At 57.6% G+C, this 68,075-nt stretch overlaps 3 protein-coding genes and 1 long non-coding RNA gene across 10 annotated transcripts; 3 read left to right on the top strand and 1 right to left on the bottom strand.

The window, feature by feature from the left end:
• The first annotated feature begins 9,536 nt into the window (after positions 1-9,536).
• Positions 9,537-26,112, top strand: RBBP8NL (RBBP8 N-terminal like). 6 transcript variants are annotated; one of them, XR_013400111.1, is made up of 14 exons: positions 9,537-9,765; positions 17,117-17,260; positions 18,417-18,459; positions 19,071-19,166; positions 19,514-19,626; positions 20,147-20,219; positions 20,438-20,595; positions 20,723-20,805; positions 21,099-21,265; positions 21,829-22,567; positions 22,892-23,023; positions 23,522-23,592; positions 23,669-23,774; positions 25,477-26,112. XR_013400111.1 is itself a non-coding variant. In XM_015148646.3 (14 exons), the coding sequence occupies exons 2-14, from the start codon at positions 17,200-17,202 to the stop codon at positions 25,593-25,595; spliced, it is 2,010 nt and encodes a 669-aa protein (XP_015004132.3). In that variant the 5' UTR covers positions 9,543-9,765; positions 17,117-17,199; the 3' UTR covers positions 25,596-26,112. The 6 variants fall into 6 exon arrangements, 4 of the variants coding, with proteins under 4 accessions (XP_015004132.3, XP_077808271.1, XP_077808270.1 ...); XM_015148646.3 differs by having other exon boundaries at positions 9,543-9,765; positions 22,843-23,023; XM_077952145.1 differs by having other exon boundaries at positions 9,545-9,765; positions 18,417-18,630; positions 22,843-23,023.
• A 2,923-nt stretch (positions 26,113-29,035) lies between these two features.
• Positions 29,036-48,656, top strand: CABLES2 (Cdk5 and Abl enzyme substrate 2). Its single transcript, XM_028828694.2, has 10 exons — positions 29,036-29,415; positions 40,737-40,808; positions 40,922-41,014; positions 42,291-42,368; positions 43,055-43,163; positions 43,719-43,884; positions 44,317-44,420; positions 44,845-44,951; positions 45,878-46,082; positions 46,217-48,656. Exons 1-10 carry the CDS (start codon positions 29,045-29,047, stop codon positions 46,355-46,357), a joined length of 1,446 nt encoding a protein of 481 aa, XP_028684527.1. The 5' UTR covers positions 29,036-29,044; the 3' UTR covers positions 46,358-48,656.
• A 115-nt stretch (positions 48,657-48,771) lies between these two features.
• On the bottom strand, positions 48,772-50,255 carry RPS21 (ribosomal protein S21). Of its 2 annotated transcripts, none has more exons than XM_077952141.1 (6): positions 50,230-50,255; positions 49,923-49,985; positions 49,611-49,674; positions 49,370-49,441; positions 48,929-48,984; positions 48,772-48,835 (listed from the first exon to the last, which is right to left on the bottom strand). In XM_077952141.1, the coding sequence occupies exons 2-6, from the start codon at positions 49,970-49,972 to the stop codon at positions 48,826-48,828; spliced, it is 252 nt and encodes an 83-aa protein (XP_077808267.1). In that variant the 5' UTR covers positions 49,973-49,985; positions 50,230-50,255; the 3' UTR covers positions 48,772-48,825. The 2 variants fall into 2 exon arrangements, with proteins under 2 accessions (XP_077808267.1, XP_015004136.2); XM_015148650.3 differs by lacking the exon at positions 50,230-50,255 and adding an exon at positions 50,182-50,210.
• Positions 50,256-50,315: 60 nt separating this feature from the next.
• On the top strand, positions 50,316-58,272 carry LOC144332218 (uncharacterized). The gene is made up of 2 exons (XR_013400109.1): positions 50,316-50,769; positions 51,775-58,272. It is a non-coding gene; the product is annotated as an uncharacterized LOC144332218 (long non-coding RNA).
• The last annotated feature ends 9,803 nt before the right edge of the window (positions 58,273-68,075 follow it).

The following is a 68,075-nucleotide window of genomic DNA, read 5'->3' as shown; positions in this document are numbered from 1 at the left end:
AGGTGAATGGGTGAGCAGAGTGCCACCCACACAAGGCACACGTGCCGCACAGACAGGCCTCTAGTCCCCTGTTCCAGCAGACATCAGAGCCACACAGAGCACAGGTGCAGGGCAGGCGAGCCCCAGAATTGGGGCTTAGTCCACGAGGGTTCTTGGCTTACCCAGGAAAGAACTCAAGGGTGAGCCGGTGGCGTTAGCAGCTTTGATTGCAGCAGCTGTGCACCGCAGCAAGCAGAGGGACCCTCCTTGTGAGGCAGGACCCTCCTTGTGAGGCAGGACTCCCCGCTAGGCGGCAAGCCCAGAGCAGCTGCTCAGAGGCAGTGCTGCACTCATATTCGTACCTGCATTCTGAATTTTTAGTAAAAGGGTGGTACTTCCAAGTCATCACCATGGAAAGGGGGAGTAACTCCCGAGTGTTGCCGTGGCAGTGGTAAACTGGCCTGGCACTGGTGGGCATCTTATGGAGAGGTGCCTCTTCCCTGTTTCAGCCAGTCTTCAACCTGGTCCAGAGTTTGAGCCCTGCCTCTAGGGTCAAGTCCCACCTCCTGCAATAGAAAGTGTGGTTCCATTTATACAAAATCCTAGAAGAGAATTAATCTTCTGCAATAGAAAGCAGGGCATAGGATGAAATTCACTAGGAAGAGGCACCCAGGAGCCCGTAGCAACCAGAACGTCTTACATTGTGATCTGGAGTCACATGACTGTCTGTATCTGTCAAAACTCATCGAACTGCACACTCGAGATGAAGTGTGCTCTTATATGAACTTGTGAATTCTTCAGCAAAATGTCTGTGAGCAGGTAAATGCTCAATAGAGGTCGTGATTCTTCAATAGGCGCTCCTCTGAGGGAGAGAAAACGTGTCTCAAAGCCTGAACAAAATACCTAAAAGAGCCAAAGGCAGGAGTGCGCCCGGACACCCACAGCAGCCTCTTCCCAGCCGAAAGTGGAGGCCACCCAGACACCCATCGGCGGATGAGCAGATCACTGCAGTCCACCCATGCAGCCCAGACCTTAATGGGAGCGAAGCATGGGCACAAGCTACCACGGAGGTGAACCTCAAAAGCACAGTGCTCAGGAAAACAAGCCACGCACAAGAGACCACACGTAGCGTGGATACAGCGATACGAGACACCCAGCTGGCAAATCTGGGGACAGACACAGGGCAGTGTTGCCAGGGCTGAGGGAGGGAAGGGGAGGGACTGCTAATGGGCACAGGGTCTCCTTTTGGGGGCAGGAAAATGTTTTGGAACTAGGTCAAGGTGCTGGCTCATGACAGAGTGAATGCACTAAACACCCCGGAACTGACTCCCTTAAAATGAGTGATTTCATTTCATGGAAATCTCACCTTAGTAATAATCATCTTAAAACCTGAGCGAAGCCTTAGCAGATCCTTGCCCTGGGTGTGCCCCTGTCCCCGGGGTCCTCACGCAGGCACAATGGGGCAAGAGAGAGCTGCAAACAGCCCTCAGGCCCCAGATTCCCCACTGACTCCAGCGTGGAGCACAGCTGTGGGTAAGGGGCACAGCTAGGGAAGAAAAGTGATTCACCCAGATCAGTCCATCCCTCGTCCACAGGCGCATTCACCCAGATCAGTCCATCCCTCGCCCACAGACGCATTCACCCAGATCAGTCCATCCCTCGTCCACAGGTGCATTCACCCAGATCAGTCCATCCCTCGTCCGCAGGTGCGTTCACCCCGGTCAGTCCATCCCTCTCCCACAGGCGCATTCACCCAGATCAGTCCATCCCTCGTCCACAGGTGCGTTCACCCCAGTCAGTCCATCCCTCTCCCACAGGCGCATTCACCCCAGTCAGTCCATCCCTCTCCCACAGGCGCATTCACCCCAGATCAGTCCATCCCTCGCCCACAGACGCATTCACCCCAGATCAGTCCATCCCTCGCCCACAGACGCATTCACCCCAGATCAGTCCATCCCTCGTCCACAGGTGCATTCACCCCAGTCAGTCCATCCCTCTCCCACAGGCGCATTCACCCCAGTCAGTCCATCCCTCGCCCACAGACGCATTCACCCAGATCAGTCCATCCCTCGTCCACAGGTGCATTCACCCAGATCAGTCCATCCCTCTCCCACAGGCGCATTCACCCCAGTCAGTCCATCCCTCGCCCACAGACGCATTCACCCAGACCAGTCCATCCCTCGTCCACAGGTGCATTCACCCCAGTCAGTCCATCCCTCTCCCACAGGCGCATTCACCCCAGATCAGTCCATCCCTCGTCCACAGGTGCATTCACCCAGATCAGTCCATCCCTCGTCCACAGGCGCATTCACCCCAGTCAGTCCATCCCTCGTCCACAGGCGCATTCACCCCAGTCAGTCCATCCCTCTCCCACAGGCGCATTCACCCCAGTCAGTCCATCCCTCTCCCACAGGCGCATTCACCCTGGTCAGTCCATCCCTCGCCCACAGGCACTCATCAGTGCCTGCTGCACGCAGATTCCAGGGTGGAAGGAGCTGGTCTCTGAGTCTGGGGGACTCGGCCCCACACGTGGTTGCATGGCTCAGGCCAGGACCTCGCCCCCGACACCCCAGGTGTCCACGGTGCCTTCCACCGTCCCTTCACTTGCTCCTTTTCTGAGGGGCATTCAAGCTGACCTGTCACATAAAAGTTTAAACCTGCACCAGATGAAACTGTCGTCTGACAAGGAGCGTGTGGCAAGCCAGGAGGATTCCTTCTGGAAAGTGCTTGGGTGAAACCGAGTCCTCTGGGTGTCCCCATCCACACTCCCTGATCATGCCCCAAACCAGGAGGGCCCGGACTTCCTGGATGCTCTGTTCCTGCCGTGCGCCCCACTGCCAAGCCCTGCAACCGTTTGGACAACCCCAACACCCTCGTCCTCTATCTCAGCTTTCCAAACCCTTCCCAAGGAGGAGGCTTCTAACTGAGCCGAAGGTTCACGCAGAGGCTGCCAGAGCCGGCCAAGTTCATCAAAGCCGGGCGGCCCCTCCCCCGCCCTGTCCCCATCCAGAACGCTGGCCCAGGCAGTGATGGATACTTCAGTCTCCCTTCCCACATCCTCATCATTTAACTTTCTTTTAGGCCATAAAATTCTGACTTCTAATATTTTCAACTCTGGTTTCTCATAAAACAGCAATATTAGTATTTCTTTAAAGACACATAGACCATTAAAGTATCTTTATGATGTGTGCGGGATCTGTGATGTATGGACGGTACCTCCCCGACACCAGGCTCCTGGCCACAAGGCACAGGTTACGACATCTCGATCTGACACAGTCTCCGTGTGCTGCAGGACGACGCGGTTTTATTATCTGTGACGTGCCAGCAGACAGCCCAGCTCAGTCCGGGGATCGCTCCCGTCACAGACACCTCCTCGTCCCCGCTGTGGCCTGCCCTCCAAAATCATGGATCAAGTTATCCCGACCGACAGAGATTTATGGTCCCATTTTACTCTCGTTAAATTCCCACAGCTCGAGGAAGCTGAGGCCACTCTGTGCAGACGCCTGGTCTGGGAGCACCGCCACGGCTGTTTCTAGCCAGGGGACAAAGTCAGCAGAGAGGAAGTCCAGAAGCACTGGCCAGGCTTCAGGTGGCCATCGCTGCCCCGTGGCAGCCCCTGCTGGCCTGAGCCATCATCCCACCTCTGTCTGGCCCGTCTGCCAAGGCTGGCACTGCCCTGGAAAACGGTGACGAAATAAGAACCACCTCAGGAGTGTCGCTAGGACCCTCGGTGGGCAGCACAGCCCTGGGCCCCTGGCACACAGCCCCTCTCATTTAACCCCACAGCCTCCAAGAGAGAGACACCAGGGCAGCCCCACTGTCCCAAAAAGGAAGCTGAGGTCAGAGGTCAAAATGGCCCAGGCACCTCTGCCCCACTTCCGGAGCCTCCACCCCACACACCCCAGGCAAGAGCCCAACCAGGACTTGGCCATGGGAAGACCCCTCCCAGCCAGCGCCCCCGTTCCACACACAGGGTCACCATTCCACATGTTCCCTAATTTTCACAATTTTAAACAAAGGCATAGGCACAAATAGTTTAGCCAGAGTAAAACGGTTCTGTCGGCTCTTCAGGAAACACAGCCCTCCCCTAAACCACTCCCCAGTTCTCACCGACCAGGGCTCATCTCGTCTGAGCCCAGAGGAACCTTTAGGCTTTGCCTCTTAGGGCTTGAGTTTTCTGGGTAAGACACAGCCCACCGGGGCCAGGCACGGTGGCTCACGCCTGTAATCCCAGCACTTTGGGAGGCCGAGGCAGGAGGATTGCTCGAGCCTGGGAGTTCAAGATCAGCTTGGGCAGAAAAGTGAGACCCCATCTCTATAAAACATTTTTTAAAAGTTAGCCAGGCATGGTGGCATGTACCTATGGTCCCAGCTGCTCAGGAGGCTGAGGCAGGAAGATCACTTGAGCCCAGGAGTTCAAGGCTGCAGCAAGCTATGGTCATGCCACTGCACTCCAGCCTGGGCAACAGAGCAAGACCCTGTCTCAGAGAAAAAGAAAGGAAGAAATGTTTATGGAGTCCACCACATGTCAGGGGCCAAGACTCAGCAATGAATGGGCAAACCCTTCCTGCCTCAAGGAGGTGGTACCCTGAAGACCCCTGAGCCAACACACAGTCTCTACCAAGGACTTGTACAGGCCTGTGCGAGAAAGGACGGACCTACCTACAATCACGGAGGGCTTCCCTGCAGAGGGGTGCTCCGATGCCCAGGAGCCGGCTGGGAAAGGGAGAGGAGCAGCCACAGGGGACTCCAGTCCAGTGGGCATCTGTGGGCCGGTCCAGGAGGGATCAGACCCTAAGGCTCTGAGGAGGCTGATGGCTGTCCTCACCTCTCAGGCAGATGAAGGTCTCAGGGAGGGGAGGGGCCCACCCACCCCAGCCTGGGCCCTGTGTGCCGCTGTGCCCTATCTTTAGAGCAATCTGATGAGGTGGAGCCATGGGCAAACCCTTACAGGACAGAGGCCGGAGATGCCGGCACCATGCCCGGGTCCCCCATGCCCGGGTCCCCCTGCCAGGCCCGTGCTCTGGCCACACCCTGGGACCCTGATGCCGATGCCACCCCACACTTGCACAGCCCCGAGAGTGAAGGACTCGCCTGCCTCGCCCTAATCCTGTCTTTATATGAAACTTGGATATTTGGTTAATTGTGAATTGTTCCTATTAATTTAGACTTCTTAAAAATACGGGCCCGGTGGCTCACACCTGTAATCCCAACACTTTTGGGAGGCCAAGGCAGGTAGATCAGCTGAGGTCAGGAGTTCAAGACCAGCCTGACTAATACGGTGAAACGCCATCTCTACTGAAAATACAAAAATTGGCTGGGCGTGGTAATTAGCTGAGTGCATGTCTGTGGTCTCAGCTACTCGGGAGGCTGAGACAGGACAATCACTTGAATCCTGGAGGCGGAGGTTGCAGTGAGCTGAGCTCGTGCCACTGCACTCCAGCCTGGGCAACAAGAGCAAAACTCCATCTCAAAAAAAAAAGTTAAACTTAGAGTTACCATAAGCCCCATCAATTCCACTCCTAAATACACACCCAAGAGGATTGAGGACAAGTGTTCAACCAAAATCTTGCACACCCATGTTCATAGCAGGACTATTCACACAAGTGGGAAGGTGAGACCACCAAGCGTCTGTCAGCTGATGGCTGTGGTCCAGCCGTGCACTGGAATATTATTCAACCAGGAACAAGAGTGAGGCCCAGCTGAACCTTCGAAATATCGTGCTCAGAGAAAGAGGCCAGACATGAAGAGCCAAATGCCGTTCGATTCTATTTTTATGAAATGTCCAGAAACCCATAGAGACGGAGTGACTGCTGCCAGGTACAAGGCTTTGTTGGAGGTGAAGAAAATGTTTTGGAATCAGATCACGATGATGGCGGCACACATTTGTGAATGTATGAATGACACTGAGCGGTTCACCTTAAGAGGGCTGACACTCAGGCAGGTGCTTACACGGAGACGCATCCAGCAGGAAGCACGCTCACCTCAAGCAGCAGCTCCCTGGGGAGGGGACGAGACTCGACAATAAAAGGAGACTTTGGTCTCATTTGTCATGTCTAGTGCTTTGCAGGAGGGGGCGGAGGGGCATCCTTGCAGTTCTTATATTATCAAAAAGTAATTTTTAAAAGAGGGTGCCTACGTTATCTTAAGTGAAACAACTCGGACACAGAAAGACAAATACTGCAGGTTCTCACTCATAAGGGGGAGCTAAGTCACGAGTGCTCATGCAGCAGAGTGTGGACGGACGGACAGTGGGGCCTCACGGGGTGGAGGGAAGGGAGGACGGGTGGCTGCTCGGGGGTGCCGTGTGCATTGCACCCTCCACGGATGCACCAAAGGCCCCAGGTCCACACAGCACAACGTCTCAATGCAGCATCATTGTACTTATACCCCACGAAGCTACACTAATAAAAACCATGAGAACATAAAATGGGGTGACTAGCAGTGAGACCACGTGGAGGGAAGATGGGGGGCTTCTTCCTTCCCCCCAGCAAGAAAGCCTCCGCCCTCCCAAGTGCCCAGGCAGGGCCCACATCTGCACCCCTCCTGCCCAGCACAGCCTGGCCCCATGGGCACACAGCACTGCCATCACGATGCCCCCCAGCCAGGCCAGCAAGGGCTTGTCTGCGGGGAGTGTGGGGATGGGCCCCGTCATCACAAAAGGCAGCCCCACTCCTGCAGGGCCACGCTAATAGGTGACCCATTTATCTGGGGGCCAGGGCTGCAGGGCTGGCCTGCACTGCCCACCCCACCATTTATCTATCACTCCAGTAACACAGATACCAGGCAGCAGGGCCGGCTTTTAAAGGTGCGTTTACAGCGAGATGCCTTTGAAGCTTATCTCCCACCCCTCCCAGCTCAGGGATAAAAGGCCCGAGAGCTGCCTCACCCCTGGGGTGGGGCATTGTACCCCCATCTGGCCCAGGAAGCAGGCATGGGGGGCCATAGGGAGCCCTCTTGGTCCCCCTCCCCAAGCCCAGCAGCCCCAGCCCCTCAGGTGCAGGTGGGGGTGGCTGCTGGGGCTGGGAGGTCACACACACACTTGGGCCCTCATTCCGCAGCTGTATAATGGGGCGATGGAGCAGCCCCCAAACTGAAACCTGGCCACGGTTTACCAACAACGTGTTGAGGGCTTGCTGTCTCATTCCGCGACGCTTCCTGTGAACCTGGACACCGGTGCCTGGGTGTCCGTCACATCCCCCAGCTCCTGACTGATCAGGATTCAACAGACATTGGCTGAAGGAATGAACAGGTGAGTGGTACCAGGACAGGACCCCCTTTCATCCTCATCAGCCCTGCAAGGGACAAGTAAACTGAGGCTCGGACAGTGCCCTCTATGTGCCCGATTCTCACAGCCAAAGGTCCCCCAAATGTGTGAGTCACGTTCATGGCCATCCATGTGCCCAGAGCCTGGACAGGGCCTGGTGGGCGGCCAGGAAATGGGTCTTGGGTGGTTGCATGAATGAACAAAGGGGGCACACAAACCCACGGTTGTAGGACACCGACCTCCAGCGACATTCGCCCTCTTCCTCTCCTAGCCTTCCCTCCTTCTCTGTCCACGGTGCAGGTGCAGTACCAGGGGGCCGACGATGTTGCCTGGAGTTCAGGGTAGGAGGTTGCTGACCTGGGGTGCCACCTTCCCCCTGGGGACCCAGCCACAGGCACAGCCTGCATGGACACCTCTGTCCTGTATCACCAAGGCCTGGACACGGCAGGGTGGGGTCCCTGGCCAATGAGCCAGGGCAGGCAGGCGCAAAAACTGGCTCAGTCCAGGAGGGCGCTTGGCTTTGCCAAGGGAGGAACTCGAGGGCGAGCCGATGGTGTTAGACAGCAGCTTTGATTGAAGCAGCCATGCATGGCAGCCGCAGAGGGACCCCTTCTCGTGAGGCAGGTCTCCCCATAGGCAGTGAGCCCAGAGCAGAGCTCGCATTCATACCTGGAGGCTGCAAGTTCAAAATCAAGGCACCAGCTCGCTCCATGTCCAGAGAAGACCCACTTCCCGGTTCATAGACGGCACCACTCGGGTCCTCACATGGTGGAAGGGGCGAGGGACCTCCCTGGAGCCGCTTGTAGAAGGACACTGACCCCACTCCAGAGAGCTGCAGCCTCAGGACCTTGCCATCTCCCAGAGGCCCCGCCTCCTAACATCATTGCCTTGGGAGTTAGGATTTCAATGAGAATCTGGGGCAGACACAAGAAACATCCAGACCACAGCACAAAGCAGCTACACGTGTCCACGCACACATGTGCGCACACACACACACGCACACACAGGCACACACACGTAAGACATACACACACACTCGTATCCACACGCACACGCTCACACATGCACACAGTCCCCACACAGGTACACACAAAACACACTCCAGCAGCAAGCAGACCCCATTTGCAAAGGGCCCAGCCAGAAGCAGGGAGGTGGCCGGAGGAGGGGCCTCCACAAAGCTCCCAGGCCAGCCAGAGCTGGAGTGGCCCATGCTGACCACAACCTCCTCCCAAGAGCCCAGCCCTGAGTGGGAGGGCATCGTGGGGCCAGAGACGACCAGCCCTCATCCCAAGCCCAGAGCTGGGCCACCAGCCACCAGCAGGGGCCCTGCCAGGGAGCAGGAGGTCCGTCCTCCCCTCACGGCAGGGGCTGCAGGCCAGGCTCCCAGGCTTCCTCCTCTGAGCCCCGTGCATCCCTCGGGTGCCCTGGGGATCGTGGTCCCAAGGACTCGGGAACCCCCGGTCTGCTTCTGTGCAGAGCTAAGACAGGCTGAGGATGAGGCAGAGGCGGAGGTGGGGAGGAGGGAGTGGGGAGGAGTCGTGGGGAGGACACAGCGGGTGGGGCACGGGGGTTCAGGGCTGTGCCCTGCAGCCACAGCGTTGCTGTCCGGGGAACACACGTGAGACCACAGTGTAAGGCTGCTCCAGCACCTGGGCCGTGCCATCCAGGGCCAGGCCATCCCCCAGACTATTTGCCCCCCTGGGCTCCACCTGGCCAGGGTCACCCAGCCTACCTGGAGACCGGAGAAGCCCACTCACAAGCACTCACGGACCCCGGGCAGACTGCGCAGACCGGAGGCCCAGCGCGCGCCCAGTCCCCCTCCAGCAGAAGGCCTGCTTTCCCGGGCAGGGCGGGGCATGCTGGGCGGGTCGCTCCCATAGCAGCTGCTGGATTTCCGTCCGCTGGGCTCTGGCAGGGACAGATCTTGAGACTATTATCCCCAATTTACAGGCAGGGAAACCGAGGCCAGAAAGGAGACTGTCGCCTGCCTATGGTCAGCCCACAGCGAGCTGAGCTGTGAACTGCAGGAGGGGCCACTCTGCACCAGAGGCCACCCTGCACCAGAGGCCACCTGTCCCAAGGTGGCAAGACAGTACGTTTACTCACTCCCGCCTGCAGCCCCTCACCTGAGCACCCCTGCAAGCCCTCCACCCTTCCCCGCCCGGGCTCTTCGTGTCCCAGGTCCCAAACTGGATTCTCAGTGCTAACCAGCTTGGCTCCTGCCGGCAGCCCAGCCTCCTCGAGGTGATTATGAGGAAACAATCCCCTCTATGTGGCTTCAGACCCAACCTGTCCGGCCACTTTCTGCGAGATGGCAGAACCCGCCTGGCGGCTCGGGGCAGTCTCTGCCTCCTTTCTGCTCCTGGCTGGGAGAATCGAAAACCCGTCAAGCGGGTTTGGCCAAAATCCTGTCTTGTTGCCTGTGCAGGTTCACACCCCGCTCACTTCTCTCTCCCCGTGGAGAGCGTGGGGGGCTCCGCTCAGAGGTCGAGGGAGGTCGAGGCAGGGCCAGGAGCCATGTGAGTACCCGGGACCCCAGGGCCAGGCCACTCAAGCAGCCGGGTAGGCCGGGATCCCTGGCTGGGGCACTCACCAGGGAGGCTGGAGGCCCAGCTCGGGCTCTTGCGAGGAGAGCCGTGGGGGTTGGTGGGACTGGACGTCTTCCCTAAGGGGTGGCACAAGGCTGCTCCTGGTCCAGGGGCTTAGCAACGGAGAGAGCTCAGTGAGCGTTCCGGGCAGGAGCTGGGTTCGAAGAGGCCAGGCCTAGTCTGGCACCAGGGTCCAGGAAGTGTCTCTGGTCTGCTGAGGGGCTTGGGGCATCAGGGACAGGCTGGTGGCCTCACCCTCCACCCTGGGCCTGCCCTGCCCCGCCATCCAGGTTCACAAGAGGACAAGCGGGCGCAGCCACAGAGGTGAGGGTGGTGCAGGGGTGCAGCGTCCGCAGCTGGGCACCGAGCAGGGGACTCCTCTGCCGCTGTGTCTGTGGGGAAGCAGCCACAAAGGCGGGCCTTGCTCAACCCCCTCCCCCACGGGCCAGGCCTCAGGGAGCGAGCAGGCAGGGCAGGAGAGCAGCCCGGCCCACCTCCACCTCCGGGAGGGAGTCGGGTTGCAGGGCTGCTGTTACCTGAGCTGCAGGGACATCTCGGCTGGCTCCTCTGTGCATGTGTGCACACGAGTGCACGGGGTGGGGGGGCATGTGCGTGTGGGGTACACGAGTGCATGTGCACACACGACCTGCATGTGCAGCTGTCCCGGGGCCCCTGCGGCGGCTGTGTGCACAGCAGGGGAGGGTGGCTGTGGCAGCGCAGGCGGCTGCTCACTGGACCGTGCACCAGTGTGTGTTCCCCGAGTTAGGATGCTGCTGTCCATCCATGTGGGTGTGGGCATCACGCGTGTCACATGTCTGTCGTGGGTCCATGTGTCTGGAGGACATCAGAAACTGCCCTGGCAGAGACATGTCTCTAGACTTGCCCCCGCCCCCACCCTGAACTGGCCTGGGGAGTCACCAGGAGGCCCTGGCTGTGTCCTGGCTATGTCCTTGCACGCTGGTGACTGTGGACAGATGACACCTCTGAGCCTCAGCTCCATCTACAAAGTGAGGGTTGCCGAAGCCATTCCATGGGCGAGTGTGAGGCAGCTCCACCCCCAGGCTGGCCCTGACTGCCTGTCCCTGATCTGGCCCTGGGGCACCCACCAGGTGCCCTGACAGCCCCCATGAGCCCGGGTCAGGACTCACCACTAACATCTGTTCTACAGTCAGAAACTGAGGCACGGCCAGACAAGCGACCTGGCCGAAGTCTCCATGGGAGAGGCTTTGCCCATTACCACAGAGGGTAGGAGGAGACTCTGCGGCCAATCCAGTCCAAATCTTGCTCCACCTGCTCATCTCTGATCTGCTTCAAGCCTCAGTGTCCAAACTTGTAGAATGAGACAATCAGTACTTCCTCTGAGGCCAGGTGGGCCCCGACCACATGCGTGTGCCCAGCCTAGCTAATGCAGTGGGTGCTCCACGGGGGCAGCCAGGAGGTGGACGGGGGCAGGGGAATCCCTTGGGGAGAAGTGGGTCAAGGTGCAGAGGGCACCGCTCTGAGCTTGGCTGCCTCAGCAAAACTGCAGATGGTTTCAGTGCCCATGCAAGTGGGAAAAAGCCTGGGCGTGGTGCTTGGCACAGAGCAGCATGTGATCAACAGCAGCCACTGCCACTGCCACTGCTACTGCCACTGCCACTGCTACTGCTGCGCCCGTCACCATTGCTCCTGGATAGGTGGGCAGTCAGTCAGATGGACACACAGACAGCCTAGGCCTCAGAGACAGAGGGTACCAGTGTCCAGCTCCGCACTCCTGCCCCAAAGGGCCTGCTGGGGGGCAGTGGCTGGGGTGAAGAGCAGCCGGCCCGGCAGATATCCTTGGAGCACTGGTGCCCAGGCAGCTTCTGTGGTTGAGTGCCCTGGGAGAGGCGGGGAGCCCGGTGATGCCCTGGATGCCGCCTGCTCAGACGCAGAGATGCTCAGGGGCCCGGCCTCCCAAAGGACAGGGCAAGAACAGGCATCACTGCGGGTTTTGCCACTTGGCCGGACAATGCCCAGTCCTGCCGGGGCCACGGCTGGGCCTGTGATTCCCTGGCCTGTGTGTGGGAGGCAGGTGGCATCTCTCCTGGGCGCAGCCACAGAGATGCCGTGAGCCCAGTGGAGTCCATAGTGAGCGGCCGTCCGAGGATGCGTGTCGTCACTGTCAGCAGCCGGACCTCCGCCCTGCGTGTGGGGAGGGCTGCTTCCTCCTGCACAAGGCCTTTGTGGCAATGGGATTTGACCTTGTCCAAGCGCAGAGTGTCCTGCTGTTAGCACTGCTGGACACCCGGGGTCCCACATGAGGGAGGCACAGGTGAACTCGGGGTCTCCCTCTGCTGCTCACTGAGCACCCCCGTCTACGGAGCTCCTGGGCGCACAGGCACCACCTGTAAGGAGCTTCTAAGCAGCCTGATACAGGGGTGGGGTGCCTTCACTCCCAGGTGAGGAGACAGGCTCAGAGAGGAAAAGCAACTTGCCCAAGGTGGCATAGAGACCAGAGACAGGTCCGAGAGCCCCACCAGGGCTGTCGACTGGGAAGCCCACACCTTTACCCTCTGCCCAGACTGACTCTCCAGCCAGCACCCTTCAGGAATGCGACCCCTGCCCCACCCCAGCCAGCTCAGCGGGCGGTGGGGGGTGTACCCTCTGTGCTGGGGCTCTGAGAACCCGTGAGGGTGGATTAACAACAGCAAACCTCTGCCCGCTCTGAGTGGCCACTCCAGATGGCCCTAGGAGGGTGGGTGGAGACCCTAGGAGGGCAGGTGGGGGCTCTGGGGACTTCAGAGGGAGGTGGGAGTCCTGAGGGACAGGCAGGGCCCACAGTGCATGTCCACTCCCTGGGTGAGGACATGAGGTGGAAGGTGGTCTGCCAGCCTAATTAGGCTCCCCATGGAGGGCTCTCCTGGGTCCTGGCTGGGGGATAAGAGGCACCAGTTTATTGGATGGGCTCTGTTCCATACTGGTGAGAGCAGCACGTCGCCTCTTGGTTTTAAGGAGCAGTCCCTGGAAGGCAAAGGTGCTGGCACCAGTAGCACCTCACCGCAGGAGGCGGAGGTGCGGACCTGGGCTAGCCAAAGCCCAGCCCGGCTCTCACTAGCTTTGACTGTGGGCAAGACCCTACCTCTGGATCATGTTCTCAGTGGCAAATGGAGCAGAGGGCAAGGCATGGTGGGGTGAGGGTGGTGTCGAGGGGGACAGCCATGCACCCCTCACACCTATCCCTCCCATGGCCCAGCTGTGAGCCGCAGGTGGGACAGCGGCTCACTAGCCTGCCCTCCCTTTCCCTCACTCCTTCCAGGGGGCTCAGCACCTGCAGAGACCCTCCAGCCTGGACTCCCAGAGTGGGAGGGCTGGGAGTGGGAGGAGTGGCTGAGGGTTACCCTGGACCAGAGCCCAGCTGTCTCACCCCAGCCCTGTGAAGCCCCCCAAGAGTCTCAGCCCAGCCCCTCCCCACCTCAGCAGGCTTGCTCCCCCATCACAGTCCCACTGCAGCCCCCACCCAGGCCTGGAGGAGACCCTCCCTCCGAGTTCCCCCGGCCTCAGCACCTCTAGCTGCCCTTGGCAAGCCCAACAAACCCCAAGAAGGCTGACTCGGGAAGAAAAAGTCAGCCCCACTGACTCCCCTGCTCACCCCCGGCACAAGGCTTCGGGCGCAGGTCTGGGTGAATTTCTACCATCCCGGTTCATTTCTTCTCCCCAAAAGCATCAGGGCTTGCAACTTCCCTCCATCTCCCATCCCTTCCCCGGAGTTCTCCAGCACTCTAGGAGGGTAGAAGCTGGGACTGGGGCTGTCCCAGAGGCGCCGGAGCCTGGGAGACTGATCCTGGCCACTTTGCATCTCTGTCACCTGCTCACCCTGAGGGAAGTCCCCCCAGCCCCAGGCACTGTCACTCACCGGGCCCAGTGACCTTGCCCAGGCCCACCCCAACTCTGGGCCTCTGGGAAACAAGGGTCCCCAGCAGGATGCACCCTACAGCGATTCCAGACGCCCACCAGCCCTGCTCCGGGCATGTGTCTGGGCCGTTCCCTGCCCAGTGGGATGGGGACTCTTTCTGCGGTCCTTTGGGGGCCTTGAGGGTGGCAGCCAGGCGGGGCCTGCAGGTGGTTTGGGGCACAGAAAGGATCCTGTGAGTGGGAAGCACAGCAGAGGCACAGTCCCGGCCTCTGTAGCACGGTGACCTCACTGGGAAGGAAGCCCACCTCTCCTGTGCAGACCTCTCCCAGGCCCACAGGTACCATGGGCTCCCTCGGGCGGCTCCTTTATGGGCGTCGACCCAGCCCACATGGCAGGTGCTGGGGGCCAGGGAAGAGCAGCCTGTTGGGCGGGTCCGGGTGGAATTTCAGGAACTGCAGCTCAGCCCCCTCCTGGCCCTCCTCAGCTGCTTGAGCCTAGGGAGGCCCGGCTCTGACATCTTCCTCCCGGGGGCCCCTTGGCCAGGAAAAGCCAGTGCAGCTGGTGCACCAGAGCCATGGGGAAGATGCCTCAGTCCACACAGGCAGAGCACGCAGGACCCACAGCCCCAGGAGCCAGGCACAACCCAGATCCCACTTCCCACTGGGTGACTGAGACGGGAGGTTTGAGCTGTTTGAGCCTCAGTTTCCCATCTGGAGCGGGGTCTTCGTGGTGTGGTCAAGATTCCATGGGCTGTCGGGAAGGTCTCAGTGTGTATAGAGTTTGGGAAACGGGGGTCAGAACCACTGATGCTGGCCACGTGACCTACTTCCGGCAGGCTCCATGCTGTCCCCACCTCTGGAGCTCAACGTCCTGTTGGCCCCCTTCACCGGCAAAGACATCCCTCCCAGGGAGCTCTGTCTCCCTCCCAGCCTCCCACCAGGAAAGCTCCAAGTCTTCCTGGTCCCAGATCCCTCACCCACCCAACACAGAGCCGCCAACTGTCACCCCCACTCCCTCCGAGGGTGGCTGAGGTCCCAAAGCTCAGGCGGGTCTGTGGACTCGCTCAGGCGAGTCTCTGGAGTCCAGCATCCTGATGCTCCGCCTTCCATGCAACCCCACCAGCCCTGTCAGGGGCCCCTGGGGACGCTGTGGCCACCCCCAAACAGGGGCCACATTCTGTCCCACACCCCTCGCTGCCCCACCAGGCTCAGCACTAACACGCTTGACCACAGGTGCAAGGGCTCGGCGGGAATTAGGAGAGTCTCCTTCCAAGGGGCTCCAGTCACCATCCCCACCCCAGGCCCCGTGACTTCTCTCGGGGTCCCAAGGCCTGCCACCCTGAGTCACAGGCACCCCCAGCCTCAGCCCCAAAGACACCCACCACCCAACTTCCAGGGCCCCAGGGCAAGTGCCTCTTTCTGTGTTCAATGCACCCTCAAGTCTGTCTCGGGTGGTTTGGCCACGCTGGGATGGGCGTGGGGCCGGGTGGCCGCCACACTGGGATGGGCATGGGGCCGGGTGGCCGCCACACTGGGATGGGCGTGGGGCCGGGTGGCCGCCACACTGGGATGGGCGTGGGGCCGGGTGGCCGCCACACTGGGATGGGCGTGGGGCTGGGTGGCCGCCACACTGGGATGGGCGTGGGGCTGGGTGGCCGCCACACTGTGGTGGGCGTGGGGCTGGGTGGCCGCCACACTGGGGTGGGCGTGGGGCTGGGTGGCCGCCATTCCACCCATCATGGGATGGGGTTTGGGGGTCCCGTTTGGGACGGTTCTGTAGAATGCTGCCGCGGAGAGGACCCTCATGTGGGCGTCTGCAGGCTGACCTTTGAAAACCCAGATGCAACCGTGGCTGCTCCCCTCTGTGGTCCACTTGGGCTGGGCTGGCCGTTGTGAGGCCTTGGGTATGGCCCCCAGCCACAAGCCCAAAGTTGGATTTTGAGCAGAGTAGTGCGCATCTGAGCAGAGACCAGAGCTTCCCAGGGATGGTCACCCTGGAGAGTGGTTCTGGAGGAGATGCGGGGAGGCAGGGGGTTCAGGGGAGTTTGAGGGGGAGGCCAGGCAGGGAGGAGGCCGACACAGTTGTTCAGGTGATGCACCAGTGGTTCCACGGTAGGTTGGGCGTGCACACACACAGCACACACACACAGGGCAAAAACACATGCACACCAGCTCGGGCGTGAACACACAGCACACACACACATGCACACTGGCTCAGGCATGCACACACATAGCATGCACGCATGCACACTCGTTCGGGTGTGCACACACACGGTACACATACATGCACACTGGCTATCATACACACACACAGCACACACATGCACACTCATTCGGGCGTGCACACACGTGCACACTTGCATCCAGAACATGTCAAGGCACTGAGGTGCCAGGAGTAGGTAGTGGCTCCTACCCCTTCCTGGAACCCTCCAGCCTCTGCGTGTGGGAGCTGCTTCTGGGTAGAGGGGGCTGCTGTGGCTGTGTGTGTTTCTGTGTACCTGCAACTGCGTGTGTAGCCGTGTCTCTATGTCTGCACAGATTTGCGTCAGCACGTAACCATGTCTATGTATCTCTGTGTGTTGTGTGTGGGCATCTCTGTCTGTGTACATATGTGTTGTATGTGTGTGTCTGTAGGTGTGTGCATGTGTGTTGCGTGTATACATGCTTTGTGTGTGTGCATGTCTGTCGGTGCATGTGTGCTGTGTGTGTACATGCTCTGTGTGTCTTTTGCATGTGTGTGCGTGTGTGTTGTGTGTACATGCTATCTGTGTGTGTATGTGTGTGTGTGTGCCTATGTGACAAGATTGAAGCTGCCACAGCATTGGAGGCGGGCAGAGATCCCAGGAGGGAACTGAATACAAGGGCTCCGGTGAAAGGGAAGGAGCCGCTGTGACCGTAGTGTTGGGGCTGGAGTGTGTACAGTGGCATGGTCAGGTCTGAGGGGCTCTTGCCGGTGAGGTCTGACTCCCAGCGTCACATCTGGACAGGTGCCACTGGCACCATCCAGCTCTCACCAGGCTTCCCTGTCCCTCCATTGAGGTCCAGGGGCAGGGCTTATGTGGGGACAGGCCAGGCACTGATGGGCTGGATACCTGGGGAGAACGGGGCGGCTCAGAGGGGCCGGCACTCACCCCTAGATGCCCCCTGGCCCCTCCATCCCCTCCCGCACAGCAGCCAGCACCCTGCCCTCTGGCTCCCGTCCACATATGTGTGGGAGGAAGCCACCCAATGTACTATCTCTGCCCCTGCCCGTGGGGTTCCGGAGCCTCCAGCCCACCTCCCATGAGTGGCCCTACCACATGACGTGGGGTCTGCTCCACATAGACGCAAGGAGTCCCAATCCTCTCCTGGACTCCACAGCCCACAAGCGCTTCCTGAGCAGATCCTGTCCCCTCTTCCTCCTCTTCAGGATGGACACAGAGGGGCTGTAGAGGCTGCAAGCATCTCCACAACCCCCGTGCAGAGGGGCCCGGGCCAGGGCCACAGGGAGCCATGGAGAGCTTCACGGAGTCACTGAACAGGCTGAAGGACATCCACGAGAAGGAAGTCCTGGGTGAGGGGCCAGGGACAGATGCCGGGCTAGGGAGGGGTCTCCACAGCCCTCACCTAAGGGCCGGGGCAGGCCAGGGTGCACCCATGATCACCTCCAATTCCCAACAAGTCAGGGGACGGACCCTGTCTTTTCAGCCCAGGCAGGGGAGTCCTGACCCAAGTCCTGACCCAAGTCCTGACCCAGAGCGACAAAGTGGACAGACGCCCTGCCTGGGCCCCGCAAGTGCTGACCTCAAGCTGGGATGTCCTCGAGCCACTCCCAGAGTGTGGCCCCAAGGGGGAGGGGCACTTTCAAGGGTTGCCACCAACACCTCATGGCCACCTGCCACCCGCAGGCTGCATGCTGCCCATGCTTTGTTCGCCCATGGGGCTGGCCATGTGGCAGAAAGAAGAGCCCACTCTGGCCGGCCTGCTGAGCTCACCACTGCAGGGACAGCCTCTTCCAGAAACAGGAGCTTATGGCTCTCTGGACCCATGCAGAACATGTCAAGGCACTGAGATGCAACTCTTCTCTTCCTTCTAGGATACACCCTAGGCCCCACCCCTGTCCACTTCCCCCACCAGGGACAGGGCCGAAGCCCCCCCACCACCCCCAGTCCAGTCCCAGAGCCAGCACCTTCCCCTGGTCCTTCCACTGAGCACCCGTGCCCACCTGGAGGTCCAAGGACCTGGCTGTCTCCCAGGCAACCCAGAGAGGTGGGGCTGCTGGGGTTAGCCAGGCCCAGGCTGGATCCCAAGATATGGCAAGGAGGAGGTCTGATGGGGTCTGCCCCAAAAGCTCATCTTATTTCAACACTAGCCATGACACACACACACACACACACACACACACAAAATGGCCCTCTGGTCCCTCTGCCTTTCACAGGTGGCTGGTCACTTGCGGCACCGGGGTCCCTGCTCACCCCCAGACACCCCCAGACAGATGCCAGAGGCAGAGACCCCAGGGGAAGCGACAGATACTGGGCCAAGACCACCAAGGCTCAGGCAGCCCTGGGCCTAGGCACAGACAGGGGCCCGCCTGGCAGGGCTCCCCCAGGGGGTGCAGGGGACGAGAGTGCCACATTGCAGCTCTGCCCAGACCCCGTGGTAGGGAGGCTGCAGGAAAAGCAGCAGCTGGGCCTGACTGCCCCCACTTGCCCCTCTGCTCACTCCCCCAGGCCTGCAGAACAAGCTTCTGGAACTGAACTCAGAGAGGTGCCGGTGAGTCAGGCCAAGCAGGGCCCCTCTCCGCAGGGCCACACTGGCCATTTCATCCCCCTGAAGCTCCGGTGTGCCACCATCCTATGGTGCAGAGGGGAAACTGAGGCTCAGTGTGGAGGCAGGGGGGAGTCACTCGTCCAAGGTCACATGGTGAGCAGGACTTGAACCCAGGTGCGTTGGCCTCCCAGGGGCGGGGCAAGCCCTTTACTCAGGGTGTCTCCCACCCCAGGATCATGATCAGAATATCAACAGTACATTCGTGGTGAGCTGGGGTCGTGTCTGGTCATACGCTGGCAGGCAGGCAGGCTCCCTGCGTTCCGGGCTTATAGACCTGGCTGTGGCTCTGCCTGCACCATGGCGCTAAAGTGGTGCGTGGACAAGACAGACGTCACAGAGGGGCGTGCAGATGATTGGGGGGGCGCCGGGTTAGGCGTTGCCCCACAGGGCCCACTTCAAGGGCAAGTCCCCACAGTGAGGGGCACTGAGCAGGATCCAGCCCCAGACCAAGGCTGCAGGTGCCAAATGGCACTGGCCCCCCAGGCTGGATGGTGGGGACAGCGTGTGTCTTCCTGGATGGAACAGGACCCCACCTTAGCTGTTTCCCGCCACAGGGACGCCCAGAGGATCGAGGAGCTCTTTGCCAAGAACCACCAGCTCCGGGAACAGCAGAAGACACTGAAGGAGAACCTTCGGGTGCTGGAAAACAGGTGGGCCTGGGAGGACACCTCGCAGCACGGCCAGGACCGGTGGGCTCAGGGGAGGGGGAGATGACAGGGCTCCTCGGAGAACAAGTTTGGGAAAGTGCAGGACAAACTGAACCAGGAAGGTTTCTCCACTGCAGGACATCTCAGAGCCTTAAGTAAACTGCATTTTCAAGATTTCTCCCCAAACTCAGTGAAACATGGGACCCCTAGCCCACGGGGTGGGAAGAGGCCTGGGGCTGTACGGAATAGTTTGGGAAGGGCAGGGGCACTTCCGGGCAGTGGGGTGGTGGGTCCCAGGCCCTCTGGCTTCCATGCCATCCCTCAGACTCCCTGTGTCCCCATCCCTGCAGGCTGCGGGCCGGCCTGTGCGACCGCTGCTTGGTCACCCAGGAGCTGGCCAGGAAGCGGCAGCAGGAGTTTCAGAGCTCCCACCTGCAGAACCTACAGCACATCTTCATCCTCAGTGAGCCCCACCCGCCAGACAGCCGGGGTCCTCTCCCACGGGGCCAGGCGACCCCAGGGCCTGTTCAGTCCATGTGGGGGTGTGGGGAAAGGAGGCAGGGCGATCGGCCCCACACCACTGGGGGAACCTCACAACCCAATCTACAGACACACACACAGCCCCCAGCTGGCGCTGGTGTGGCCCTCCCTCAACACAGCCTCCCTCCCCTGCGCTGGGGGCATCCCTGCCCCCACAGGGCGTGACCTTTTTCCTGTGATGCGGAAGGTCCTGCAGTCCCGAGGCCCCGTGGCCCTCCTGATGACCAAGGGCGAGCCCCCTTCCCTCGAGGCCGGCGCAGCTCATTCAGCGGCATCCAATCAGCCACGCACGCAGCAGCATCCACGGCGCACCTGCTGCCTGCCAGGCCCTGGGCTACGTGCTGGGGGCACTGCTGAGGGGCTTCCCTGGTGCTGTGATGACCCCACACCAGCCCCTGTCCCCCCCAACCCCTGCCTGCTTTGCTAATCAGTGCCTTTTGCAGCCAACGAGATGAACGGGCTGAAGGAAGAGAACGAGACCTTGAAGGAGGAGGTGAAGCGGCTTCGGGGCCTGGGGTGAGTGAGAAGGAGTCCCAGGGCTCAGACACCCCATTCCCCAGCAGCCCCTGAGCAGTACTCGGCACACGTCCCTGGGGGAACCACCCATGGGGGGCTCTCAGGCAGTGTCGGGACCGCTGCGTCCCCTGGGGTCACCCAGGAGTGGGCCCGGCTTTTCTGATCCTCTCTTGGGATGTTACTCTCCCTCACCCTCCCTGTCTTTCCCTCCCCTCCAGAGATAGGCCCAAGCCCCCGGCCAAGGAGGGCACCTCAGACCCCCCCTCACCCCTGCTGCTCCCCTCCCCTGGTGGCTGGAAGGCCATCACAGAGAAGCCACCAGGAGGCCATGAGGAGGCTGAGGAAGACCACCAGGGAGCGGGCCTACAGGGAGAAGGTACTGTGGGGACCGGGTGAGGCTGAGAGGCTGGGCCCCTGCAGGACCAGGGATCCTCCCACTGGGGCTGAGCCGCCGCCCCTCTGGGCACCTCCCAAGCTCCCACCCCTGGCTTCTCCTCCCACAGAAAAGCCAGCAGGGCACAGGGCATCTCCAGTGGCCAAAATCTCACCAGGGACCACCCTGCCTGAGTCGTGGGCCCCAGACATGGTAAGTGCAGGGACCTGGAGCCCACCATGCGCAGCTGGGCCAGTGCAGGCAGGAGGCTGGAGGCAGCTGCACCTGCAGTATGCCAGCCTCTCATGCACCTCACCCCGAATGTGCCCCTCCTTCGTCCCGGGCAGGAGCCACTGTGCTCCATTTGGTGTGGGTGGGGGCGCAGCCCTGAGTGGGTGGGTCTGGCAGTGAGCAGGGGCAGAGTGGGAGCAGCCCAGGGCAGGCAGCAGAGGCCACAGCAGAGGTCACACATGCCCCTGCCCAGGCTGACCCACCCATCCTCACAGAGCCCCCAGCGCATCTCCAACCAGCTGCACGGGACCATCGCCGTGGTACGGCCTGGGTCCCAGGCTTGCCCTGCTGACCGTGGCCCCACCAATGGGACGCCCCCACCACTGCCCGCCAGGAGCAGCCCACCCAGCCCAGCGTATGAGCGCGGCCTCTCTCTGGACAGGTGCCCGCCTGCCCCACCCCTATCCAGAGCAGCCTCAGACAAGCTCCTCTCTCACCCTGGTCCCAGGGTAGTCCCTCTGATTATCCCTCACAGCCCCTGACCTTCTCTGGCTTGACTTTTTCTGGGCACCCAGCCTGGAGCAAAGATCCCAGGTGGACAACTCCGGAGTGGCCAGGTGTGGGGCGTGGGGGCAGGGGACGGGGACATTGTGTGAGAACAAGTAGGGTGTGGAGGGTGGGCAGGTGGCTAGGACCCTCCAGGTGAGGAGCAGGGGGCTGATGTCTCCGCCAAAAAGACACGGAGGCCTCGGCATCTGGCCCTGCCTTGGAGCCCAGATCACAGGCCACCTCTGGCCAGGTCCACACAGCATGGCCTCCAGAGCTGGGGGCTGAGCCTCCCCTCCCTCCACTGCCTGCCATGGGACCCATGCAGCTTGCTCCACCTCTCTGGACCTCAGTTTCCTCACCTGTGGAGTGGGTGCCTGTCGTCTCCTCCTCTCAGGGCTCACTGGGACGGTCACAGCTCAACGTAGCCATGGTCATTGGGCTTCTCCTCCCTCACAGCTTCCTGCGGGCCTCCCGGCCCTCTGCCATGACCCATGAGACCCTGAAGCACTCCCCGAAGATGGACCGGCTCTGCCTCCTAAACCGCCCCCTCTCCCTGCACCTTCGGAGCCCCCGCAGCAGCCCCCTGGCCCCTGCTGCAGCCCCCCGTGACCCCCGGCTCCAGGACCTGAAGGCCGGAGAAGCAGAGGCCTGGGAGGAGCCTATAGAACTGCTGGGGCTGCCCAATGCCCTGGCGGGCATGCAGGACCTTCGCCTGGAGGGGGCACTACACCTGCTCCTGGCCCAGCAGCAGCTGCGGGCTCGGGCCAGGGTAGGCAGTGTCAGGCCAAGGGGCCAGCCCACACCCAGGGAGATGCCGCCCTCCCCACCAGTCGGCTCAGACTCTGAGGGCCCTGAGAGTGAGGGGGCCAGGGCAGCTCTGGCCACAGCAGCAGGCCTGCCTGGAGGGCGGCACACACAGCCTGTAGGCCCAGGCCACGCCCAGAGGACGGAGGCTGCAGCAGCGAAGGACTGTGCCCCAGACAAGCCCCTGGACCTCTCGGAGTGGGGCCGGGCCCGGGGCCAGGACACTCCCAAGCCGGCCAGCCAGCATGGGTCACTCAGCCCTGCCACTGCCCACACTCCCAGCCCCGAGCCACCCACCCAGTCTGGACCCCTGACTCGCAGTCCCCAGGCACTCAGCAATGGCATCAAGGGGACCAGAGCACCAGAGCAGGAGGAGGCTCGCACTCCCGTGGTGAGGAGCCCGGCCCTGGCTCAGACCCTGTCCTCAGCCTCCACATCCCCCATCCCGGGCCAGCCTCCAGCCGGACCTCAGGCTGCTCTCTTCCCTCTGCCCACCAAGTTGGTTCCCAGGGAGAAAGCAAGGCTGCCTCATCCACGCTAGAAAGGGAAAGGCGGGCCCCCCCACCAGCTGCAGCCTCAAGAGGGGTCCCACCAGCCATCCAGGGCTGAGCTGGGGGCAGGGAAGTCTCCCAAATAAACTCCAGCCACCTGCTTGCCTCCCCCCAGGACCCCTCACGCCCACTTCCAGGGTCCCAGCTCAGCCTGTCCTCTCCAGGCAGGACAGGAGATGAAGACACAGGGAGGCCTCTGCCACCTCCCCACCCACCGCTGCCTCCCCACCCACCGCTGCCTCCCCACCCACCGCTGCCTCCCCACCCACCGCTCCCTGACCTGGACGGCCACTCAGGTACAGGGAGCACCTGGGGCCAGAGTCCAGCTGGGAGGGGTTTTCCCCAGGGGGAGAGAGGGTGGTGGTCAGTGACCACCGGGAAGAGGTGTCTCCAGGCCCAGCTCTGCCCTGCCGACCTGACAGGGCAACTCCAGGCTCCAGGGCTTGGCTCTTCCACCTGCAGCCACTGGAGGAAGCTGAGGGCCCGGCAGGAGCCTCTCTAACCACACTCAGTGAGGGGGAAAAGCACCTTAGCAATTAGGGTTGGCAAGCAGGCTGAGTACCCCATCACACAGCATCCAAGCCAGGGGCAGGCACCCCAGCTGATGGGGACACTGGGCCTGAGCCCAAACCCCAGTCTGCCTCCTGTCAGCAGGTGCCCTGGGGCAGGTCACTTGGCCTTCTGTGCCTCAGTTTCCCCATCTGCAGAGTTGTTTCCACCAATCCTAGTCTGGCAGGCTTGGGAGACTCCTGGGGCCACCAGCCTGGCCTGATCCTACACCCTGCTTCCTTCAGAGCCCAGCAAGGCTGAAGTGCTGAGACCAGAGTCCGACGAACTGGATGAGACAGACACCCCAGGCAGCGAGGTGGGTCCAGGCCACATACTCCGCAGGGCCAGGCCGGGAGGTGCTCCTCCTCCTGACCACACCCCCTTCTCCCCAGGCGGACCAGAGCACGACTGGGGAGGGGCCCGGGTGTATCTGCGCCCAGGAGCACGGGCAGGGTCTGCCACGGAAGAGGAAGCAGGCCTCGGAGCCCGGGGACAAAGGTACAGCCAGCATGGGGCAGGTGCAGAGAGGCGGGGCGGGGGTAGCCACAGCACCCACCTCTCCTCAGTGCCACCTCCCCTCCTGGCTGCCTGGAGAATGGTAGCCTCAGAATGATGGAGCCAAAAATGAACCTCAATCCTCCCCAAATGAACCCCACAGAGGAGGGCAGGGGCAGCCAGAGTGAGTCCTTCCTGTGTAGCCTCTGACTGTGTAGCCTGGTGTCAGGTCCTTCCAAATCTGAGCCCCAGTCTCCTCGCCTGTAAGGGGGCTGACATTAGGGATCGTAGAAGATTTCAGGGCGAGAAGGAGCCAGGGGATGGTCATTGTCCCCACCATCGTCCTGGGAGGAAGGGCGTCCTGGTGCACAGGATAAGCCACTGACATGAGGAGCAGATCCCTCTTGTCCACCTGCAGATAGGGGCAGCGCAGAGGGCACAGCTCCAAGGGACATGGGGCACATTTGCTCCCCTGGGGAACTGCGGATGGCTCTCCAGTGTTTGCCAAGGGCAGTGTCCTTGGGCCCAGCTCCTCCCAGCAAAGCTGGCAGGAGCCTCGGCCCTGGTCCGAGGGTATCAGGACAACTTTTCACTTCCTGCTCTGGGCTCAATGGCAGCTCCAGCTGGGGTCCAGGAGCCCATGAGAGACTTTGAACACCTAATCATACGGCCCTGGTGTTTGTCCGGGCAGGGCCCACAGGCAGCAGGCAGGGCCCACAGGCAGCGGGCAAGGCCCACAGGCAGCAGGCAGGGCCCACAGGCAGCGGGCAGGTCCCACAGGCAGCGGGCAGGGTGGCGCTGCCACTACGTGCCACTGTTGCTGGCAGGCGGCCGCGGCCTGCATCTGCCCAGAGCGGCAGTGAAGATGAGCACGGCCCTTATTCGAGGCACTTCCTGCTGAGTGGGTGGACATGGCCCCGGGGGGTGCAGTCTGTGAGCCAGCACCCCCTTGTGCTCCTAGCTGAGCCGGGGCCAGGGACGCTGGCAGGGGTTCCTGAGAAACAGACATGGAGGTCAGTGAGAGCAGGTCCCTGCCCAGCATGGGCACAGCTCAGCGCCAAAGCCAGTGTCCTCGTGCCTGGCGCCCCGGGAGAGGGGGTGCAGCTGTGGCTGTCTGTGAGCCTCACGACCCTGCCCAGCAGGTGGGATCATCACGGTTTGGCTGGTGCAGAAATGGAGGCTGAGAGGGGAGAGGTCACTTGCCCAAGGTCACAGGTCTGGGAGCTGGGTCAGGATCCAAACGTGACCCATTTACCTCAGAGCCTGAGCTCACTGTGCCCCAGAGACGGCCTGAGCCCAGCATCTCAGCAGGATCCCCATCCCCGAACCGTCTCAGGGACCAGGCGCCCCTCCCCTGCGGCCCCAGCCCGGGGGCAGGACCGCTGAGGCCCGCAGCCAGTTTCAGGCCAGCCACTATGGCCTGGCTCCCTCCAAGGTAGCAAGGGGGCCACTGGGGTCAGCGCCGTCTTCGGGGTCACACAATGGGGAGAGTGTCCACCCTCCACCCAGTTCTCAGGGTTCACCCTCAGATCAGGCTACTCCTGCTCTGGGCACTGGTTTCTGTAGGAACAAGGGTGGCCAGTAAACTTCCCCAAGCACCCAGCTCCCCACGCCCAGAGGAGACCCAGGAGGCCCTAGGTGAGAGCCAGTGTTGCCTCAAAGGAAGGCACGCAGCTCTGGCCTGACCTCCAACCACTTCCCATAGCCTCCAAAAAGCCATCCAGAGGGAGAAAGAAACTGACAGCCACTGAGAGCCCCGGGAGCCCAAGGGACGCCAAGGACGACAGTCCCTCCCCCAACAGCAGCCCCTCGGAGGAGACCTAGCCAGCCTGCACCGAACCCACAGTGAGCCCAGGGCGGCCCTCCACCTGCCCACCAGGGCCTGGAGAGGCCACACCACCCAACCAGCAGGCAGCCCCGCACAGCCAGTGGTGGGCACATCCTGGCCCACTTCAAGAAGGGCTAAAGGACCAAGAGGGGTCTCAGGCTGGCGATTCACCCTGTCTCCACCCACCTGGGAAATGCTCTGTGGCCCCTCCCACAGCCCAGCACCTGCTCCCTGGGGGGTGTGGGGACTGGAGGCAGGATCACTCAGGCTCCAGCCCAGCCCCACCACTGCTGTGCACTGCAGCCCTTCCCACGCAGTGCCCATGCTCTGGGAGGCAACGGACCACTCGGACCCGCACCCCTGCCCACCAAGCTCCGAGCACAGTCTTGGACGCCCCCTCGTGGGCTCCCGGCAAACAGATGTCTGGCAGTGAGGGTGGAGGGAGGCGGTGGGCGGCAGCACCCTCGCAGATGGGGTCCCCTGAGTGATGGAGAATAAACACCTGAAGAATCATGCGTGTGTCTGGCAGGGCCGAGTTCAACTGGGCCTCCACCCGCCCGGGCCCCAGGACACCCCTGACTGTGCCAGGGACTGGGAGGTCACCCCCTTTCGGGAGAGCAGAATGAAACCAGCTCCTCTGCAGAGTCCGCAGCGGGAAGGGACCACGGCGCCCTCAGGGAAGTGCCTGGCAACGGCAGAGGGCGTGTGCACCTGCCCTTCCTCACTAGTCCCTGGCCTGGTAGCCACAGGGCAGCTCGCCAGGACTCCACCGGGAGCACTCAGGGCTGTCTGCTCCTCCAGGGAGGATGGGTATCAGTCCCTCCCATCTGAGGAGCTTCAGAAACAGATTCCTGGGCCCAACCCCGGATCCACTGAACCAGGACCTTGGCGGTGGGCCTGGAGTCTGTGTTTTAAGAAGCTCCCAGGGATAATTCTCCTAAATGTGAAGTTTGAGAATTGCCCTTTCCAGGGCAGACACAATGGGCACTGACACCTCTGCTGGGCATCAGGGAGTGGTGGGCAAAGGAGCAATGGCACCAAGTCATGGCCAGTGTTGGGGGACGGGGAGGAGAGCAGGTGTCCCTGGGAGGTCAAGGCAGGTGGCACCTGCAACCCGAATGTGGGTTCTGAGGCATGAACAGGAGTGTGCTGAGTAGGCAAGGAGCTAGGATGTTCTGGGAAGTTTGCTGAAACCCCAACTCTAGAAAAATGGACAAGGATCAGGCAGAAAGGAAAGGTGGGGGCCATGGAGGGGTGTCAGGTCAAGGGGGAAACTAGGAAGTCAGCCCGAGGGCCAGGCCTGCAGTCGGGGACATCCAGACAGAGCACCGCGCTTGACACCTGCTCAGAGTTCAGGCTGAGAGCCAAGGAAAATCAGGAGTAAAACTCATCAGCAGGACCCTCTGCAGCCACAGCACCAAGGTGAGCTGGGCGTTTAAAACCATGCGTCACAGGGATGGCAGGACACAGGCCAACAACTGGGCTGGGTGAAGCCTGGGCCACACTGGAGTGCGGGCCTGGCTCAGGGGCACTGCCTCCCACCTGCAGCCTGTGGCTTGTCTGCCTGTTGGCCTGAGAGGCCAGAGGGACTGAATTACCAAGAGAGAAGCCCAGGTGTGTTAAAGGTTGCTTTAATTTCTCCAGAATCACATGAAACAAAAGCCGTGTGTTCCCTATGCACCACCTGCAGGCCAGGTTGGCTTCTGGCCACCCATCGCCACCCTGGGGAGGGGAGAAGCCTGGCAGTGGGAGCCTAGCAAGGGGGTTCAGCAGACCCAGGAAGAGACCCCTTTCCTGCCTCAGCATTCCTTCTGGTCCCTCAAAGTTCAGCACAGCCAATCGCCAGGGCCTGGCCCTGCAGCCAGCGTGGACAGCTGCCTCCTGCCTCCTGACCTCCACCCTCACTTGCCCCTTTCTGTTCTCATCTGACACCAGATTCTCTGCAAGCCGCTGGTGTATGGCCCACCCACTGCTGTCAGGCCCCTCCTCCTGGTGACAGCCAGCAGGGATGGAGGGCCCACTGTGTGCCTGCCCCAGCCTCAGCACCTTACACTGTTGGTCGCACTCACTCCCCGCTCACGGGATCCCCCAGGCACATACAGTCAGCAGCCCATTCTGCGGATCCACAATCTGCAGCCGCCCCTCCGCCGTGCCACCCAGCCCCACATTCTCCCGGACAGGACAGCTGCCCACCTTCCCCTAGGCCTGGCATAGGCCTTGGGGGCCAACTTGGAAGGGCAGAGGGAAAGGAAGCGGAGGTGCTGTGTGCTGCATGAGCCCCAGTGGTGGCCTGTGAAGGCCCACAGGAGGGAGCAGGGCAGGTGGGAGGCAGGGAGGGGCCTGAAGGGCAGGGGCCCATGCTAGGGGTGGTGATGAAGACCCTGTCTTGACCGCTCACGCACTGTCTTGTTGACCATCATGCTGCCTCCCCACACACCAGGTGCTCCTAGGGCCAGCGCTGTGCCTGTGGGTCCCACCAGTTCCCCAGCACCCAGCACAGGAGAGGTTGGGCGCATGCCGGCAGGCGCGGGGGTACTGCAGTGCATTTGCAGGCTGACCACTGCATGTGTCTGGCCTCCAGCCACAGCCCGATCCCCTCACTGAGCCAGTTTCATCCTGACAACACCCTGAGGCTGAAATCACTGTCCCTCTTTAAAGACAAGTAAACCCACAAAAGAAAGCTGGACAGAGCAGGCAGGTGGCACACAGGTGGGTGCAAGGCCCTGAGTCCCTCCACAAAGATACAGTGGGTTCCCCTCCAGACCGCAGACAGGCTCCCAGGCTCCAGAGGCAGGCCCTGAGCATCTCAGTGGCGCCGGCTCGCAGGTTCTGAAGTCAGGGACACCCGGGGACAGAAAAAGGCGTGGGCACAAGCCAGGCTCAAGGTCACTTTGCTACTGCAGGAAGTGCAGGACTCTGCCCGGGCTTCAATCACAAGCAGGTGCCTTCTCCACTCAGACCCTCAGTCCCTTCTGTCAATGAAGGAGGCCAGGTGGAACGCCGGCCCTTCCGGGAAGCGGTGGGGCTCCTCGAGGGGCCACCCTGCGCCTGCTGAAGCACCGCCCAGGCACACCTCCGGACAGGAAAGTGTGCTGGGCCTCGCCCACGCCGCCCTGGGTCCGGAGCCTTAAAATGCGCGTTCGATGAAGGCTGACCGTGAAAGCCGCCGTACAGCAAAGGGAACAGAAGACCGGAGCCCCGCGGCCGCAGCTCCCAAGACGGGGACTCGAACCGGCGGGAAGGCGCGCAGCTCCCGACTCCCTGCGGCCGCTCCCGACGGTCTCTAGGACCCAGGGGAGCGCCCCGAGCGCGGCACATCGCTGACCAATAGGCGAGCGCGACGGAGACATATTTGCATGTGGGCGCGCCGCGGCCAATGGGGGGCGGGCGCGCGGGCGCGCGGGCAGGGGGCGGGGCGCTTCGCGGCAGCGGGCGCAGTCTGAGGATGGCCGCGGCCGCGGCCGGTGGAGCCCCGGGCGCAGCCCCCGGCTCCGCCGGGCCCCCGCCTCCCGCTGCGCCGACTTCGGCCGCTCGGGCCCCGCCGCAGGCGCTGCGGAGGCGCGGGGACTCGCGGCGCCGCCAGGCCGCGCTCTTCTTCCTCAACAACATCTCCCTGGACGGGCGGCCCCCGAGCCTGGGCCCGGGCGGAGAGAAGCCCCCACCGCCGCCCGCCGAGGCCCGCGAACCGCCAGCGCCGCCGCCGCCGGAGCCCCCCGCCGGCCTGCCCGGGCTGCCCGCCAGGACCCCCGCGCCCCAGGGCCTGCTCAGCCCCACGCAGGCGCCCACAGGCCTCGGCCTGGACGGGCAGCGCCAGAGGTGAGTGGGGGCCCAGCCAGGTCAGCCCAGGACGCTGGGTAGAGGGACCGGGACGGGGACGGGGGCGGGGTCAGCCCGGGACCAGGGGTCAGGATTACTTGGGGCCTCATCAGCCCAGGACAAGGGGGTCAGGTGACCTGGGGCCTTGTCCACCCTGGACACAGGGGTCAACGTCACCTGGGGCCTCATCAACCCAGGACACAAGGGTCAGGGTCAACCTGGGGCCTCATCAGGCCAGGACAAAGGGGTTGGGTTCACCTGGGGCCTTGTCTGCCCTGGACACAGAGGTTCAGGTGACCTGAGCCCGCATCAGGCCAGGACACAGGCGTCAAGCCACCTGGTGCCTCATCAACCCAGGCCACAGGGTCAACCTGGGGCCTCATCAGGCCAGGACAAGGGGGTCAGGTGACCTAGGGCCTTGTCAGCCCTGGACAGAGGTTCAGGTGACCTGAGCCCCTGTCAACCCAGGACACGGGTCAGGGTCAGCCTGGGGCCTCAGGCCAGGACAAAGGGTCAGGTGACCTGGGCCCTCATCAGCCCAGGACACAGGGGTTGGGTTCACCTGGGGCCTTTTCAGTCCTGGATACAGAACTGGGGGTTCCTGGGCTCGATGAGGGTTTCCTCAGGCCCTGTCAGCCCCCACACACGTAGGGTTCATCGTCCCCTGAATTCTCTCAGCCCCTGGATATGGGGTCTGGGGCTCCATGTTGTCAGCTCTCTGAAATGGGTTTTAGGGTTCACTCAGCCCTTATTACCCCTGAGACCCTCAGCCCTGTGGGCTCTGGACATGATCCCACCCCCATCCACTGGCACTAGTGCCCGGGACACAGGGACACATGGAAAGCCCTGTGCATCTCCTTGAATTCTCTGAACCGGGCCACACCCTCCGTGCCCACCTCCTCAGATGCAGCAAGTGGGCCGGGGTCCTCCTGGCACTGTCACTGACACCTGTTCCTAGAGTCCCCGCAGACCTCCCGTCCCACAGCCACTGGTCTCTGGCACCCTCTACCTGTCATTTCGCTGCTGATCCCCGCTCTACCCCCCATCACTCTCAGCTCGGTACCCTTGGGCCTGTCACACCTTGGGTTTGCCATTGCTCCGCCTGCCTTAATTCCATTTCTGGGAACTACCTCAGCCCATCCCAGGGCAACCCCAACCATGAGCCCTGCCTGTCCAGCGTGTGCCCCCTACCCAGATGGCCCCTCGCTGCCCAACACCCTGTGTCCTTCTCGCAGAGACCATAGGCCCTGGGTAACCCTGCCTCCTGCGCCCCGGGGCTGTCCCACCCCACCCCGCAGCCCTCACCTCTGGGAGTGACTGTAGGCTCTCGGCCTAGGACTGGCTGCTTGTTGCGGTTCCTTTTCAAAGGAAGCCACTGTCCACAGGTCCAAGTGCCTGCTGGGCCGCTGTTCCCAGAGGCAGCCCCTGCAGGTGTGCACTGAAGGGGGCTGACACAGAGCTCTTGGGTCAAGGCTGGCATGGCCTCCTTGGTTACCTAGAGGTCATCAGAGTCGCCCCACACCCCTGGCCATCAGGCAGGTTGAGGCATTGGGTTCCTCAAAGGTCTTTGGTTGGGGAAGTTTGGGCCCAGAACACAGCACTCTGTCCTCAAAGACGATGATGTCACATGCAGGTTGCATCACACTCAGGTCGCAGAGCACTCCATCCTTGGAAGTGTTCCTGGCCGCAGCCAGGCTGAGCGCGCCTGCAGACCCAGACCTGTCCACAAGATGTCCCCCCACGGACATGCCTGGCCACTGCTCCAGGGAGGGTCAGAGGGTGATTGGAGCAGAGGGATGATTTGCCCAAATGTGGCAGCCAGGCCCCATGCACTTGGCATGGCCGGCTCCTTTGGGAAAGCGGGAGAGATGGAACTAGGTGGCGACTCTCCAGGGCGGGGGGGCAAGGCCCCAAGGTGTGGGCTCCATGGGAAGTGGGCTCACCCCCGCGGGCCGAGCTCCGCAGGTGTGCTGGGCTTTTCCCTAACCCTGGGCCCTGCTGTTTGACATGGAAGCGGCTTTCTGCCTCAGTCCTGCATGTGAGTGTCCAGAACCGGATGGTGACGCCAGGCGGACCGGGTGCTGTCGTAGGCCCTCCTTCCACAGAGTTCATGCACCTCTGTGTGCACCAGGCCTGGCATGGAGTGGAGCCCACTCCAGTGGAGGGAGGCAGGGCAGGGCGATGCTGCGGGGAAGTGCCCGTAACTGAGAAGGCACCCCCTGCAGGGCCAGAGCCTCAGTGGTGACAGTCCTGAGTGCAGCATGCTGCCCGTGTGCAGCACGTCCCTGCCCTGTGGGATCCTAGAGGGTGCGCTGTGGCTGGCATCCCTGGCACAGGATGGGATGCGGCATGGGCTGGGTGCCTGGGGTCCTCCTGCCATACCCACCATGGGCCCGAGCGCCCCCACCCTTTGCCTCACCCAGGGCTGTCTCCTCCCTTCCCTCCTCCTCGGCCCCCACGTCCCTGTTCAGGTCTTTCCTGAACCCCACTCTGTTCCTGGTGGGGAGTCATCCCTCCTGGGGCTCTGCTGCCAAGTTCGTGGTGCTGAACTTGGGTCCGAGGGCCGTGGCCCCTCCCCTGATAGGCAGCCCCCAGTGTGAGGACATCCATTTCTCCCTGTGTTCCCTGGGCCTGGCTGCTGGGCGAGGGAAGTGTGGCTGCCCCAGCAAAAGGGGCTGCTAGCTCCTGGCTCAAGAGTTCTAGGATGAGTTGGTTTCAGGAAATGGAGAGAATTCTGAAAGTCCTGAAGGTAGCCCTGATGTTGGTCTCGTGCGTGTGGTGGTTTGACCCGGGCTCTGGGAAAAGACTTGGCTTGGAATCCCAGCTGCACTGTTCAGTACCTCTGTGACCTTGAACAGGTGACACTGCTCTCCGAGCCTCTCCAAGCCTCAATCTCCTCTGAGAATCAGGTTCACACTAAGCACGGCCTTCCTGAGGTCAGAGGTCAGATGTGTGCCCAGGGCTCGGTGAAGTATGTGGCAGGAGTCAGTGTGAGGTGAGCAGAGCCTCTTTTTTTTTGAAACAGGGTCTCTCTGTCTCCCAAGCAGGAGTGCAGTGGCACAATCACAGCTCACTGCAGCTTCTACCTCCTGGGCTCGAGTTATCCTCCTGCCTCAGCCTCCAAGTAGCTGGAACTATAGGTGCACACCGCCACACCCTGCTAAGTTTTTATTTTAGCAGAGATGGGGTGTCACTGTATTGTCTAGGCTGGTCTTAAACTCTGGCTCAAGTGATCCGTCTTAGCCTCCCAAGTGCTGGGATTTCAGGTGGGAGCCACCACACCCAGCCAAATGGAGCCTCCTGTTACAACAAGGCTGCTCAGGGAACAGTCACATCTCAGTCCCTAATAGTTATTCTTTCCCAGGGAGGCTCAGCCTGGTGTGGCACTTTGTGTTGAGCCAGTGAGTGAATTGTTAGAATCCTTGTTTTCCTCACAGAACTTCCAACCAGGTTTATTTTCACTTTTAACATTGCCATTGCCTAATGTCCAAAAGCAAGCAGGATCTCTGGGCCTCCCCAGCTGAGTTTGAGCAGGTGCCAGGGTGCTCCACCTGCAGCCTCCTCCCCACTGACCCCTGCCCCAAACCCGGTGGCTCACAGCACCAGCGTGGCCTCTCCCAGCTCTGGAGGCCAGAAGCCCGACCTCAAGGTGTGGACAGGCCCACGCTCCCTCTGCAGGCTCCAGGGAGGATCCTTCCTGCCTCTTCCTACTTCTGGTGGCTCCAGGCGCTCCTGGGCTTGTGGCTCCGTTTTCTGCCTCCGCCTCCGCCTCCGCGCCTCACTGTTCCTGTGTGTCCGTGTCTCCCCGTGGTGATTTCCTCACAGGGACACCAGTCGTTGGATTAGGACTTACCCCGTGACATCTTAACTTGATGACATCTGCTAAGACCCTCTTTCCATCCGAGGTCCCATTCACAGATACTGGGGTTCGGACTTCACCCTCTCTTGGGGGCGATACAGTTTAACCCACAACAGCCCTTGGTGAGTGTCACAGCGTTAATGAGGTGGGAGTCGCATCCCCTCAAGCAAACAAGCTTCCCCGAATTGCAGACAGATGTGGCCCAGCAAAGAGCCAGCATGCAGCCATCAGCAAGCAGAGCCCCCAGTTCTGGAGGGTGTGTGCCGAGATGCATCTGGGGAAAGGCCTGGGCCTGGGGCTGGGCTGCAGCTGTGGGACAGGCTGCTGTCTGGGCCAGGAGCCACTCAGCATTGCCAAGCTGCTGTCCAAGTTAAACCAATTTCAGCCTGGCATCTGGCGCCTTGTTTACAAGCCTGATTTGGGGGTTTCTTGCTCTCCAGCTGGCAAGCAGCTGACAGTGGTCAGCTGAGGCCAGAGCCTGGGGGCCCATCTCCCATTGCAGCCCAGAGGCCACGCGACACCTCCCACTCCGCCCAGCCCCAGACCCCATATGGATGCTTTCGCTGGGTGAGGCAGCAGGGAGTGCTGGACTTGGGGGCTTTTGCTTCACCTGGGACTTGATGAGACAGGGCACCCGAGACCAGCCACGCATTCAACAGCTGTGCCCCAGGGTCCATGGCATGCCAGGTGCCCAGGCCAGGGGATGGGGCTGGGGGTGGTCAGACAAGACCATTGCCCAGACTTGGAGCTGGGAGCAGCCGAACAAAACCACTGCCCGCACCTTCCCGGCGAGGGAGGGTTCCAGTCTCCCCAGTGCTGGAGCGGGCACGCCATGGGACAGAAGCGCAGTCATTCGGCAGAGGCTCCCAGCTATCCTCACATTGTCAGACCTACTGTCAAGGTCATTTCAACGGCCCCTTCGCCCAGCCGGGCCTCCTGAGTTCCCTCTGAGCCTCACAGCGGCTCCTACACACAGCTTTGGGTTTCTAATGGGGATGGGGTCTTCAGGCCTCAGCCCCTTCTGGGCATTTCTTCCGTTACAAAGGAAAGGAAATGTACCGAACACTAGAAACAGTGTTTAATAAATAGCCGATTTCTCTTCCTGTCTGTGAGCGTGACTTTGGGTGGAGGCGTTGGTGGCCCGCCGTTTAGCGCTGAGAGTGAGGTGTGTCCGCAGATCTGGAGGGCAGCCTTCCTGCCGCCCCAACCCCCAACCCCTTCTTCCCAAAAGTCAGATGGAGGCAGCTTCGAGCACGTCGCTGCCGTATGGGGGGAACCACGAGTCGGCGCTGCCGGTCTAACTCTGCCATGGCTGGGCAGGAGCGGGGCCTCCTGGGACTCAGCAGAACTCGCATTTGCCCCAGTGTGTGGGGCGTGGGGTGTGGGGTGTGGGCCTTGCTGAGGGCCTCGTTCTTTCTGCTTTGCTCGCTTGTTCCTGGCATGTTTTGGATGGAGGGGTCCGGTGCATGCAGGATGAGTGAAGCACATGGAGCATGTGCCTGGGCACACCCCCTGTAGCCACTCCCCTGCTGAGACACAGGCCAGCCGCCACTCCCTGGTGCCCCTCCTTAGCCCCTCCCCCACACTGAGACAGTGACCTGTGTCACTATGTGACGAGCCTCTCAACCCGCGTGGCGTCTGTGTGCACGTGCAGCCATGCTGTGCATGCCGTCCCCTGATCGTGCGTGTCCTGCCTTCTGCTTACTGGCATGTGTGCTGCTCCCAGCCAGGTGTGAGGTAGTGCATCTGTACATGCATGATCCTCTCCGTGTCTGCCAGACACACGGACACCTCTCTGTGGAGCCCGGGACGAGCAGGGGTCCATCTCATGGGTTCCCAGCCCATCCTCCAGAGGGGCCAAGCAATGGACGCTGGCCTGGGTCCCCTCTGCACATGCCAGTGCCCGTCCCGTTAGCAGCAGCGCCCTGCTGTGGTGACACATGCAGTTGTGACAGCCTGGTTCTGGAAGGGAAGCACTTCCCTCGTTCTCCCTCAGCGCCAGTGCCCGTGGAGGCAGAGGGGAAGGGAAGGCCAAAGCGGCGTCCTCCCCACTTGGCCGCCCTGCCCTGCACCCATGGGCAGGCACCTTCTTCAGCACTGTCAGAGTCTTCTGGACTCAAACCAAAAAACGTGACCTGCAACAGGGCCAGGTTCAGAAAATGAACCCCTGAGAAACAGTGGAGAGCAGCCGCCATTCCATCTGACACAGTGGGAGCGGCGCTGCCGGGTACAGACCCCCGCCATCCACATGGGCTCAGGTCCCCACTCTGTTTCTTACCAGCCATGTCATCTCGGGCAAGTTGCTAAACACCTCCGTGCCTCAGTTTACCCACCTGTGAAATGAGGGTCAGAATGCTGCCTCCCTCTTAGAACTGTGCAGATCTAGTTTACTAATAAGATGCTTACAAAGAAGAAAGGAGAAGGAAATCACAGAGAAAAATCTGCAGAAGAACCCGCTGGGAACAGATTTTAAAGCGTGGTAGAGAGAAACCTATCGTTCCTGCAGCGACCAGAAAATCATGGAGGAGCTGGGCCAGCCCCCCCGCAGCTCCTCTGCATCCTGGGCCGGAGCTGGGCCAGCCAGCAGCAGCGTCAGCCTCCCCCTGCAGCTCCTCTGCATCCTGGGCCAGAGGCTCCAATGGTACTGCCAGGCAGGCTGCCACGGGGCCCCCGGCTTCTGCTGGGGCCCTCACGGGCCTCCAAATGAGGTCCCAGGCATGCAAATACCCAGGCATCCCCTGGTAATTACCCGTGGGAAGGAGCTTCCAGAAAGACACACAGGCCGGTCCTCAGGGCCTCCAGGCCCAGCCTTGTAGGGCAGGACACACGAACACCTATCTGGGGACAGTCCCCAAATCTCCTCCTTCACCGGCTTCTTTCCCCAGTACGGGCCCTGCCCATCCAGCCTCCGCTGGGCTCTTCTTGGGGCAGCCTGCCCACCCTCACCCATCACAGGCCAGCACTCACTCACCTGGGCTTCTCGGGACAGCCAGCATCTGCCACACACACCCCCTCAGCATACAACTGGGTGCTGTGCCTCTCCGCTGCCCTCAGAGCCTGCTGCCTGCCCTAGCTCCTCCTTCCCCACCCACCCTACTCTCCAGGCCAGCCCACTGCATCCCCAGCCCCTCCTGGTCCCATCGCCCAAGTGCTCTCTTCTGGCCAGCTGCTCACCCACCTGCAGCCATCCGGCTGGTCCCCTGCCCCTACCTCCAGCTGGGACTGGGCGGGTGCACAGCTGTGTCTGGTGATGGGGCCAGTGTGAGGCATCAGGCGTTTTACTGGATTTTCTGTTTTCAATCCTAGCTTGTTTTCAACAAGCTCTTGTTGCCTTTGCCTTTTAAAAGATTTTAATTACATCTTAAGTTCCTGACTTCAAACTGTACTTGGTACCCCCTAAAACCACGTTCTGTTTCACTTTCAGTGCAGTATCCAACAAATTACAGGAGCTGTTTCCCACTTTGTTATAAATACGGTGGCTCACGCCTGTCATCCTGGTACTGGGAGGCCGAGGCCTGTGGATCATTTGAGGCTCGAGACCAGCCTGGCCAACACGTTGAAACCCCGTCTCTACTTAAAATACAAAAATTAGCCAGGAGTGGTGGCAGGCACCTGTAATCCCAGTTATTTGGGAAGCTGAGGAGGGAGGACCGCTTGAACCTGGGAGGTGGAGGTTGTAGTGAGCCAAGATCAAGCCCCTGCACTCCAGCTTGGATGACAGAGTAAGACTCGGTCTCAAAAAAAAAGATAGGCTTTGTGTGAGATGACTTTGCCCAGCTGCAGGCAAGTGCAAGCGTTCTGAGCCTGTTGAGTTTGGGCTGAGCTGTGATGCCCATAGGTAGGTGTATTAAGTTAACTTGCGACTCTGTATTTTCTGCTTAGGGTAGTTTTATCAAGACCTGACCCCGGCTGGGCACGGTGGCTCACACCTGTTATCCCAGCACTTTTTTTTTTTTTTTTTTTTTTTTTTTTTTTTTTTTGAGACGGAGTCTTGCTCTGTAGCCCGGGCTGGAGTGCAGTGGCCGGATCTCAGCTCACTGCAAGCTCCGCCTCCCGGGTTTAGGCCATTCTCCTGCCTCAGCCTCCGGAGTAGCTGGGACTACAGGCGCCCGCCACCTCGCCCGGCTAGTTTTTTGTATTTTTAGTAGAGACGGGGTTTCACGGTGTTAGCCAGGATGGTCTCGATCTCCTGACCTCGTGATCCGCCCGTCTCGGCCTCCCAAAGTGCTGGGATTACAGGCTTGAGCCACCGCGCCCAGCCTGTTATCCCAGCACTTTAAGAGGCCAAGGCGGGCAGATCACTTGAGGTCAGGAGTTTAAGACCAGCCTGGCCAACATGGTGAAACCCCATCTCTACCAAAAATACAAAAATTAGCTGGGCATGGTGACAGGCACCTGTACTCTCAGCTACTTGGGAGGCTGAGGCAGGAGAATCGCTTGAACCTGGGAGGTGGAGGTTGCAGTGAGCTGAGATCGCACCACTGCACTCCAGCCTGGGCAACAAAGCGAGACTCTGTTGTTAAAAAAAAAAAAAAGGACCCGACCCCATAATCAGTCCAGCATTTGTTTTTAAAAAAAAAAAAGGGCCGGGCGCGGTGGCTCACGCCTGTAATCCCAACACTTTGGGAGGCCGAGGCGGATGGATCACGAGGTCAGGAGATTAAGACCATCCTGGCTAACATGGTGAAACCCTGTCTCTACTAAAAATACAAAACAATTAGCTGGGCGTGGTGGTGGGAGCCTGTAGTCCCAGCTACTCGGGAGGCTGAGGCAGGAGAATCGCTTGAACCTGGGAGGCGGAGGTTGCAGTGAGCCAAGATGGCACCCACTGCACTCCAGCCTGAGCAACAGAATGAGACTCCATCTCAAAAAATAAATAAATAAAATAAAACATGGTGGTTCACGCCTGTAATCCCAGCCCTTTGGGAGGCTGAGGCTGGCGGATCATTTGAGGTCGGGAGTTCAAGACCAGCCTGGCCAACATGGTGAAACCCCATCTCTACTAAAAAATACAAAAAACTTAGTCGGGCGTGGTGGCAGGCACCTGTAATCCCAGCTACTCGGGAGGCTGAAGAGGAAGGATTGCTTGAACCCGGGAGGCGGAGCTTGCAGTGAGCCGAGATGGCGCCCCTGCACTCTAGCCTGGGCGACAGAGCGAGACTCCATCTCAAAAAAAAAGAAAAAAAATGACAGCATCAGTGTTGGTGTCAAGGTGACAGCCTTGGTACCAACCAGGACTACACTGGCTGTGTGACTTGAGCAAGGGCAGGCCTCTCTGTGCCACTTGTCGAGTGGGTGTGGCTGTCACTGCCCCTACTGTGCGCCGTCGAGTGTTGGTGAGGTGGTGACTGTGGCACTCTCGCTGGCACAGGCAGCACCCACTGTGGGACTGCGGCTGTGCCCAACCCGGCGCCTTGGGACAAACACTGGCTCTCGGTGGGAGGCTCCTGGCGAGGGCATGGTGTGGGGACCTGGACTCCAGGCCGGCTCCACCAGAGAGGGGGCCTGAGCGCACCAGGCCTTGTGTGTAAGCCGGGGTCCTGCTGGGGGAAGGCCCGTGGGACCCTGAGGATGGCACTGGCCTGGCACCTGGAGGGTTCCCAGAAGTGACCCCCAGCAGTACACCTGCCCTTGCCCAGGAGTCCAGATTGGCTCACACTTAATAAAAAGGCTACTGTTGACATGCTGAGAACGCCCCATGCCAAGCCGGGGGGCCAAGTTGCTCCATTTAATAAACCACACAGCACCCCACAGAGGGCCCCATCACCACCGCCATCACCACTGTCATCATCACCACCATCACCGCCATCACTGCCGCCATCACCACCATCATCACCATCACCACCACCACCGCCATCACCACCACCGCCATCACTACTGTCATCATCACCATCACCGCCATCACTGCCGCCATCACCACCATCACCACCATCACCACCACCACTACCACTGTCATCACCGCCATCACCACCACCACCGCCATCACCACTGTCGTCATCACCACTGTCATCACCACCATCACCGCCATCACTGCCACCATCACCACCGTCACCACCACCGCCACTGTCACCACCACTGTCACCACCACCATCACCACTGTCACCACCGTCACCGCCATCACTGCCACTATCACCACCATCATCACCATCACCACTGCCACTGTCACCACCACCACCAACCGCTCCCCTCTGGGGGCCAACAGCCCTGCAGGGCAGGCAGGCTCCTCAGATGTGCCATACCACGTCGCCCCATCATTGTCATTGCAATTGGAGTGGTTTTCCAATACTGCAACACTGCATCAACTGGCATTGGACCTTATCTCCTAAGCTATGTTTTTGGAATGCCTTGGTGCCCAGGCACACACGTTCATGGCTCCCAGTATAAGGGAGAGAACAAAGCTTTGGAGTCGCTGACAGACCCGGGTTCAAGACAGCTCTGCGCTTGGAGTTGCGTGGCCCTGAGAGTTACTGAACCACGTCATGTCTCCACATCAGGATGGCCTCACTTGGTCCTGAGGGTCGAGGGTCTGAGGAGCAGTGGGTATTGTGTCCTGAGGGGGTCTTCAGGGAAGTGTGTTGTACAGTCATTCAGCCAACAAATATCCGCCTGCACGTTTCACTTATGGGAAACACCTGGGAGACTCCTGAAGTCCAGGCAGGAGGGCAGGCACTGAGGACAGCAGTGAACGGGGACAGACCCTGCCCATCCATGGGGCCGGCACTCTGGAAGGGGAGGCAGACGGCAGGTGGGTGGTGAGGCGGGGACACCTCCTTGCTGCAGTGACCAGTGCCGTGAGCAAGTCACAGAGTGGCGCGGTCTGGGCCGCCTCCCTCGGGGCCGCCTGTGAGCCAAAAAGTTCAGAAAGAGTGGCCACCGGAAGAGCAGGAACACAATGTTCCCGACTGAGGAGGAGCCCCCATGACGGCGCTGAGGTGGGAGGGTGTGGCTGATGCAGGGAGCTGTGAGCCACGGGAAGGTGGCCTGAAAGCAAGGGCTGCCCAGTGCCCACCCCGCCTGCCTGCGCCATGGTGCCCCGATGCTAAGTTGTGCTTCACGGAGGGGCAGGTAGCGCCAGCCTCAGGCAGCGCTGGGTGGGATGGGCCTGTCAGAGCTGGCGGTGCCCCCAGCAGGGTGTTGCTTGGGGCCGAGCGACCCTTGGTGGGCAGCGCAGGTTGGCGTGCTGTGCTGTGCTGCGCTGTGCCTGAGGAACCTGTCCCCAGGGCCGCTGGTCCCCAGAGAAGAGCTCAGTGCCTCTGAAACAGGAACCTCTAGAGGCATGCGGTGCCCCTCCTCCCTGTGTCAGTCTGCACAGGCTCTGGAAGCCCCTCGGCCTGTGGGTGTGCAGCTGGGCTGGAGAGTGGCCCTTCCCTGCACGGCGGGCGGCACTCGGTTTCTGGCCACAAAGGCGGTGCCTGGGCTGGTGGCCCCATGCCTGTTTTGAGGCCCCATTGTCATCTTGCAGGAAGCGAGTCACGTCCCAGCGCTGCTCCCTGGAGTTTCTGGAAGATGCCGTGGGATGTGCTCCAGCACAGAGGTACACGCCCCCGACCGCCCCGAGCTCTGTAACTCCGCTCGGGCTGCCACTGACCCCTGCGGGGCCAGAGGGTCCTGGGAGCAAAAGAGTGACCTGTGTCCTTTGCCTTGCAGAACCAAACACACATCTGGATCACCAAGACACAAAGGCCTGAAGAAGACCCACTTCATCAAGAACATGAGGCAGTACGACACCAGGAACAGCAGGTATAAGGCCGAGCCAGGAGCCAGGCCAGGGCTGTGGTCTCCAGAGGCCCACGGGGTCCTGCCCGTGTCAGCCAAGCAATCTTCCCTCCGCTCCCAAGACTCCCGCCCGCTCCACAGCCCACACCTCTAGAGGTGGACCCTCCTCCCCACCACACTCTTTGCTCCACATCAGCCAAGCACCCACGGGTCCCTGGTGTCACCACAGCAAGGTCATCCTCTCTGGGCTCCCACACGAAGGGCCACGTGTGGACGCCGGCGTCCAGCAACAGTGCTGACATGAAGGAAAGTTGGAGACACAGAAACGGGCGTGGCTGTGAGATGTGTGGGGAGGAGGGCTGGGCTTTGCTGGGGGCACGGAGGAGAGGCTGCCCAAAGCTGGCGGAGGGCCGCAGCCGTGCCCAGGTGCACCCTGAGAGACTGTGTCAGGGTGTCTAGGGGGCGTTCCTGTGGACCCGTACTCCCCTCACTGCATGTCCTGAGGTGTCCTGAGGTCCAGAGCGCTCCCTTCCTTCTGGAGTTCCCCCTGCCGGGCATCCTCCTTATGGTGACTATGGGTCTGAACGGACCCTTCCTCCCGGTCAGTCCTATACAGCTTCCAGCAGACGTGAGTGCCAGCCCTGGCTCCCGTCATCCAAGCCAGAGAGGGAGAGAAGTTCTCCCGCTGTTGTCCCCTTGGTGAGACCCTGGGCCCAGGCAGGGCAGAGCCAGTGTCTAAGGAAGGAGAAACAGTGGCTTCTGCCTGTGCTCCCTGGCCCGGAGCCTGACTGCTCGAGCGCCTTGGAAGGGAGCCTCCAGGCCAGCCTCTCTATGGACCTGGATCAGGCCCTCTCTGGTGGCATGGAGCCCCGCACCACCGAGGACTTCTGAGGTCTGGCTTGAGGCAGCCCTTGGCCTCGCCATCCTGTCCCCTCTGGCCGCCTCTCATCTCTGAATGAGCCAAGATCCTGAGGTGAGGCCGCCAGCCCCACCCGCACTGGGTCAGGGAGGAGCCTTCAGGATGTCACTGCTGGGCCTGCCCATGTGCAGCCGCATCCCAGGGAGGGGCACCCTGGTAGCTCCTGTAGGGAATCCACTCTGAGAGCTTGGGGGGCCAGGCTTAGTGGCTCTGGCCACCCGGCCTCCTGGGCCCAAGTCCCCTTGGGCAGCATGGGCAGTCTCCCGGCACCTGAATTTAGGCAGAAGGAATTTTCCATGGAAATGTCTGTAGCTCTGGAAGCAGCAGCACCTTGACCCCTGCCCCCCAGCCCCTGTCTCCGCTGACTCTGTCGCCCTGCAGGATTGTGCTCATCTGTGCCAAGCGGTCCCTGTGTGCGGCCTTCTCGGTCCTGCCCTATGGGGAAGGCCTGCGGATCAGGTGAGTACTCAGCCCTTGCCTCGCATGCGGTATGCGTCTGGGCAGAAGGCAAGGCCTGGTCCCCACCAGGCCCAGGAGGCATCAGAGGGCGCTGCGCCCCCAGGTGAGGCTGCGTCCCCATCAGGCTGCCCCTGGGCTCATGTGAGGCTCAGCACGTCAACCTCTACCAAAGCTCCTCAGGAACCCGGGGCCGTTTCAGGTCCTCATTCTCCAGAGGGGCCGGTTTCTGTTCACGCTGTCGATGTACAGGTGGCCGGGCTATCCCACCTCCTGTGGACAGAGCCACATGGCCCTGTGACCATCCAGGCAGTTGTATCCGTGCGTAATTCAGAGAAGGAGGAAACAGCTGTGGGGTGGGGATTATGTGTGGCCCTGGCTTAAAAACCGTGGTGGAGAAACCTGACCAGGCATGGGCACATGCCCCTGGAGGGCTAGTGAAGGTGGGCGCTGCCCCGGGGGCTCTACCAGCCGGTGTCTGTACTGGGGAAGCAGGGCTCAAAGACCCCCGTTCCGTGAACGCACTCCTGACGTGCACCTTCCTGGTCACACCAGGGCCGCCTTTCTTTCCCGAGGGGTTGTGCTGACATTGTTCCCGAGCGCGCCTCGGGCCAGCAGACAGGTGGGCTGGGCGGCCGGAGCCTGAGTTCAGCACAGGCCACAGCCCCTTGCCTCTCCCATGTTTGCAGTGACCTGAGGGTGGACAGCCAGAAGCAGAGGCACCCGTCCGGTGGTGTCTCTGTGTCTTCCGAGATGGTCTTTGAGCTGGAAGGTGTGGAGCTGGGAGCAGATGGGAAGGTAAGAGCCTCTTTGCAGGCAGACATCCAGTGCCATCAGGGCCAGGCAGGCAGGTGGGAGCAGTCCCACACGTCAGTGCCCACGAGGCAGACGTGGAGCTGTGCTTCGCTCCACGTAAAACGCAAGGGTGGAGTGGATGTGGCCCGTGCAGCCCTGAGAACACGGCCCAGAGCCCATCAGACTCCCCCGGCAGCCTGGCCGTGCCTGAGGTCTGCTCTCTGCACTACAGCCGGATGCTCCTGGACACCTCCCCGCTGCAGGGTGGGGCTCGCCAACCCTCCGGCCTGTGCTGGTGGTCAGTGGTCTTCGGAGGCAGGGAGAACGTTACAGGCTGCAGAACCCAGATAAAGCACAGTGGTGTTCTGGAATGTTCTCGCTATGTGAGGAGCAGCGTCCAGCTCAGGCGCAGCCTCAACGGCTTGATCTGAGTTGTTTTTTCCACGCAGGGCTCCCGGCGTGTGTCTCTGGGCTTCCTGCAGCAGGAGGCAGGCAGAGCTCACTTTGCCCTCTGGTCCCAGGAAGCAGAGCTGAGGCCAGATGTGTTTGCTTTTCTAGGTCGTGTCTTATGCGAAGTTCCTGTACCCCACCAACGCCCTGGTCACACACAAGACTGACAGCCATGGCCTGCTACCCACACCTCGGCCCAGTGTCCCCCGGACTCTGCCAGGGTCAAGACATAAACCTGCCCCCACCAAGTCAGCACCAGCCAGCACAGAACTAGGTAGCCCACGTGCCTTAACCACAGCCCGGAACAGGGTGGCCCGCGTGCCTTAACCACGGCCCAGGGACTGCAGCAGCACCAGCAAGCCCCTTTCCATCTGTAGCCCTTTGTGCACGATGGAGCCTGGGGAACAGGGTCAGGTGGCGGCCACTCAGGAGAGGAACAGCTCCACACCGAATCGCTGGCCCTGGGCTTGGCCTGAGCCGGGCAGTGGGGAGGAGCTGCATCCACAGATGACTCCAGGAAGGGCCCCTCCTCTCAGGACATCCTTTTCTTGCTCTAAGCCCTGGGCCCTTCGGGAGAGCGAGAACCATGGCCTGGAGCCCCTCCCCCGCTCGGCCTTGTCCCGCCATGGCACCGGCCTGCCAGACCTTGGGGCTAGATGGGTACTGCTCAAGACTCCTGGTGGGTCAGGGGCTGCCTCTCTTACAGGGGGCGACGTGGGGGACACCCTGGAGTACAACCCCAACCTCCTGGATGACCCGCAGTGGCCCTGCGGCAAGCACAAGCGCGTCCTCATCTTTGCGTCGTACATGGTGAGTGCCTGCTCCTGGGGCCTGGGCACAGGCCGCTGCACACCTGTCCTCGCTCAGGGCGTGCAGGGCAGGCTGTGGGCAAAGCCGCCCCAGGGGCGTGACGTGCCCCCATCCCAGATTGCAGCACCACAGACGGTGGTGGTGTGCAGGGTAGGCCAGGGAGCAGTGCTGGCCACTCCAGCTGGGGTCGACCTTTGCCCTTCAGCCCTCAGCACCTGGCAGCCTGGCTCTCCCCATACCAAGCATGCATGGGCTCTGGGGTTCTCTCTTGAGCCATTTTGTTCTCCGAGATTCGGGGCCTCTCAAGCCGCACCTTATGCACGTTTGCAAACCCAGGATGGTGAGAAATCCATTGTGGTACCGGGCAGGTGGGACCCATGACTGTGGAAGGGGCCAGCCCAACCCTGTCCACTGTCTGTTGCAGACCACAGTGATAGAATACGTGAAGCCCTCAGACCTCAAAAAGGACATGAACGAGACCTTCAGGGAGAAGTTCCCACACGTCAAACTGACGCTGAGCAAAATCAGGAGGTGAGGACACCCTCTCAGACCATCTCATCGTCCTGGGAGGCCCTGCCAGCCTCTCCAGTTTCTGGTAGATTCTCTCTCCAGCTTGACAAGTCTAGCCGCTGCCCATCCTCAACCCCCTCCCACCTCTGACCAGGCCCCCAGCAGCAGCTCCCCCACCTCCACTGCCCGCCAAGCCAGGCCCCCCGCGGCCCCATCACACTTCATCCCCCCACACACCACCGGGCCTCTCAGCCAAACCCTCGCAGCAGCCCAGGATCTTTGTAAAACTCGAGCAGGACAAGGCCTCTTTTGTGCCCAGCCGCTCCCAGTGTGTGCTATTTTACTGAGCAGGTTCCGTGGCCCTTCCCCTGGCCCACAAAGCACCCCGTCCAGGCATGCTGGGTGCTCACCAACACCATCCACGTGCCTCTGCTCTCACATCTTGCCACACCGAGAACCCCTGTGACCAGAGGAAACTGAGCTGAAGGCAGCGAAACTGCTGGGCTCACTTTGGACTCCTGGCCACGGCCCTGTACTGGGGGCCTGCCTTGCCTGGCCTCTGCCCCAGTGTTCCAGAGGGTGGCTCACCCCACACCCCGGCACCTCCCTTCAAGGCTCTTCCTAAAACTGCCCCTCATCAGAGGCCACTGCCCCCCACCAAAAGCAGGGCCTGTCCTCTGTGGCTCCACCCACCAGGCACAGGGGGGACCTGCTGTGGGCGCCCACCCAAGGGAGGGGGGAAGCCAAGACCCAGCCTGCCTGTCGCTGCCCTTGCACCCTGCCCTGGGCATTGTACGTGGTACAGTGGAGGTTACTGCCCTGAAGGATACAGTGGTGTTTCTTGCAGCCCAAAGCCACATTGCTCGAGCCTCCTTGGTGGTGGCAGGGGGCTGCCGCCTCAGCCCCAGCCAGAGCCCCAGGGACATGGCTTCTGTCTTAACCCACAGCTTAAAGCGGGAGATGCGGAGCCTGTCGGAGGAGTGCAGCCTGGAGCCTGTGACGGTGGCCATGGCCTACGTGTACTTTGAGAAGCTGGTCCTGCAGGGCAAGCTCAGCAAACAGAACCGCAAGCTGTGCGCCGGCGCCTGCGTGCTACTGGCCGCCAAGATCAGCAGTGACCTGCGCAAGAGCGGCGTGAAGCAGCTCATTGATGTGAGTGCTGGGTTTGGCAGGCACTGCAGGCAGGGTCATGACATCCAGCCAGGGCCACTGCTGAGATGGGGCTGGCCGGGCGGGAAACGTGGAAGAGGGAAGGCTCCCGTGTAACCCTTCTCTCTCCCCTGCAGAAGTTAGAAGAAAGGTTTCGATTCAACAGGCGTGACCTGATCGGGTTTGAGTTCACAGTGCTCGTGGCCTTGGAGCTGGCCCTGTATCTTCCCGAGAACCAAGTGTTACCTCATTACAGGCGCCTCACCCAGCAGTTCTAGCAGAGGCTCCACAGAAGGCTCAGGGCACCGAGGTGCACTTGCTGGCCAGGGAAGTGTCTCACTGAAGCCCCGCGCTGCCTCCTGCCAGTGCCCCCAGCACCCGCCAGAGGAGGCACCTGGCCTCCGCTGGTACGGCTCTCCTTTTTGCCTCTGCTGTTTCCTTGGAAAGTGACGTCGCTTTCATCCCCAAATGCACTGTCCCTCCAAGGGGATTTCTGAGAATTCGCCTGGATTTTTACATAACTAAATGTGGGGTTTTGTTATTGGTATTTTTTCACGTGCCTCAGACCAGCCTGGCACCAGGATCTTTGGTTCACAGCGTGTAGCAGTGAGCCGGCTGCAGTCTGTCTCCCCACGCCTCGCCTTCTGTAAACCACCGCAGCCACCACAGCGTTGGGGTGGAGATCTGGGTTTCTAGACCTCACTGAACACACTGAAATGGCTGAGTTTAACTTATTTAGGCATTCATCTTGGAGATTTGGTTTTTCGGGTGTGGATTCCTCAGCAGCATCTCCCAACATCGACTGTGCCGCTGGCTCCCTGCCACCCAAAGCCGAGTTCCTCCAGAGCTTTCTCCGCCCACCTCACTGCGTCCTAAATGGAGCTTTTGGTGTCCAGTTAAACTAGCAGGAGCAGTCTCCTGATTTATTTTGATCTCATTCTTGGACTCTTGGACCTCTGTTCTTCAAACATTGTGTCACTGTGAAATCCTGATGCCCTTGTGTCCTACAGACCGACTGGGTGCAACAGACAGCTGCCCATACCATGCCATGCTCTACCCTCTGCCTCTCACCAGGAGACACTCTGGGCCTCCAGGACAATCGCTGCTTGCCGGCTCTTATTTTTCTAAGCAATATTGTGATGGAGAAAAATAACATATTTATTGGGATTTGGTTTTTTGGGTCTTTTTTTAAGGGAACAAAAAATGGTTAAATGAGGTCTGCCAAAGTTGACCTGAAAACACACTTGACCCTCAGGCAGGAGGGCACTGACCACACCCCACACAACCTCAAAGGGTCAGTGCATCAGTCTTTTTCTTCTGAGGCAGGAAACAGGTGCTGTCTTAGCCACCTCGGCCAGGGCAGCCCACCATGCTAAAAGGACTCCAAGTTGTGGTCAATGTCCCTTCTGTGCAGGGCCCCATCTCTAGCTTTTCCACATCTGTCTGAAGTTCTTGCAACGAATTTTACATGGTCCAGCAATCCAGCTAGCTGCCTCATCAAAACACTGAATAACCAAGGACTGCTGAGTTTTTCTTCATGGGTCAGCTGGTCTCAAAACTGGCCGCTGCCTCAGCCACCAAGCTTTCTCCTACCACTACTTTAAACCTCCCTGGCCCTGGAGAGACTCTGGGATGACTCTGCCTCTAGCCCATTACAATACATTCTATGCTATTTGTGCAGACTGGTGCTTCCGCAGAAAGGGGATGCCAATTCTGGTGATCACAGAACTCCACCAGCAACTCCACCTGACCCCAGCAGTGGTGCAGGACAGCTGCCAGCACCCACCTGGCCCTCCTTTTCCACAGCCACTCACTGGGGTTGAGACCCAGAGATGGCTGGTGTGTAGGAGAGGCTGCAGGAGGAGGACAAACCAAAGCCTTTGCCCTTATTTACTATGGAGCATCCCCTTCCATCGAGCAGCCCTCAGGCCAAGGATGACCCCCTGGAACCCAACGTGCACCCAGAGGGGACTCGACTTCCAAGCTGCTCCCCCATGCTGGGTCCCAGGCAGCTTTCCTCTGAAAAGCAACCTCTCCTGCCACCCAGATCCCATCTCAAGAGCTCGCCCATGTTATGAGCATGTAAGGGACTGAATTCCTAGTAACTGTTCCAGTTTACAGCCTGCCCTCCAGGGACACCCGTCTTCATGGTTCTTTCTACACGTGAAAGCAAGAAATGGCTGATAAGCACAGTAATTTAAGTTTGTGTATTTATGTAGTGAAAGTTATTAACCAAACCGGTCTATGTGAAGTGTGAAGCCTTCCCTTCAGTATGTCCATTGTCGTGATGCCAAGAGCTGCCACTGTGTGGTATTCGAGGATTACTGCAACAAAGCCAGTAGTTACACCAAACTACACTCTCAGCGTGTCATCCCCTAGAACACACCCAGGTGTCGGGAGCTGAGGTGTTCAGCTGGGCTGTGACTCCACAAAAGCAGGCCTGGTGTTGCTTCCACGTCGGTAGCAGTTGTGGATGTCAATGTGCATAAGCAAGTCTCTGACCTCAGAACGTTTGAGTCATTTTATCTTAAGATGTTTCTAAATGGATAATGTATCCTTTAAACCTCGGTTTTGCAATACGTTTCACAGCTTGTCTCCTTTCAACTAACTGGGTACCGTACCCCACCCTTGTCACCCATTGACAGCAAAACCTCAACCCTGGGCCTACAGACACAGAACGAACCTGCACAGGTAGGTTTTCACTCTTTATTTATGACAAATATTCCACTTCCATGATTCTCTCCAGTCAAAAGTTCCTAGAACCAGGGGAAAAGGACAACGTTAGGACCACGCCTCTGGAGCAGCCCTAGTCCACTCACTCTGCCCAAATGTGAGCCCCCCAACCTTACTTTGAGACGATGCCGTCGGCCTTGGCCAATCGAAGAATGGAATCATCTGACTCACCCTTAAGAAAAAAAACACACTAAGAATATTTCCACTCCGGCTGCTTGAGATGGCAGGTCAGCTGCGCCACCAGCCCATGTGTCTCCCCCGCTGAGCAAATGTAAACAGGCGCAGAAGGGGAGCCACCTCTCCTGAGGGGCAGCCTCCAGCCTGACTATGGCGTGAGATGGGGGGGACCTCCTAGTGGGAGGCAGGGTCTGCTGCCTATTTTCTCAGAGCACCCCTCTTCCACCCCCAAGAAGCAGCAGGCAGCCAGCCCAGTCCAGCTGGCTCAAACTACTCTGCCAGCAAATCTACTCAGGCACCATCACACACTCAAATGCGCAGGGTAAAGCAGGGTCAAGTCCACGATGTCCCGAAGTGAGCAAAGCCCAGGGAACACTCACCATCCTACGAATGGCCCCGCAGATAGCATAAGTTTTAAACTGGCCATTAAACCTGCCTGTGACCTTGTCAACCTAGAAAGAGAAGAAGGGTCAGAAACCACTTCCCCAAGTTTGGGAAACACCAATCCTCAAAGCCAGTCTCTGCCTTACGTTCACCCTAGGGGCTCCTCCACAATGGGACAGGCCTGCCTTTCCCGGCACATACATCCCAACCTTCCCGCCTCCCGGGCTCCCAGCTCACCTCGGCCACGTTCATCTGGATGGATGCGTGGTCCTTGGCACCGATGATGCGGTTGCTAGCGGAGCTGTGGAGAAAGGGAGCAGTGAGCAGAAGGGACACGGGGGTTAAAAATGAAAGAGGGGACGTGGAGGGTTGGGAGGGTCTGCATGGAAAAGAGGAACGTCCGGGGAAGGATACGTGAGGGACGTGGCGGGGTAAGGACAGGAGGGGTGTGGGGGGAACAAGGGCAGGCGACGGGACGTGGTGGTTGGGTAAAAACGGAAGAGGGGCATGTGGGGGGCGCAGTGAGCCGGGCGTGGGGAGGGCGCTCACCATTTCCGCGGCACGTACAGGTCCACGAACTCGCCGGCGTCGTTCTGCATCCCGAGGCTGAGCCTGCGGAGTCACCGCGCGGCGCCGTGAGGACGGCCGGAACCGTGCCCCGGCTCCCGGCGCAAACCCGCCCCTAGGGTCACGGCCGCAGCCGCACACCGCACCCTGCACCCCGTCCCCCGCGTCCAAGCCCCCGCTTCCGCCCCAGCCCCAGCCCCAGCCCCAGCCCTGAGCCCCAAGCCAGCGCCGCGCACCACACCTGCTGCCACCACACCGCGCGCGAGAGAGAAAGGAAGCGGCTAATTACCCGGCAGAAATATCGGCGGGCAAGGCGGGGCCTCGGCGAGCGCTTCCGGGTCACGCCGCCACAGCGAGTCTGCGCGGTGCGTTTTTGCCGGCCGACGCCCTGACGCACTTCCGCTTCCGGCGGAGGAGGCTCTAGGATCCGCCCTACTGACCCTGGGGCGCGGGGCGTCGTTACGGGTGGTCGCCCTGTGTGGCGTGTTATCGTAGCCCGTGGGTTGTGCCCCACGGACGCAGTCGACCCTTGTGAGCGCCTCGGGAGCCCCGAATGAGCAGCTGGGAGAAGCGGCGGGGACTGAGCCTCGCTGACCGCTGCCGACCGGGCCAGAGATATGGGCGTACCCCCCCATAGTGCGCCTCCAGCGCCCCGGGTCCCCTCACCCTGCGGCCACCTGGGGCGTGGGGCGGTGCTCCTGCCCAGGCACGGAGCCTCTGCGAGCGGAGGCCTGCTCCCGTGGTGCCTGCTGTTCACACTCCCTCGGGCCGGTGGGCGAAGGACACCAGCAGGAACTCGGCAGAAAAGAAATTCAGACGGTTCCTGAGGGTAGGAAAAGGTCCCGGCCCACCGCGGGGTCGAAAGCACCCGACCGCTCTGCCATCCAATGTTTCACCAGTCAGATTCCCAGGGCAGAGCATGGGAAGCAGAATGCAAACTGGGGCACCGTTTCCCTGAAGCATTTTGGCCGCCTTTGTCATAGTGCTAGAGGTGCATACTCTTGGACCCCGCAAACCCGCTCCTGGGAATTTGCTCCAAGGAAGTAAAGATGATACAAAGATGGACCCACGAAGTGTGGTCGTTGGTTATGGGTGGGTTCTTGAGGAAGGCCTTGTTAGCAGCCTGAACCCTGTTGCTAGGAGAAGCTCCAAGCCGCAGACGGAAGGAGCAGCGGGGCCAATGTTGGGTTCTTCTCTGGGAGGGGGACATGATCCTAAGATGTAGAACTAGCCTCAGAAAACCAAGGCCCAGTGGCCGGGCGCGGTGGCTCACGCCTGTAATCCCAGCACTCTGGGAGGCGGAGGTGAGTGGATCACCTGAGGTCAGGAGCCTGCCTGGCCGACATGGTGAAACCCCGTCTCTACTAAAAATACAAAAAATCAGCTGGGAGTGGTGCTGGGCGTCTGTAATCCCATCTACTCGGGAGGCTGAGGCAGGAAAATTGCTTGAACCTGGGAGGCAGAGGTTGCAGTGAGCCGAGATTGCACCACTGCACTCCAGCCTGGATAAGAGTGAAATTCCTCCTCAGAAAAAAAACAAGGTGAAAGCAGGGAAGGGGCCTGGCCAAGCCTAGTGGGAGAACTAGGGCCAAACCCCACAGCCCTCTCCCTGCCCCAACCCCTCCCAATTTCCCCCATCCCATTCCTCCGTGGAGCAGTATTGACTGAGAAGTGCTGATGCCATGCCCATTCCTGGTGCCAAGGGTCCGTTAATGGAGAAAACAAAAATCCCAGACTGTGACACTAACATCTCAGAGTCGCCTCCACCCCACCTTTGTGGGAGTGTGCGTGGCAGTCCCTCAGTTAAATGTCCTCTTGGGACTTTGTCTTCCAGATGAGACAAGACCCCACAAGGACAGGCTCAGGACCGCGAACATCCTGCCTCTCCTATAGCAGCCCCATAGGCTAAGCCACAGGAGCCTCTGGAAACACAGCTGTGCCCCCACCACCCCTTTGCCTGGACAACCCTACTCCACACTGAGCTCCAAGTCTCAGCTCCCACATTCTTTCGCTGACCCAAGCCCATGTCAGTTTACATGGTTAAGGGCTCTCAGAGAACCCACTTCTCGTGACAATCTGCTTGTCATTAGACACTGATTTGTGGAACTGTTTGGCATCTTCCCTGTGACCTGGGGCTGCTGGAGCTGCGTTCCCGTGGGGCTGCACACGGTAAGCACACTGGACGCAGGATTAAGTAAAGGCACCAAGGATCCCTGACACAGCACCGTCCGAGTCAGGCCAATTTCATTCCGACTGTGGGAAGGTGTAACATCTGGACCTGGTTGGCACTGAGGCTGCAAGTTCTGTCTGGCTTGGAAACCACATGTTCATGTGGGCAGTGTGTCTGCTGTTGCTTCCACTGAACTCCAGCAACCAGGCATCAGAAGTGAGGTCACTGAGGCCATTGTCTTTCAGGAAGGTCACTCTGTTCATGCAGGCCCTGAGATGTGTGCTCTTTCCAGACCCTCAGCATGTGTACGGAGGTGTCTTGATGTTTGCAGTTGGAGATCTGCACAACTGACCTTCTCATCTATGTCTGTGTGTGGGTTGCCCAGCGAGGCCTGGGGGGTTAAGAGATTCTCTCTGGCTAAAAAGCCAGAGACGGGGCAGCCAGAGGACTAGAAGGGACAGAATAGCAGAAGGAACTCCAGAGGTCTGCAGAGGGTCTTCCTTGAGTGGTCAGGAGAGTACTGTCAGTACATTTCCTAGAAGCTGGGGAAAAAAACATCCAGAAAGATTACTCTGCTTACACGGGACTGGAAATAGTACTTGCTTTCCTCAACTTTTCCAAACTGACAATCACAAGACATTGGATGGAGTACTCAGAAAGGTCTTGCCTCAGTCATGGGGAATAATTATCCCTGCCCTGAATGTTTCCCAGGTCCCACCTAAGAAATCATAAAGGCAAGACCTGAAAGAAGCAGACTGCTTCCAAGTAATGTAATTGCATCCCAGAAAAAAAGCTGAAGAATATTCACAGGAATACAATAGTATCAAGCACTCAGTAAGGTAAAACTCACATTGTGGCATCCAGTCAAAGACTGCCAGGCATTTAAAGAAGCAGAAAAATATGGCCTGTAATGAAAAAAAAAGCAATCAATGGAAATTGTTCCAGAACTAAAACAGATGCTAGAATTAGCAGGTAAGGCCATTCTTATAACAGTTTTTTGTTTTGTTTTTTTTTGTTTTTTGTTTTTTTTGAGACAGAGTCTCGCTCTGTCGCCCAGGCTGGAGTGCAGTGGCCGGATCTCAGCTCACTGCAAGCTCCGCCTCCTGGGTTTACGCCATTCTCCTGCCTCAGCCTCCCGAGTAGCTGGGACTACAGGCGCTCGCCATCTCGCCTGGCTAGTTTTTTGTATTTTTTAGTAGAGACGGGGTTTCACCGTGTTAGCCAGGATGGTCTCGATCTCCTGACCTCGTGATCCGCCCGTCTCGGCCTCCCAAAGTGCTGGGATTACAGGCTTGAGCCACCGCGCCCGGCCTATAACAGTTTTTTTTTTTTTTTTTTTTTGAGACGGAGTCTCGCTCTGTAGCCCAGGCTGGAGTGCAGTGGCCGGATCTCAGCTCACTGCAAGCTCCGCCTCCCGGGTTCACGCCGTTCTTCAGCCTCAGCCTCCCGAGTAGCTGGGACTACAGGCGCTGCCACCTCGCCCGGCTATTTTTTGTATTTCTTAGTAGAGACGGGGTTTCACCGTGTTAGCCAGGGTGGTCTCGATCTCCTGACCTCGTGATCCGCCCATCTCGGCCTCCCAAAGTGCTGGGATTACAGGCTTGAGCCACCGTGCCCGGCCCTATAACAGTTTTTATATAACACCCTCCATACAGTGAAAAAAATTTTAGCAGAGAAGTAAAAAAGATCCAGGGCCAGGCATGGTGGTTCACGCCTGTAATCCCAGCACTTTTGGAGGCCAAGGCGGGTGGATCACATGAGGTCAGGAGTTCAAGACCAGCCTGACCAGCCAGGTGAAACCCCATCTCTAGTAAAAATACAAAAATGAGCTGGGCATGGTGACGTGCACCTGTAATCTCAGCTAGACTCGGGAAGCTGAGACAGGAGAATCGCTTGAACCTGGGAGGCAGAGGTTGCAGTGAGCCGAGATGGTGCCATTGTACTCCAGCGTGGACAACAAGAGCAAAACTCCATCTCAAAAAAAAAGGATCCCAGTTATGGTAATAGATACGAATTTCCTCAGCTGCTGCTAAAGTGGGGAGCAGGGAAGCCGAGGCTGTCCTGGGGTGAGGCCCTCATTTCATCCCGCACTTAGCACCACAGCCAGCAGCCAGCAGCCCCACAAGCCCGTATCTTGGTCTCTATCCAAGCTTACCTGCATCTACGCAGCCCTCATCCTGCATGACAGTGAAGTGACTGTCACAGAGAACAGGATCAATGCCCTCACTGAAGCAGCTAGTGTAAATGTCAAACCTTTCTGGCCTGGCCAGTGTAACCATCAGGAACCTCACTGGCAGTGTGGGAACTGTTGAGCCTGTTCCAGCGGTTGGTGCTGCCCCAGCAGGAGGTCCTGTCTCTTCCACCACAGCTGCCTGAGCTCAGGAGAAGAAAAGAAAAGGAAAGAAGAATCTAAGGGGTCTGTTGAGGACATGGGCTTTTGTCTTTCTCACTAAACGTCTTTTGAAACATATTCAGTAGTAAGTTGCACTCTAAAAAACTAACAGATGTGACAACTACAATATGAATACAAAAATATTATAAATGATACAATAAAAATATATATTATAGAAATATATAAATGTTAAAAATGTTAAAAATACAATAAAAACATAAGCCTGTAATCCCGGCATTTTGGGAGGCCGAGGCAGGCAGATCACCTGAGGTCAGGAGTTCAAGACCAGCCTGGCCAACATAGTGAAACGCCGGCTGTACTAAAAATACAAAAATTAGCCGGGCATGGTGGCGCGTGCCTATAATGCCAGCTACTCGGGCGGCTGAGGCAGGAGAGTCGCTTGAACCCAGGAGGCAGAGGTTGCAGTGAGCCGAGATCACAACACTGCACTCCAGCCTGGGTGGCAGAGTGAGACTGGAAAAAAACCCACTTCTGTATACTAGGGAATTTGACAAAGCTGCATACACGCATGTCCAGGACAGGATGGATGCTCTGAGAAGACCACTGGCCGTCTATACATTCAGTGCAAGCAGGAAGTGAAAGTGGAGCAGAATTATGAATGGCATGCTTAGCCAGCTGTGGTGGCACAAACCTGTAATTCCAGCTACTCTGGAGGCTCAGGTGGGAGAACTGCTTGAACCCAGGAAGCAGAGGTTGCAGTGAGCCAAGATCACACCATTGCACTCCAGTTTGGGCAAGAGTGAGACTCCATCTCAAAATTTAAAAAAAGGTAAGCTGCTAATAAAGGAGAGACAGATATGTATAAATAAATAAATACATACATATGTAAGGGGCATGCGGAAGCCAGGCATGGTGGCTCACACCTGTAACCCCAGCACTTAGGGAGTCCAAGGTGGGAGGATTGCTTGAGCCCAGGAGTTTGAAACCAGTCTGGGAACACATGGCAAGACTTCATCTCTACAAAAAATTTTTAAAATTACGGCCAGGCATGGTGGCTCACACCTGTAAATCCCAGCACTTTGAGAGGCCGAGGCGGGTGAATCACCTGAGGTCAGGAGTTTGAGACCAGCCTAGCCAACATGGCAAAACCCTGTCTCTACTAAAAATACAAAAATTAGCTGGGCATGGTGGCACATGCCTGTACTCCCAGCTACTCGGGAGGCTGAAGCAGGAGAATTGCCTGAACCCAGGAGGCAGAGGTTGCAGTGAGCCGAGATCGCGACACTGTACTCTAGTCTGGGTGACAGAGTAAGATTCCGTCTCAAAAAAAAAATTAAAAAATTAGCCAGGTGTGGTGGTGCCTGTCTGTGGTCCCAGCTACTTGGGAGACTGAGATGGGAGGATGCTTTTGGGTGTCCAAGCTACAGTGAACCCTGTTCCCACCACTGCACTCTAGCCTGGGTGACAGAGTGAGACCCTGTCTCAAAAAAAAAAAAAAAAATTAGCCAGGCATGGTGGTGAGCGCCTGTAATCCCAGCTACTCAGGAGGCTGAGACACAGGAATCACTTGAGCCCAGGAGGCAGAGGATGCAGTGAGCCAAGATCATGCCACTGTTCTCTAGCCTGGGCAACAGAACAAGACTTTGTTTCAAAAAACAAAACAGGGCGGGGCACAGTGGCTTACGCCTGTAATCCAGAACTTTGGGAGGCCGAGGCGGGCAGATCACCTGAGGTCGAGAGTTCGAGACCAGCCTGCCCAACATGGAGAAACCCCATCTCTACTAAAAATACAAAAAAATTAGCTGGGCATGGTGGCGCATGCCTGTAATCTCAGCTACTCGGGAGGCTGAGGCAGGAGAATCCCTTGAACCTGGGAGGCGGAGGTTGCAGTGAGCCAAGATCGTGCCATTGCACTCCAGCCTGGGCAAAAAGAACAAAACTCAGTCTAAAAGAAATAAAAATAATCAAAATAATTCACCCTATAACACACTAAAGTGGAAAACCACGTGATCATCTCAAGATCAGGTGATCAGAGCATTTGACAAAATCCGACATCCATTACTGATTTTTAAAAACAACAGCTTTCAGCAAAGTAAAGATGGAAGGAAACTTCCTCACCCTGAGAAAGGGCACCTGTGAAAGATACAACCAATGTGTTACTCATAGGTAAAGACAAGATGCTTTCCTAAAGCCAGGAGCAATACAAGGATTTCTGCTCTCACCACTTCCATTCAACACAATACCGGAGGTTCTAGCCAGGGCAATAAGGCAGAGAAGGACAAAAGACATCCAGATTGGAAAGGAAGAGGCCACTGTTCTTAGCAAACAGCATGATCGTTTATGTAGAAAATCCAATTGAACCTACAAAAATACTACTCGACTAATGAATGAGTTTACTGAGGCTTCACGATGCAAGAGCAACACACAAACATCAACTATATTTTAATCAACTAGCAGTGAAAAACTGGAAATTGAAATTTAAAAATTAATACTATTTGGCTGGGTGTGGTGGTTCATGCCTGTAATCCCAGCACTTTGGGAGGCCGAGGAGGGCAGATCACGAGGTCAGGAGATCGAGACCATCCTGGCTAACACAGCATAACCCCGTCTACTAAAAATACAACAGCCAGGCGTGTTGGCGAGCGCCTGTAGTCCCAGCTACTCAGGAGGCTGAGGCAGGAGAATGGCGTGAACCCAGGAGGCGGAGCTCGTAGTGAGCCGAGATCACGCCACTGCACTTCAGCCTGGGTGACAGAGCGAGACTCCGTCTCAAAAAAAAAAAAAAAAAGAAAGAAAAATAAAAAGTTTTTTTATTGTTTAATTTTTTGGGGTACATAGTGGGTGTGTACATTTATAGGGCACAGGAGATATTTTGATACAGGCATGCAATGCATAGTAATCACATCAGGGGAAATGGGGTGTCCATCACCTCAAGCGTTTATCCTTTGTGTTACAAATAATCCAGTTATACTCTTTTAGTCATTTTAAAATGTGCAATCAAACACTAGGTCTTGTTCTTTCTTTTTTTTTTTTTTTTTTTTTTTTTGAGACAGAGTCTCGCTCTTTTGCCCAGGCTGGAGCACAGTGGCACGAACTCGGCTCACTGCAAGCTCTGCCTCCCAGGTTCACGCCATTCTCCTGCCTCAGCCTCCCGAGTCAAGTAGCTGGGACTACAGGCATCTGCCACCGTGCCAGGCTAATTTTTTGTATTTTTAGTAGAGACGGGATTTCATCGTGTTAGCCAGGATGGTCTGGATCTCCTGACCTGTGATCCACCCTCCTCGGCCTCCCAAAGTGCTGAGATTACAGGCATGAGCCACCGCGCCCGGCCTCTACTTTTTTTTTTTTTTTTTTTTTTTTTTTGAGACGGAGTCTTGCTCTGTCACCCAGGCTGGAGTGCAGTGGCCGGATCTCAGCTCACTGCAAGCTCCGCCTCCCGGGTTTACGCCGTTCTCCTGCCTCAGCCTCCCGAGTAGCTGGGACTACAGGCACCCGCCACCTCGCCCGGCTAGTTTTTTTGTATTTTTTAGTAGAGACGGGGTTTCACCGTGTTAGCCGGGATCGTCTCTCGATCTCCTGGCCTCGTGATCCGCCCGTCTCGGCCTCCCAAAGTGCTGGGATTACAGGCTTGAGCCACCGCGCCTGGCCTCTACTTTTTTTAATACCCATTAATCATCCCCATTTGCCCCCCAGCTCCCACTCCACTACCCTTCCCAGCCTCTGGTAACCATCTTTCTACTGTCTATCTCCACAAATTCAATTGTTTTAATTTTTAGCTTCCACGAATAAATGAGAACATGTGAAGTTTACCTCTCTGTGCTGGGATTATTTCACTTAACATAATGACCTCCAGTTCCATCCATGTTGTGGCAAATGACAGGATCTCATTCTTTTTTGTGGCTGAATAGTACTCCATTGTGTACATGTACCGTATTTTCTTTACCCGTTTGTTTGTTGATGGACACAGGTTGATTCCAAATCTTGGCTATTGTGAATAGTGCTGTGATAAACATGGTAGTGCACATATCTCTTTCTTTTCTTTTCTTTTTTTTTTTTTTTTTTTTGAGACACAGACTCACTCTGTCACCCAGGCTGGAGTGCAGTGGTGTGACCTCGGCTCACTACAACCTCTGCCTCCAGGGTTCAAGTGATTCTTCTCCCTCAGTCTCCCGAGTAGCTGGGACTACAGGCGCCGCCACCACGCCCGGCTAATTTTTTGTATTTTTTAGTAGGGACGGGGTTTGACCGTGTTAGCCAGGATGGTCTCGATCTCCTGACCTCGTGATCTGCCCGCCTCAGCCTCCCAAAGGGCTGGGATTACAGGCGTGAGCCACTGCGCCCAGTCTAGATTTTTTTTTTCTGTAGAGTTGTTTAAGCTCCTTATATATTCTGGTTACTAATCCCTTGTCAGATGGGTAGTTTGCACATATTTTATCCCATTCTGTGGGTTGTCTCTTCACTTTGTTGATAGTTTGCTTTGCAGAAGCTGTTTAACTTGATGTGACCCCATCTGTCCATTTTTGCTTTGGTTTCCTATGCTTGTAGGGTATTACTCAATAAAGCCTTGCCCAGTTCAATGTCCTGGAGAGTTTCCCCAATTTATCTTCTAGTAGTTTCATGGTTTGGGGTTTTGTATTTAAGTCTTTAATCCATTTTGATTTGATTTTTTTATATGGCAATAGATAGGGATCTGGTTTCATTCTTCTGCATGTGGATATTCATTTTTCCCAGCACTATGTCTTGAAGAGACTGTCCTGTCACCATTTTATGTTCTTGGCACATGTGTCAAAAATGAGTTTACTGTAGATGTATGGATTTATTTCTAGTTCCTCTATTCTGTTCCATTGGTCTGTGTGTCTGTTTTTATGCTAGTACCATGCTGTTTTTGTTACTATAGCTCTGTAGTCTGATTTGAAGTCAGTTAATGTGATTCCTCCAGTTTTGTTGTTTTTGTTCAAGATAGCTTTGGTTGTTCTGGGTCTTTTATGGTTCCATATAAATTTCAGGATTGTATTTTTCTATTTCTGTGAAGAATGTCATTTATATCTATATTTTTTTCATACAGAGTTTCGTTCTTGTTGCCCAGGCTGGAGTGCAATGATGCAATCTCAGCTCGGTGCAGCCTCAGCCTCCCAGGTTCAAGTGAGTCTCCTGCCTTAGCCTCCTAAGTAGCTGGGATTACAGGTACATGCCACTATGTCCGGCTAATTTTTTGTATTTTTAGTAGATACAGGGTTTCACTGTGTTGGCCAGGCTGGTCTTGAACTCCGGACTTCAGGTGATCCACCTGCCTCGGCCTCCCAAAGTGCTGGGATTGCAGGCATGAGCCACCACGCCCAACCAGATGTTTTAATAAGAATTGCATTGAACCTGTAGATTGCTTTGCATAGTGTGGACATTGTAATAATATTTATTCTTCCAGTCCTTGAACATGTAATATCTTTCCATTTTTTGTATGTGTCTTCTTCAATTACTTGCATCAATGTTTTAGGGGTTTTTGGGGGGGGTTATTTTGTTTGTTTGTTTGTTTGTTTTTTCAGATGGAGTCTCACTCTGTCTCCCAGGCTGGAGGGCAGTGGCGTGATCTCAGCTCACTGCAATCTCTGCCTCCTGGGTTCAAGCGATTCTCCTGCCTCAGCCTCCCAAATAGCTGGGATTACAGGCGGCACCACCACGCCCAGCCAATTTTTGTATTTTTAGTAGAGACAGGGTTTCACTATGTTGGCCAAGATGGTCTTGAACTCCTGACTTCAGGTGATCCGCCCACCTCAGCCTCCCAAGGTGCTGGGATTACAGGCGTGAGCCACCGTGCCCAGCCAATGTTTTAGTTTTCATTGTAGAGATCTTCCACTTCTTTGGTTAAGTTAATTCCTAGCTATTTTATTTTATTTGTAGCTATTGTAAATGGGGTTACTTTCTTGATTTCTTTTTAAGATTGTTCACTGTTGGAATACAGAAATGTTACTGATTTTTGCGTGTTGATTTTGTATCCTGCAGCTGAATTTATCAGTTTGAATAGTTTTTTGATGGAGTCTTTAGGTTTTTCTGAATATAAGATCATACCATCTGCAAACAAGGATAATTTGACTTCTTCCTTTCCAATGTGGGTACCCTGTGTTTCTTTCTCTCGTCTGACTACTCTAGCTAGGACTTCCCGTACTATGTTTAATAACAGTGATAAAAGTGGGCATCCTTGTCATATTCCAGAACTTAGAGGAAAGGCTTTCAGTTTTCCCCATTCAGTATGATACTAGCTGTAGGTCTGTCATATATGGCTTTTATTATATTGAGGTATATTCCTCCTGTACCCAGTTTTTTGGTTTTTTGTTTTGTTTTGTTTTTGAGATGGAGTCTCACTCTTTCGCCCAGGCTAAAGTCAGTGGTGCAATCTTGGCTCGCTGCAAGCTCCACCTCCCAGGTTCACGCCATTCTCCTGCCTCAGCCTCCTGAGTAGCTGGGATTACAGGCACCTGCCACCATGCCCAGCTAATTTTTTTGTATTTTTAGCAGAGATGGGGTTCCACTGTGTTAGCCAGGATGGTCTCAATCTCCCGACCCCGTGATCCACCCGCCTCAGCCTTCCAAAGTGCTGGGATTACAGGCGTGAGCCACCTCACCCGGCCCCTATACCCAGTTTTTTGTTGTTGTTTTTTGTTTTGTTTTGTTTCGTTTCGTTTTGTTTTTTTGAGATGGAGTCTGGCTCTGTTGCCCAGGCTGGAGTGCAATGGCGCAATCTCGGCTTACTGCAACCTCCGCCTCCCAGGTTCAAACAATTCTCCCACCTCAGCCCCCCTAGTAGTTGGGATTACAGACACCACCACCACGCCCAGCTATTTTTTTTTTTTTTGTATTTTTAGTAGAGACAGGGTTTCACCATGCTGGCCAGGCTGGTCTCGAACTCCTAACCTCGCGATCCACCTGCCTGGGCCTCCCAAAGTGCTGGGATTACAGGCGTGAGACACCGTGCCCAGCCCCCATACCCAGTTTTTAAAGTTTTTATCATGGTAGTATGCTGAATTTTATCAAATGCTTTTTCAGCGTTAGTTGAAATGATCACATGGTTTTTGTCCTTCATTCTATTCTGTTGATATGATGTATCACATTGATTGATTTGCATATGTTGCCCAGGCTGGTCTGGAACTCAGAGGCTCAAGTGATCTTCCTGCCTCGGCCTCCCAAAGTGCTGGAATTTACAGGTGTGAGCCACTGCACCTGGCCCAGTCTGTGGTTTGTACTTTCTTTTTTGTTGTTGTTGTTGTTGTTGTTGTTGTTGTTGAGACGGAGTCTCACTCTGTTGCCCAGGCTGGAATGCAATGGCGCGATCTTGGCTCACTGCAACCTCTGCCTCAGCCTCCTGAGTAACTGGGACTATAGGCAACTGCCACCACACCTGGCTAATTTTTGTATTTTTAGTAGAAATGGGGTTTCACCATCTTGGCCAGGCTGGTCTTGAACTCCTAACCTCATGATCCACCTGCCTTGGCCTCCCAAAGTGCTGAGATTACAAGCGTGAGCCACCGCGTGGTTTGTATTTTCTAACAGTGTCTTTGGAAGCAGACATTTTAAAATCTTGATAAAGTTCAGTTTATCAATTTATCCTTTCAGAAAATTATGCTTTAGGTGCCGTATTTAAGACATCTTTGCCTAAGCCAAGATTACAAACATTTTCTATTCTCTTCTGGAAGTTTTATAGTTTCACATTTATATTTATGGTCCACTTTATTGTTTTATTTTCCACTTTTCCCCACACAAAGCATAGGTCATTAATTTTCCCTCTAGGTCTGAACTCAGCACACAGATAGATGGCTTCTCTTCACCCTCTGGGCTGCAGTGTTTTCCAGGCTGCCGCTCCTATGATAATGCTCAGCGTAGAAGGCACTCGGGTCCTGCACCATGATCCTGGGCCCCATAGGCCCCATCTCGCTTCCTATAATAATGCTCAGCATAGAAGACACTCGGGTCCTGCACTGTGGCCCTGAGCCCCCCATAAGTCCCATCTCACTCATGCCCCCGGGGCCCAGGAACCCATTCCATGGGCTCCTTGGAGCCTGCGGCCACAGCATCCGCACGTCCTGAAAAGCCCTTGAACGTGGTTGTCTGGAAGGCTTCCACTTTGGTCTTGACTGCATTCACCCTCTCCAGCACCTTCTGGAGTGATCCCCCAAATCATTTCCATCCTTACTCTTGGAGATCAGGTGCTGGATCCCTGTCATCACCAGAATGCATCTCTCTTTGAGAGTCCAGCCTTCTGGCTTAACTGGGGCAAGCAGGGACAGGACCTTCTCACTCCCAGCAAGACATCTGCGCGTAAGGACTTCCTTTTTCCGCTTGTCTGTTTCCATCTCCTCATCCTTGGGAGGGGACTCTGGGATGGGGATGTCCAGTGGGGCCTGGAGGGAGGTCAGGTCGGCCACACAGAGGAGTCCAAGAGCTGACTCAGGTGTGTGATTTTCTGCTGCAAGTCTGTGAAGGAACTCCTCCGCCTCCTGGTAGGAGCCCAAACTGAAGGCCTGCACCTGCTTGTGGGCTCCTGGCTCGGCCCCCACAAGGCTCGTCCCCCACAAGGCTTGGCTATGCTGCTCCCAGTTCTGGGTCTCCCACACCCTAGGGTCTATTTTTAGTTAATTTTTGTATATTAACGAGGCATGAATTGATTTTTTTTTCCCATATGAGCAGCCATGTTTTCCAGCAGCATTTGTTGGAAAGATCATCCTTCTTCCACTGTATCACCTTTGCATCTCCGTAAAAAATCAGTTGTCGACACACACATGGATCTGTTTCTGAACTCTGTGCTGTTCCACTGATCTATTTTTGTCTTTACATCAACTCTCTTGATTACTGTAGCTTTAATACTAAGTCTTGGAATCCCAGCACTTTGGGAGGCCGAGATGGGAGGATCGCTTGAGGCCAGGAGTTTGAGGCTGCAATGATCACACCACTGGACTCCAGCCTGGGTGACACAGTGAGACCCTGTTTCTAAAAAATAAAATAAAAGGCCGGGCGTGGTGGCTCACGCCTGTAATCCTGGCACTTCGGGAGGCCGAGTCAGTGGATCATGAGGTCACGAGTTCAAGATCAGCCTGGCCAACATGATGAAACCCCATCTCTACTAAAACCTACAAAAATTAGCTGGGCATGGTAGCATGCGCCTGTGGCTCCGGCTACTCGGGAGGCTGAGGCATGAGAATCACTTGAACCCGGGAGGTGGAAGCTGCACTGAGCCGAGACCGTGTCACTGCACTCCAGCCTGGGTGACAGGGCAAGACTCCGTCTCAAAAAATAAATACATACATACATAACATTTAAAAAAACTTTTAAAGTCTTAAAATCAAGTCATGTTAGTCCTCCAACTTTTTTTTTTCCATTAGACTTATTCTACATCATTTGCATTTCTATACAAATTTTGGAATTCGCTTGACAATTGCTACAAAAAAGACTGCCAGAGAAATTCAAAGGATTGCTAGTGACTACTATAAGCAACTGTATACAAATAAATTGGAAGATCTACAATAAATGAATAGATTCCTAGACACATACAGCCTACCAAGATTGAACTGTAAAGAAATCCAAAATCTAGGCCGGGCGCGGTGGCTCAAGCCTGTAATCCCAGCACTTTGGGAGGCCGAGACAGGTGGATCACGAGGTCAGAAGATCGAGACCATCCTGGCGAACACAGTGAAACCCCGTCTCTACTAAAAAATACAAAAAACTAGCCAGGCGAGATGGCGGGCGCCTGTAGTCCCAGTTACTTGGGAGGCTGAGGCAGGAGAATGGCGTAAACCCGGGAGGCGGAGCTTGCAGTGAGCTGAGATCCGGCCACTGCACTCCAGCCCGGGCGACAGAGCGAGACTCCGTCTCAAAAAAAAAAAAAGAAATCCAAAATCTAAACAGACTAATAACAAGTAGTGAGACTGAAGCCCTAATAGTCTCCCAGCAAAGAAAAGCCCAGAGCCCGCTGGCTTCACTGTTAAATTCTACCAAACTTTTTTTTTTTTTTTTTTTTTTTTGAGACGGAGTCTCGCTCTGTCACCTGGGCTGGAGTGCAGTGGTGCGATCTCAGCTCACTGCAAGCTCCACCTCCCGGGTTCACGCCATTCTCCTGCCTCAGCCTCCCGTGTAGATGGGACTACAGGCGCCACCACCTCGCCCGGCTAGTTTTTTGTATTTTTTAGTAGAGACGGGGTTTCACCGTGTTAGCCAGGATAGTCTCGATCTCCTGACCTCGTGATCTACCCGTCTTGGCCTCCCAAAGTGCTGGGATTACAGGCTTGAGCCACCACGCCCGGCCACTTTTTTTTTTTTTTTTTTTTTTGAGACAGAGTCTCGCTCTGTAGCCCAGGCTGGAGTGAAGTGGCGCGATCGCGGCTCACTGCAAGCTCCGCCTCCTGGGTTCACACCATTCTCCTGTCTCAGCCTCCCGAGTTCCTGGGACTATAGGCGCCCGCCACCGCGCCTGGCTAATTTTTTGTATCTTTAGTAGCGATGGGGTTTCACTGTGTTAGCCAGGATGGTCTTGATCTCCTGGCCTCATGATCCACCCACCTCGGCCTCCCAAAGTGCTGGGATTACAGGCATGAGCCACCGCGCCCGGCCTACTGAACATTTTTTAAAGAACTAATACCAATCCTACTCAAACTATTCGGAAAAATAGAGGAGGGGGGAATGCTTCCAATCATTTTATGAAGCCAGTATTATCCTGATACCAAAACCAGACAAAGACACATCGAAAAAAGAACATTAGAGGCCAAGAGTGATGGCTCATGCCTGTAATCCTAGCACTGTGGGAGGCCAAGGCAGGCGATTACTTGAGCTCAGGAGTCTGAGACCAGCCTGGGCAACATGGTGAAACCCCTCTACAAAAACTTTAAAAAATTAGCTGGATGTAGTCGTGTGTGTCTGTAGTATCAGATGTTCAGGAGGCTGAGGTGGGAGGATCAGCTGAGCCGGGAGGTAGAGGCTGTAATGAGCCATGATCATGCCACAACACTCCAACCTGGGCAACAGGAGACCCTGTCTCAAAAAAAAAAAAAAAAAAAGAAAGAAAGAAAAAACCCACAGACTGGCAGAAAATATTTTCAAAACCTATATCTGATAAAAGACCTGTATCCAGGCCGGGCACAGTGACTCACACCTGTAATCCCAGCACTTTGGGAGGTGGAGGTGGGTGGATCACTTGAGGGCAGGAGTTCGAGACCAGCCTGGCCAACATGGTGAAACTCCGTCTCTACTAAAAATACAAAAAATTAGTGTCCAGGCGCAGTGGCTCACTCCTGTAATCCCAGCACTTTGGGAGGCCAAGGCGGGTGGGTCACCTGAGGTCAGGAGTTTGAGACCAACCTGGCCAACATGGCGAAACCCTGTCTGTACTAAAAGTACAAAAATTAGCTGGGCCTGATGGCACACTCCTGTAATCCCAGCTACTGAAAGGTTGAGGCAGGAGAATTGCTTGAACCTGGGAGACGGAGCTTGCTGTGAGCCGAGATCTCGCTACTTCACCCTAGCCTGGGTGACAGAGCGAGACTCGGTCTCAAAAAAAAAAAAAAATAGGAAACATGTCCATACAGAGACCGGTACTGAAATGTTGATCGAGGCTTTATGTGTAGTAGCCAAAAATGGAAACAATCCACACATAAACCAACAGGCAGATGGATAAATAATGGCATGTCCCCCTCAAAAGACAGCACACTGTGTGATTTTATTTGTATAAACTCTAGAAATTGCAAACCAGTCCAAACTGACAGGAATCATGTGCGTGGTTGCCTGGGGTAGGGGTGGTGGGCAGGTGGGATCACAGACAGACACACACAGGAAATGGGGGGAGTGATGGAAGGTATATGCTGTCTTGATGGTGGCAATGGTTTCACAGTTGCATATAAAAGTCAAAACATCAAATTGTATCCTTTAAAAAGTGGATTTTATTTTGCATCAGTTGTTTTACAGAGACTACAGGTGCTATTTGGCAAGACCCTAGGGCACACTCACTCACACAAAGCATTAAAGTTCGCTCTCCTCTGGGCACCGGGTCTCCAAGGCTGAGTTCTTCAAGGGCAACCTCTGCAACCTACATCTCCTGAGCCCATGAAATCTGGATGAGCACTTCTTTAAGAAAACCTGTACAAAATTGCACACCCCCAAAACAGAGAGGGGAGTGTCCTCCTGGGGGAAGCCATCTGGGTCGTTCCATCAGGAGAGCCTCCAGGGACCTGCAGAGGCGGTGGCACCGCTTAGCTGTCAGGAGGCTTGGGGCCACCAGTGCTGTCCCCAGAAGCCACTAGGCGGTGTCTGAGAGCAATGCTGGAGCAGGGACGGGGCTGGCTGAAGGGAGCTGAGCCCCTTCCCTCAGTCCCTCCACCCGCTCTCTGTACAGTAAGTTGTTTACTGGGCCTCCAGTGGGTCTCGTGGGAAAGGGCCAGAGGGCAGGTGTCCAGGAGGGATAGAGGAGGCAGGAGGACCCAGCACTCGAAGACGCTGTCAGCCTGAGCCTTGTTTGCAGAATCCTAGAGCAGCCCCCAGCGGCTCAGAGCAGTTGCTGCCTTTGTAGGGTGATCCCAGTCAGGGTCTCTGAGTGCCCCTGTGTCCACCCCAGAGCACACTCACACCTGCTCCTGCCCCCATTCTGACCCGCAGTTGCTATATATAACTTTGACTGCCAGTATCACCCCAGGTTTATGCCTCTTTAGCAGTGTGACCTGGCACAAATTCATTAGCTGCTGCTTCCTCCAGCTGTAAAGTGAAGTGACTGTCATGGAGTCACCTACCCATGCTGGAATTGGCTGCTTTAAACAAATCAATGCCTGTCCAGTGCTCAGAAAAAGGTGTGGCACCCAGGAGGCACCCAGCATACTAACACTCACCATCACCACCACCATCATCACTACCACCATCATCGTCACCATCACCACCACCACAATCATCACATCATCACCATCGACATCACTGCCATCACCACCACCATCATCATCACCAGCACCATCACCACCATCACCATCATCACCATCACCCGCACTACCACCATCACCATCACCACAACTACCACCATCACCATCACATCATCACCACCATCATCACCATCAGCATCATATCATCACCATCGCCATTACTATCATTACCACCATCACCGTCATCACCACCACCACCATCATCACCATCATCATATCATCACCATCACCATCACCACCACCACCATCATCATCACATCACCATCACCATCATCACCATCATCACCATCATCACCATCATCACCACATCACCACCATCACCACCACCATCATCACATCACCACCATCACCACCACCATCATCACCATCACCATCACCACCATCATTGTCATCATTGTTATTATACCCAAGATCACAAGGCTAGGTCTGAATTTGGGGCTGTTGACTCAGGAGGCCACACTGTAGCCACCCCATTCTCACACAGGCCCCTATTCAGGCTGCCTGGGCAGGTGTCTGTGCACAACACTCCTGGTTCTGCTCTTCAGCCCCTCCGGCAGCCTCACCTCACGGGCAGGTAAACACGTTCTCAGACATGTAGTGGTGCAGGCTGGGAGAGGAGCCTCCCTCCTCCTTCCCAGAGCAGCTGTTTCTTGGCCAAGCAGGGCCCAGGCCAG

The sequence above is a fragment of the Macaca mulatta genome, chromosome 10, assembly GCF_049350105.2.
Source record: "Macaca mulatta isolate MMU2019108-1 chromosome 10, T2T-MMU8v2.0, whole genome shotgun sequence".
Classification (NCBI taxonomy): domain Eukaryota; kingdom Metazoa; phylum Chordata; class Mammalia; order Primates; family Cercopithecidae; genus Macaca; species Macaca mulatta.
Note: the sequence above shows the minus strand (reverse complement) of the source record. Positions and strands in the feature narration are given on the sequence as shown.

Excerpts from the sequence above, each read along its gene's own strand:
- RBBP8NL (XM_028828683.2), top strand. The coding sequence starts at position 18,814 with ATGGCGCTAAAGTGGTGCGTGGACAAGACAGACGTCACAGAGGGGCGT. Across the intron at positions 19,627-20,146 it reads ACAGCACATCTTCATCCTCA|CCAACGAGATGAACGGGCTG; the intron begins GTGAGCCCCACC and ends TGCCTTTTGCAG. Across the intron at positions 20,596-20,722 it reads AGCGGGCCTACAGGGAGAAG|AAAAGCCAGCAGGGCACAGG; the intron begins GTACTGTGGGGA and ends CTCCTCCCACAG.
- CABLES2 (XM_028828694.2), top strand. The coding sequence starts at position 29,045 with ATGGCCGCGGCCGCGGCCGGTGGAGCCCCGGGCGCAGCCCCCGGCTCC. Across the intron at positions 44,421-44,844 it reads TCATCTTTGCGTCGTACATG|ACCACAGTGATAGAATACGT; the intron begins GTGAGTGCCTGC and ends TGTCTGTTGCAG. Across the intron at positions 44,952-45,877 it reads ACGCTGAGCAAAATCAGGAG|CTTAAAGCGGGAGATGCGGA; the intron begins GTGAGGACACCC and ends CTTAACCCACAG.
- RPS21 (XM_077952141.1), bottom strand. The coding sequence starts at position 49,972 with ATGCAGAACGACGCCGGCGAGTTCGTGGACCTGTACGTGCCGCGGAAA. Across the intron at positions 49,442-49,610 it reads TCCAGATGAACGTGGCCGAG|GTTGACAAGGTCACAGGCAG; the intron begins GTGAGCTGGGAG and ends TTCTCTTTCTAG. Across the intron at positions 48,985-49,369 it reads GCGGGGCCATTCGTAGGATG|GGTGAGTCAGATGATTCCAT; the intron begins GTGAGTGTTCCC and ends TTTTTTCTTAAG.